The following is a 72089-nucleotide window of genomic DNA, read 5'->3' as shown; positions in this document are numbered from 1 at the left end:
GGAGTGGAATAAGATGATGTTAGAAACATAAACAAAAGGGCCATCTTGCAATGGCCTTGGAAGCAATATTAAGAAGATTTAATTTTATTCTAAGTATGAAGGAGCAACGTCGTAGTATTTCCTGTGGTAGTGTTGTCAGGTTTAAAAAGTTTCACTCTGGATGTTATAGAATAGACATTATATGAAATTACATAAACAGAGACAACAGTTTGGAAGTTATTGCAGTGGATTAAGCAAGAAATGATCATGATTTGGCTTAGTCTAAAGTGGTGTTAGTGGGTATGGACACAGGGAGAGAGAACGTATTTTGAAAGTAAAATTGGGTGCCTGGGTGGTTCAGTCAGTTGGGCGTCTGACTTCAGGTTAGGTCCTGATCCCAGGGTGCTGGGATCGAGTCCCGCATCAGGCTCCTTGCTTAGCGGGAAGCCCGCTTCTCCCTCTCCCTCTGCCACTCCCCCTGTTTGGGTTCTCTTTCTCTCTGTCAAATAAATAAATAAAATCTCTATTTAAAAAAAGTAAAATTGGCAAGTATTTTTAGACTGTATGAGGGTTGTAAAGATTGAGAAAAAGAAAGGAGATAAGGATGACCCCTAGTTTTTAGGCTTGAGCAAGTGGGTGGTTGATAGTACCACTTCTAAGACGGGGAAGAGCAGGGGAAGAAAGGAAAAAACAGGAGTACTTTTTCAGAGATGTGGTTTGTGATGTCTCTTTGTGACTAGGTAGAGATTTCAAGCAGACCTTCTGGGATATACAGGTCTAAAGCAAAGGGGAGAAATTGGATTGATATATAAATTTTGGGGGAAAAAACAATGAGTTGATGGGATTTAACAACAATGGACTGATTGAGATCCCCTAGGAAAAGAGATGAGTAGAAAACAGAGGACCGAGTCCTGGAGCAGTCCAACCTATAGAAGCACTGTTTGAGTATAGTCAGTTATTAAAAGCACAAAACATGATTCCATGCTATTCTTTTTTTTTAAAAAAGATTTTATTTATTTATTTGACAGACAAAGATCACAAGGAGGAAGAGAGGCAGGCAGAGAGAGAGGAGGAAGCAGGCTCCCTGCTGAGCAGAGAGCCCAATGCGGGGCTGGATCCCAGGACCCTGGGATCATGACCTGAGTTGAAGGCAGAGGCTTTAACCCACTGAGCCACCCAGGCGCCCCTCCATGCTAATTCTTATCTAGCCTTTAAAATCAGATGATTATGACATATGGCGTTTCAACCATAGAGAAATATGAAAAGCTCCCTAGATCATTTTGTGTAGCCATTATTCTATAGTATCCAGTGAGAAAAATACATTACCTCAAAAAGAATGCTACTGACCCATTTCATTTATAAGTATAGCTGCAAAGAGATTGTACCAACATTTCTATGCTACTTTTGGTTAATATCCAAAAGCAATTCCCTGTTTTGAGACTCTTGCATTATATATGACTCTTAAAGGTATATTATGATAAGCTAAAGATGTATATTCCACATCATAGAAAAAGATGGATAGCTTCCCAGTTCCTTTTGTGAAGCCAATGAAATGTAACAGCCAATCAGAAAAAAATAGCGTAGAAAATAATATAGTATAAAACATACCGGCCCATCTGTAAAAATTCTACATTAAATATCTGAAAAAGGACTATATCAGCATTCCGGTGGCAGATATTGCTGGTTAATAACAAACAGCAAACCATCCTCTCTCACCTGGCAGCACAGCCTCTACGTTGCTTAGACAGTGATGTGTTAAGATATGGGCAGTGTCTCATGATTGGTCTCAGCCATCTTGTTTCCCTTTGTCAGTGATTGGTTTAGGGGTGGGTATGTTCCGCTGTGCTGGTCAGGGGGACACAGAAAATTTCCTGGTGGTTCCAGTGTAAGATGCTCCTTTGTGATAAAGGAGCAATAAAATGAAAACCTTACCACAAGCCCTCATCCTTGGGATGCTGGTATGAGGATGTGTTGTTGTCAGACCTTGAGACCATGAAGAGATACATGGCAGACGTATGTTGTGAACATCATGCAGAAACAAGGTGAATTCCCACCCAGAATTTGACTCAGATGTCAAGACTGATGACAATCAGAAAGAGGGTATGAACGTGTTTACTACTTACCTAATGGGACTCTCTGGAGAGAGCAGCCAGGCCTCCACAAATGGCTTAAAACAGTAAGGAAAGGAGACTGGTTTGGGATTTTAATGGTGGTTAGAGTTAGGGCTGGGCTGACAGTTCCTGCATGGGGCAGAGGCTTGAAACCTGCATGGGTATGGTTTGAAAACCCTGTCGGCACCAAAGGAAAACTTAGGCCTTCTTATTAACTTGCCCACATGTGGAACTCAGGGAGAGAGTGAGGGTTGAGGCTTAAAAGCTGTCAGCAGTAAAACATCAAAAAATGGAGTCAGGCTGTTCATTATAATTCACCCTGGATATTTGAGTGATGACAAAAATGTACCATGCTTCATTTAATCGAATTGGAACTTGTTTAAATAAGCCATTATGGCACTCTATGAGGCCTGAAGCCTGTAGCCTGTAAGGAAAGTGAAAGTTTCACGGAATATCTTGTTCAAGAGCCCAGTATTTTATTTCTGAGAAACAAAATGAGTGCCTTGGTCACTATCAGTGATGTTTGAAACTCCAAAGGGGATAAAGAGTGTCTTGGTAAGGCCTTCTATCGTGGTTTCAGTATACATACAGACATATGTGACCCTGATTTTATGTGGGGTGTCTGTGAGGCAAAAGTTCTTTACCCCAAGGGGGAGAACCCCAGGCAAAGAATTATTATTCCTGTCATTGGCTGGACCAGAGAGCCAGACCACTGGCAATAGTCTACGAGTCCGTAAAATGGTGCAGATGGGGCTGATTCTTGGCCAGGAAAAATAGTTTTGAGATGCAGGCTTGAAATTTGGGCAACTGTGTTGACTCTTTTGTCTTATCCTTTATTAGGAATGTCCTGGTTAAGGGATGAAAACAATAGCCCTCCAGTGAACTTCTGTCACATGTGATGGACATTATAATCTTTAAAATATGTAAACTCCCACTGTTCACTCAGCTGATCCCAGGGGGCTCCCCAAATAGCCAAGGGGTCTAGTAGAGGGGTGGCTTCTTCCAGTACCATGCCATCTGGCAAAGAACTGAAGACGGGGGAGGCCACCCCTCCTGCAGATGGGATATGCCAGGGGGCCTAGGTTTGGTTCTTTTTTTTTAAGATTTTATTTATTATTTGAGAGAGAGAGAAAGAGAGAATACAGAAGGAAAGTGAGAAGGAGAAGCACACTCCCCACTGAGCAGGGTCCAATGTGGGGCTCGATCCCAGCATCCTGAGATCATGACCCGAGCCAAAAGCAGACGCATAACCGACTGAGCCATCCAGGCGCCCCCTAAGTTTGGTTCTATCCTGTAGCAAAGGAGGCCTTTGTGGTCACGGCAAACTCATGGGTGCTTCTCCCATGACCCAGTGCATAGTGAGCAGCTGGGTATGGAGGAACATGCGCTCAGGGCCTGTGGGAAAGCCCAGACTATAGCCAGCAATTGCCTCTCCTATAGTATACAGCACAGGGCTGCAGAGGACAGTAACTTATGGCCAGTATGGGTGGCCCAGAGACTCCAGGGGGCATGAGAGAAGGTGGCTAAAGCTTCTACCATGAAGGAAGTCTGGTGGAGGGGCATTAATGAGAGTGGCTGTTGTAATGTAATTTTGACAGAATCTAGAGCCTCTTGTTGGAAGGGTTTCCATTCAAGGTGGACTGATTCACAAATAACTGCAGAAATGGGCTTGAAGGAAAATTTGTAAATGAGGAATATATTGCCTACGGAACCCAAAAAGGCCTAAAAGCTGTTGGGCTTGTTTTTTTTTTTTTTTTAAGATTTTATTAATTTTTATGTTTGCATGTGGGCCCATGCAAGAGAGTGAGAGAGAGAGTGTGTGTGCTCATGCACTTGAATGCAGTGGGGGAGAGGGGCAGAGGGAGCCGCAGACTCCCCGCTTAACAGGGATTCCCCTTGCGGGACTCAATCCCAGGACCCTGGGATCATGACCTGAGCCGAAAGCAGACGCTTAACCAACTGAGCCACCCAGGCGCCCAGGTTTGTTTTAATGCTGTGGGCGTTGAAAGAGTCGGTAGGTGTTTCTGGACAGTGTTAGGAATGGAGGGGCCCTTGGTTTACCAAATAATTTTCAGGAATTTACAGAGATGGCAGGGCCTTGCACTACGTGTGAGGCGATGGCCCATCCACTTTGCTGAGCTCCCTTGTGAGTATTCCAAGTGTTCCAAATGAATGTCCCCTGGGAGGGTGTCATGAATGTAATGCTATACATGTGCCCCTGGAAAAATCTAGATGTTGTTAAGATCATGTCTGCAAAGATTGTGTGCGATGGCCAGGCTATTGTGGTACTCCATAGATAACCAGGTAAAGGTGTATCATGTCCATTAGCAGGTAAAGGAAACTACCAGTAGAATAGACACTAAACAGAACATATGAGCCAAATCTATTATGGAAAAATATTTACCAGTTGCTGATCAGATAGTAATTTCAATAATTCTGAGTATGGGAGCTTTAATGAATGGGACTACAGCACCAAGGCTGCAATAATCTTCTGGGAGTTACCATTTGTTCCTTCCAAGTTTAAGAACAGGTCAAACTGAATTGTTAAATGGAGGAGGAGTGGTTAATAATCACTCTTTCTCTAAATATATAATTACATAATATATATTATATAATGGGTTTCTATCATTGAAGGCCCTATTTAAGTTTACATTGGACCTTAGTAGCTTTTTTTAACAGGTATGTGGAGGGGAGAAGTTGCATGTGGTCTCATTTTTTATTTTTTATTTTTTATTTATTTATTTTTTTAAAGATTTTATTTATTGATTTGACAGAGAGAGATCACAAGTAGACAGAGAGGCAGGCAGAGAGAGAGAGAGAGAGAGGGAAGCAGGCTCCCTGCTGAGCAGAGAGCCCGATGCGGAACTCGATCCCAGGACCCTGAGATCATGACCTGAGCCGAAGGCAGCGGCTTAACCCACTGAGCCACCCAGGCGCCCTGGTCTCATTTTTTAAAGCCAATTTCTAAGTGCCAAAGATTTGATTTTAATTTAGTATCCATCGGGTTAGAGCATCTGTGTCCTTATTATGGGATATTTTAGGGCAGTGGGTGCTACCATCACAGGGAATTTAGCCAAAGCTATTGCCCTGATAATCAAGATGAGGCATAACTGCGCTCTATTTTATGTTATAGTAACTTGCTATGGTTATAGGGCTTGTGTTCAAATTTAGAAGGATGCTCAGGTTATCACTATAATTTGAGCCCAAGTATTGATTAAGGCCATCAAGGTTTGCCAGTTGATGCATTTCAGCAGATATTAAAGTTAATTCAGAAGCTATGTTGTAGAGGTGCAAAAGCAAATCCGCACACTTTTATCTTTCTGTTTTATAAATTCTTTTAGTAAACTTTGGATCTTCAATTGGGTCAAACTGTGGACCTCTGTTTCATTGTTTTGTTTCCTCCCCTGTATCTGATTCCTCTTTCCCTCTCTCCCTTCCTTCTTTCCTGGTTTCCTTCCTTCAGTCCTTCCTTGCTTTTCAGTTACATTTCCCAGAACTCTTTTTTTTTTTACTTAAAAAATTTTTTTATGCAACTAATGAATTGTTGAATGCTACATCAAAAACGAATGATGTACTATACGCTGGCTAATTGAACATAATGATAAAAAAGAATAAAATAAAAATTTTTAACAATTATTTAAAATTCAATTTAATTAACATATAGTGTATTATTAGTTTCAGGGGTAGAGTTTAGTGATTCATCAGTTGCATACAATGCCCAGTGCTCATTACTTCAAATGCCCTCCTTGATGTCCATCACCCAGTTACCTCTTTCCACTACCCACCCCCCTCAAGCAATCCTCAGTTTGTTTCCTACAGTTAAGAGTCTTTTCTGGTTTGTCTCCTTCTCTGATTTTGCCTTATTTTATTTTTCCTTCCCTACCCCTATGATTCTCTGTTTTGTTTCTTAAATTCCACGTATGAGTGGAATCATGTATTTGTCTTTCTCTAACTGACTTATTTCGCTTAGCATAATAGTCCTCTAGTTCCAGCTATATCATTGCAAATGGCAAGATTTCATCCTTTTTGATGGCTGAGTAATACTCCATTGTAGATATACACCACTTCTTCTTTATCCATTCATCTGTCAATGGACATCTAGATTCTTTCCATATTTTGACTGTTGTGGACGTTGCTGCTATAAACATTGGGGGAACTCGCTTTCCTTTATGTTTCCGGTTAGGGTGAGACACAGGCGAGTTTATTTTGGGAGATTTGGAGGACAAAATGAAGCGGTGGCCACTTCATAGCTTAAACACACGGTGGCTTTTTTTTGTGGATTCACCTTATTAACACAAAGTGGGAGCTGGGTTTGGAACTGTTCCACTTTTTGCTGTGTCCTCCTTTGGCTCCTCTGACTCCTGGGCCAGGTTGTGTGAATTTAGTTCTGTGATGAAGTGTCTTGGCCTCTACAGAATACCCATTCTGTCAAGGTCAGAGGAAATAGGAACTGACAAAGGTTTCAGCCTATCCTTGGGGGTGCCAGCTCATGCTTGTGTGTTCCACTTTGAGTTTGTTCTCTACTGCTTTACATTATGTCCAGCTTGCTGTCCTGATTACCTACACTGCAGACCTCAAGTTTCAGCATCAGATGTAAAGATAACAGCTTTACAGAGACTCCTTAACCAATTCCTACAATTGTGTAAGGGAAAATCTCTGTAGCAAATCCCTTATAAATTACATGCATATACATACAAGCGCACATACAGACACACACACGGTAGTTCTACTACTTTGAAGCCCGACTGACACACTTTGAAGTAAAATTTAACAAAAAAAGGAGGTAGATTTCCACTACTGGCCAAGACGATATGATAGGGATATAATAGAGAATAATTTATTCTCCCACCAGAAAAAAAAACTTAAAAATGGACAAAAGATATGAAATAACAGTTTTAAGTTTAAAGTAATTGGTCATTAAGTAATTAAGGACAATGACTCCTGATAAATGAGGTGAACCCCATGCTTGTATAGCATACGGTCTGCAGTGGGTTTCCAGGCCATGGTGTAAGGAGAGGGAACCCAGATGGAACCTGAAAAACTGAGGAGATGGAGTGGAGTGTCTGGGGAGACTATGGCAACTAGAGTTTGGAAGACAGAGTATTAGATAGGAGAGATGTATATAGAGAGGACTCCACGGACCTACAGAAGGTCCCCCCAGTACTAATGTGCACATACATTTGAGGAAACTACCCAAGGCTAAGGAATTAACCACACAAAAAGATTGGAACACAGAGCTAGAAATAGTACCTGATCCCTTAGTCAGACTGGTAAAACTTCATAATTCATGGGACATTGGCTAGACTCTTGAGGTTCTTTTTTTTTTTAAGATTTTATTTATTTATTTGTCAGAGAAAGAGCAAAAGCAGGGGGAGCAGCAGCCAGAGGCAGAAACAGGCTCCTCGCTGAGCAAGGAGCCCAATGCAGGACTCAGTTTCAGGACCCTGAGATCGTGACCTGAGCTCAAGGCAGACGCTTAACCGACTGAGCCACCCAGGCGTACTGAGTATTGAGGTCTTATCTTAGTAGTGGAGGGTATTTAGGCTCAGACTGAACACTGCTCTCAATCCACCTAAAGTATCATAAAAGCCAGATCCTAAAGGATCCAACTGTTTCCATGTAACTTAACTATGTCTGAGAAAAATGTCCAGTAATATTTGTGAGTTACAAAAACAACAAATACCCAATAAGTTAAAATTTATAATCTTGGGCATCCAGCAAAAAATTACTAGGTATGAAAGAAGGAGGAAAACATAAATCATAATGAAATGGAAAAAAAATCAAGCAATTGAAAGCAACCCCAAGGTAACACAGATGTTGGAATTAGAAGACAAGGACATTAAAACAGTTATAACTATATTCTGTATGTTCAAAAAGTTTAGTAAAAACATGGATAATATAAAAGACAAAAATCAGATCTTGAGAACTGTACAATTTGAAATAAAAATATACTGGATGAGATTGACAACAAATTAGACATTGCAGAAGAAAAAAAATAGTAAACTTGAATATGTAGCAATAGAAACCATCCCAAATGACACACTCAAGAAAAGGGATCCAAATATATGAATAAAGGAAATTCTGTCACATACCACAATATGGATGAACGTTGAGGACATTCTGCTAAGTGAAATAAACCAGCCACAAAAAGAAAAATACTATATGATTTCACTTATATGAAGTATCTAAATTCACAGAAACAGAAAGTAGAATGATTATTGCCAGGGACTGGGGGAGGGAGAAAAGGAAGTGTTATTTAATGGGTATAAAGTTTCAGATTTGCAAGATGAAAAAATTCTGGAGATCCGTTTCACAACAATATAAAGATACTGAACATTATTGAACTATACATTTAAAAATGGTTAGTATGGGGTTTTTTTTCAAAGATTATTTATTTATTTGACAGAGAGAGAGAGTGAGAGCACAAGCGGGCAGAGTGGCAGGCAGAGGGAGAGGGAGAAGCAGGCTTCCTGCTGAGCAGAGAGCCCGATGCGGGTCTCTATCCCAGGACCCTGGGATCGTGACCTGAGCTGAAGGCAGATGCTTAACTGACTGAGCCACCCTAGTGGCCCCCAAAATGATTAGGATGTTAAATTTTATGTTACGTGCACTTTTTACCACAATAAAAAACTATCGTAGAGAAATAATCAGAAACATGCAAAGAGATTTTTATGCAAGAATGTTTATTGCTATATAATTTATAATATCGACCAAAAAAGGTAACAACTTTAATGCACAATTTAGAATTGGTTAAATACATTTTGACACATCCATACTCTCAATAGTACATAATACTATTTAGTTATTAAAAGTCATGTTTGCAAAAAAAAGATAATTGGTTAAGGCAAATAATAGCAATGTAGTGTGATGTTTGTAGTTTATATAGAAGAAAACTATATGATGATAGCACAAAGATGAAAATGGAAGTATATTGTAAATTTCGTATACTATATGAGAAGTGGTAAAATATGACTTCAAGGTAGACAGTGATATGTTAAAAATACCTGCTATGAACCCTAAAGCAATGTCTAAAAAAACCCCAAACAAATAAATCAAACAATATAGCTAATAAATCAATAAAGGGGATAAAGTGGAATCATTTTTAAAACCCAATTAATTCAAATAGAAGGCAGAAAAAAGAAGGGAAACAATGAACCAAGAAGACCAGCAGAAAACAAATAGCAAGATGGTAGATTTAAATACAATTCATATCAATAATCACGTTATTAATAAACAGTCTGAACAACTCAAGTAAATGGTAGAGATTCTCAGCATAAGAAAAAACCCAAGACCCAACTACGTGTGGTCTACAGTAAACCCACCTTAGATATAAAGACACAAATAAGCTTAAGTATAAGAATAGAAAAAAAAAATACATCCTCCTAACACTAACCAAAATGAAGCTGAAATGGTGGCTTTAATTTCAAACACAGTAGATAGCAGAGCAGCAAACACAAAGAAGCCTTAAGAAGTATGATCGAGCAAAAAATATGACTAACAGGGGTGCCTGGGTGGCTCAGTGGGTTAAAGCCTCTGCCTTTGGCTCAGGTCATGATCCCAGGGTTCTGGGATGGAGCCCCACATGGGGCTCTCTGCTCAGCAGGGAGCCTGCTTCCCCCTCTCTCTCTGCCTGCCCCTCTGCCTATTTGTGATCTCTCTCTCTCTCTCTGTCAAATAATAAATAAAAAAATCTTAAAAAAATATGACTAACCAACTTGACTTAATTGGTATTTATAGAACACGATACCTGCAAGCATCAGAATACATATTTCAGGTGATCATTTGCCAAAATAGATAATATTCTGAGTTATAAAACAAGTCAGTACATATAAAATCATTTAGATAATATAATGCATGTCATCTTACCACAATGGAAAATTACATTAGAAATCAGTAACAGAAAGATACCTATGAGTCCCCACATATTTGGAAACTAAATAATACTACATCTAAATATTTCATGAGTTAAAGAAGGAATTAAATGGGAAATTAGAAAGCGTTTTGAAGGGAATTAAAATAAAAGCACAATATATCAGAATGATTAAGGTGTAGCTAAAGCCTAAGCTTACTTAGAGGAAAATTTAAACCTGTTTAAATATATTGTTTAAATCTAAACATACCTGAAATTTTATAGAACTAAATGTTTACATTAGAATAGAGGAAAGGTCCAGTTTGATGACCTGAGTTTCCACTTTAAGAACCTCCCCAAAAAGAATCCAAAAATATAAGAACTAATTAAATGCAAAATAATTTTTAAAAATCAGAACAGAAATCAATGAGGTAGAAAACAGTAAAACTACAATAGAGGAAAATCAGTGAACTCTAAAGTGGGTCTTTAAGGAAATCAGTGAAACTGATAAACCTCCAGGCAGACTCACTAGGAGAGAAGAAGTGAAAAGACACAAATTACCAATATAAAGAATGAGAGATGGTACATCACTACAGATTCTGACAGACATTAAAATGCTTTAAGGAAATATTATGAACAACTTTATGCTGCAAAAATATCAGTGAAGAGTATATTTTGACATATCAAGATATATTGTTTCTGCTAAACCTGGATCTGCACATCATCATTGGGTTCTCCAGAAACAGATGCTGAAATGGAGTTAGGGTGTCAGATGTTTGTCAGGGATCAACACCCACGAAAGGCAGAGGAAGTAGCATTGGGCCAGTGGAGAGGCTGGAATATGATATAGGCCAAACAAAGACTTCGGTGACCCAGCAAAGGGCTTTGGCATGAGTACTGCCAATCAGTGTGGCCCCATGTCAAACTCACTCAGTTCCTACATGTGGGCTGCCACAGGAAGGGTGTAACTTGGGCAAAGAGAGATGGCTGCTGAGGCACACTTTGAGAATGCTGACAGCTACCTAGGGTCCGCTGACTGCCCTTCCCAGAGCTAAGCAGCAACTTTTTCCTCGAAGAGGCAGCTAGGTAGTATATGTTTTTGTCTCCCACAATATACTACCTGTGCCACTGCTTCTTTCTATATATTTGGGGGGCAGATTCTACAAGACTCTATAAGATCTTTCCTCCTAAGGGGAAACTTAGAAGAGGGAGGTCAGTGTTATAAACACAGGCAACACTGTAGACATTGGTCTTGGGTTCACAACTGATAGTCAATATCTTCTTCCTCTACCTTCCATTTTAAGATCCATTTATCCCCAGTTACTACCTCGGTTGTCTCAGTGGCTTACCTAGAGGTATGACCCGGACCTTAGTCCTTGAGTGGCCTCAGTCACCTCACTAGGTCCTTCTCAGTTCAAGGTTGCTGTACCTGTCCATTTAGAGTCATAACTGGGAAAGGTAGTACCTAGAAATATTCAAGTGGATCACCTGGGTTCCACATACATACCTGTAGGGAAATGGATCAACCATAGCACGCTGGGAACCTTCATGTATCTGTGTAGGCCACATGGGTAAGGCTCAACCCTGTCTTGCAGGAGGATGCCACAAATCAGGTGCTTATCTACCTCCCTGGTTCCAATGAGGCATGGACTGTCTACCTTGGCCTCCTTGGCATATAAAGGCTCTAACATTTCTTAGCTGCAGTTTAGAATTGGTTCCTCCACAACAGAGTGCTCTATCAGTCTGTTACCTGACCCCTATGGCTCAGGAGTCATTCTCTGAGATTAGGGATGTGGGGAGCTGACACTGAGCTGATCTTGCTTATGCTATCTATGTCAGTAACGAAGTGTGTGTATCTAGTTGGTCTTTTCCCCTTGCTGGACAGATCTCTGACGGAGTAGTGACCCAACCTAGCGGCTGCTTCTGCTCAGAGACTTCTTGACCCTGCAGTCATTCCTCCCTATTCCCATTGTGCAATAGTAGCCCTGTCTCCTGATGGTCAGGGTCAACTGGCCAAGTTAAAATGGTGACTCTTCTTGCCTGCTGGACTGTGGACACTAGGAGATCAAAATGCCTGGGTGGCAGCCACAAATTATAGTTCATTGTGAACCCTTTTTTCCTCTATTGGATAGAGCGTGATTCTCAGCTTGGGGCAATTCAGTCTCCCAGAGAACATTTGGAAATATCTGAGGACATTTTTGTCCCTCACAGCTGGGAAGAGTGTGCTACTGGCATCTAGCCAGGGATGCTGTTAGATATCCTATAATGTATAGGACAGCCCCTGAAAACAAAGACTTATCTAGCCCCAAGTGTCATTAGGGGCAAGGTTGAGAAATCCTGGGCTAGAGTGAGCTCCCCTCAGGGCCAGCACCTCTGACCTTAGAAAGTTCAGAATTGCAGGGATGGCAAACATAAAGTCCCCCAAATGTGTCACTAGAAGTGATGATAAATGTGGATACTCCTGTTTCCACTTCTTGGCTCCTGAACCCATGTATCCCAATTGAAGATACACACCATGTAAAAATGTTTGATTCAATGAATTTAATGCATTCTGGAGAACAGCATTCTGTCCTCACAAAGTATTTACTTTGAGTTGGTGCTTCAACTGTTCCTCAGCAGGCAATTCCATTACTTTGTAAGGCTGTCAGCTTTCTGGGGGGATGTCATATGTTATGGAACCAGTAGATCTCATCATCATAGGCCCATTCTTATATTTCCTTTGCTGTAAAATGGATCTCCCGGCTTAATGCAATGTTATGTGATATGACATGCTAATTGATCAAATACTCTGTAAGATCTGAGATAGTAGTGTTCACTCGGACTTTGTGATCCAGAAAGGCAAACCCATACCAGGAATATTCATCCACTGCCATGAAAACAAACTGGTGGTATGTCCAGTAATGAAGTGGTTCATTGTAGTCAACTTGTCGCCAAATGGTCAGTTAGACACATAAAGTGATGATGCCACACCAGATGCTCCCTATTGGCCTAATTTGTTGATAGATTAGAGATTCAGAGGTAGCAGTAGCCAGACCGGTCTTGGTAAGTATGAATCCATGCTTTTGGGCCCATCTTTAGTCTCCACTGCTACCCTTAAGGCCATCTTGTTCCTGTGCTCAACATGCTAGCACCGAAGTGACGGGCTGATGCCAACTGACCAAGTCATTTGTTTACTTGGTTTTTTAGTACCTCTTCTATGGTAGACACTGTCTGTGAGCATTAACAAGTGATACAAAGATCTTCACACTTTGTAAGCATTGCCATACTTGCATCCACATCCCAGACTCTTTTGCCTGCAATTTTTCAGTCATTTTCCTTTCAGCTTCCTAATCAGAAGGCCAGGCCATGTACCCTCTGCCCATAAATCTGTAACCATCTAATCTTTAAAAAAAATCATTGGGACAGCTGGGTGGCTCAGTCAGTTGAACATCCAATGCTTGGTCTCAGCTCAGGTCATGATCTCGGGATCATGAGATCAAGTCCCACGAGGGGCTCTGTGCTCGGCATTGCGTCTAATTGAGATTCTCTCTCTCCCTCTCACTCTGCCCCTCACCCCACACTCTCTCTTTCAAATAATAAATAAATCGTTAAAAGGGTCATTATAAATGTATTGAACATCCCCAATATAGTACAGAAAGATTGAACATAATAAGTAGAGACATGGGATATATAAAAAGGATCCAAATCAAACTTGTGGAAATGAAAACTACAGTATCTGAGATGAAATAAGCACTGTATTTTTGATTAATGATAGATTACCAGGTGTGGAGGAAAATATTAGTGTATTTGAAGATAAAACAATAGAAAATAGTTGAAATGGGGACGCCTGGGTGGCTCAGTTGGTTGAGCTGCTGCCTTTGGCTCGGGTCATGATCCCAGCATCCTGGGATCGAGTCCCACATTGGGCTCCTTGCTCAGCAGGAGCCTGCTTCAACATCTGCCTCTGCCTGCCACTCTGTCTGCCTGTGCTCACTCTGACAAATAAGTGAATAAAATCTTTAAAAAAAAAAGAAAATAGTTGAAATGAAATGCAGATAGAAAATGAATGGAAACAAAGGTCAGTGTATCAATGAATTATGGGAGAATATAAAGCAACCTAATACATATATGTATTCAGAGTCCCTGAAGGAGAGGATGAGGTGGGAGTGGTAGCTGAAAGAATATTTGAAGAACAAATTATGGCTGAGTTATTTCCAAATTTTAGGAAGCCCACGGATCCAAGAAGATCAATGAATTCCCATCACAAGGAGCATGAAAACTGTGTCAAGCACATAATATCATATTGCCTAGAGTAGTGATAAAGAGAAAATCTTACAAACAGGGTCAGGGTTAGGGTTAGAAGGGATGCCTGGGTGGTTCAGTCTATTAAGCCTCTGCCTTCAGCTCAGATCCTGATCCCAGTGTTCCTAGGATCGAGCCCCACATCAGCATCGGGCTCGCTGCTCAGCAGGGAACCTGCTTCCTCCTCCCTCTCTGCCTGCTTCTCTGCCTACTTGTGATCTCTGTCTGTCAAATGAATAAAAATCTTTTTTAAAAAAAGAATTCTTTTTATTTTTTAAAAGTAGGTTCCATGCCTAGTGTGGAGCCCAACATGGGGCTTGAACTCACAACACTGAGATTAGACCTGAACTGAGACGAACAGTTGGATGCTTATCCAACTGAGCCACTCAGGTGCCCCTCCCAATCAAGAATTCTATACTCATCAACATACTTTTCAAAAAAAAAGGCAAAAATAAAGATTTTCGGGGCACCTGGGTGGCTCAGTGGGTTAAGCCTCTGCCTTCAGCTCAGGTCATGATCTCAGGGTCCTGGGATCGAGCCCCGAATCAAGCTTTCTGCTCAACGGGGAGCCTGCTTCCCTCTCTCCCTCTGCCTGCCTCTTTGCCTACTTGTGATCTCTCTCTCTCTCTCTCTCTCTGTCAAATAAATAAATAAAATCTTTAAAAAAAATAAAGATTTTTTAAAAATTTAAAAAAAAAAAGACTTTCAGGCACACAAAAGCTGAAAAAACCCTCACAAGCAGTTCCACACCACTGAACATGTTAAAGGACATTTTTCAAGCAGAATGAAAATGATGCTACTTGGGGGGCGCCTGGGTGGCTCAGTGGGTTAAAGCCTCTGCCTTTGGCTCAGGTCATGATCCCAGGGTCCTGGGATTGAGCCCCGCATCGGGCTCTCTGCTCAGCAGGGAAACTGCTTCCTCCTCTCTCTCTGCCTGTCTCTCTGCCTACTTGTGATCTTTGTCTGCCAAATAAATAAATAAAATCTTTAAAAAAAATGATGCTACTTGGAAACCTGGATCTACACGAAGGAATAAAGAGCCCTGGAAATGGTAACTACATGATTAAATATATACGATTATTTTTCTTGTTATTTAAATCTCTTTGTAAAACATTGTTTAGATAAAAATGATAACAATGTGTTGTGGGACTTATGACATATGAATAAGTAAAATGTATAATAGTAGCCAAAAGGTCTGGATGGGGAAAATGGAAGTATACTATGGTAAGGCTCATATACAATACATGAAATGGTATAATATGACTTGAAGGTAGGTTGTGATGTTAAAGATGTAAACTCTAAACCAGTGGTTCTCAGTCAGGGGTGATTTGGGGCCCTGGAGGGCATTCAACAGTGTCTGGAGACATGTTTGCTTTCCAAAACTGGTATTTATAAGACAGAGGCCAAGGATGGGGCAAAATGCATGGGACAGTCCCCAAAACAATTACCTGGCCCCAGATGTCAATAATGCTGACAGAAACCTGGTATAAACCCTAAAGCAACCATTGAAATAGAATCTTTCTTGCAGAAATTAACAAGCAGATCCAAAAATTTAAATAGAAGTAGAAAGGATGCATAAAAAGAAGAACAAAGTTGGAAGATTCCTACTTCCCAATCACAACTTGCTACAAAGCTATAGTAATTAAAAGAGTGGTAACGCCCGCCTGCGTGACCTGCCTTCAACTCAAGTCATGATCCCAGGGTTCTGAGATTGAGCCCTATGTCTCCCCGCTCAGCGGGAAGCCTGCTTCTCCCTCTCCCTCTGCTGCTCCTGCTTGAGCTCTCTTGCTCTCTCTGTCAAATAAATAAATAAAATCTTTAAAAAATGCAATAACTCAAAATGGTCATAGATCTAAATGTACCAGCAGAAGCTCTAAAACACCTAGAAGAAAACACAGGAGTAAACTTCATTACCTTGAGTTAGGAAATAGTTTCTTAGATATGAGACCAAAAGCACTAGCAACCAAAGAAAAAATACATAAACTGTACTTCACCTAAATTAAAACTTTTTTACTTCAAAGGATTCTATCAAGACTTGAAAAGACAACGCATAAAATGGGAGAAAATTTATGTAAATCTTATACTTGATAAGGGTCTCATATCCAGACCATAAATAACTCTAACAAAAATAGTAAAAAAGACAACCAAACTAAAAATGAGCACAGAATCTGAATAGATATCTCTCCAAAGAAAATATCCAAATGGTCAATGAGCACATGAAAAAAATGTTCAACATTTTTTGCAAAATGCAAATCAAAACCACAATGAGATGCCACTGTACACCCAGTGGGATGACTATAATTTAAAAAATGGATAGTAACAAGTGTAGACAAGGATATGGAGAAATTGGAACTCTCATATATTGCTGGTGGGACTGTATAATGGTGCAGCTGCCTTGGAAAACAGCCTGGCAGTTCCACTAAAAGCTAAACAAGAAGTTGCCATATGACCCATAAATTTCTGTCCCTCTGTCTTTTTGATGGATAGATAGGTGGATAGATAGATAGGTGGATGGATAGATAGATGGATGGATGGATGGATAGATAGATAGATAGATAGATAGATAGATAGATAGATAGATAATAGATAGATATTCTCGTTCCCATTGGCAATCACTCTATTCCACTCGTCCAGTCCCTCCCTGGCAACCACTGATCTGTTTTGTGTCTTTATGGATTTGCCTATTCTGGACATGTCATATACATGGGATGATATACGTGGCCTTTTTTTCTGGCTTCTTTCACTTAGCATCATGTTTTGAGGTTCATCTGTGCTATAGCATGAATCTGTAGTTCAGAGCTTTTATAACTGAATAATATTCCATTATATGGATATGGCACACTTTGTTTATTCATTCTTCAGTTGATGGACATTGAGTTATTTCCACTTTTTGGTTATTATGAATAATGCTGCTATGAACATTCTAATACTAGCTTTTGGGTGGACTTTTGTTTTCAGTGATCATTGGTGTGTATCTAGGAGTGGAATTTCTGGGTCATATGGCAAAATCTATGTTTAACGTTTTGAAGAACTGTTGAACAGTTTTTTCCAAAGTGCTTCACCATTTTACATTCATTCCAACAGTTTATGAGAGTTTTAATTTCCCCATATCCTCAACAACACTTGTTATTGTCCTTTCTTTTAATAGCTATTGTAGTGGATGTGAAATAGTCTCTTACTGTGGTTTTGATTTGCAGTTCCCTAATGACTAATAATGTTTAACATCTTTTCAAATGCTTATTAGTCATTTGTATAGCTTTTTGGGAGAAATATCTATTTAGACTCTTTGCATACTTTTGTATTTAAGAAACCATTGTTTAATCCAAGGTCACAAAGATTGATGTCTATATTTCTTCTAAGAGTTTTATAATTTTAGCTCTTACCTTTAGGTCTTTGATCAATTCAAGGTTAATTTTTGCATATGATGTGAGGTGAGGGTCCAAATTAACATTTTGGCATGTGGACTGTCCCAGCGCCATTTGTTGAAGAGACTATTCTTTGACTGTTGAATGAATGTAGCACTAATTTCAAAAATCAACTGGCCATAGATGTATGGGTTTATTTTTGGACTCTCAGTTCTTTTTTTTTTAATTTTTTTTTAAATTTTATTTTTATTTTTTATAAACATATATATATATTTTTTTCCCCAGGGGTACAGGTCTCCAGGTTTACACACTTCACAGCACTCACCATAGCACATACTCTACCCAATTGGACTCTCAGTTCTATTCCATTGTTCTATATGTCTGTCCTTATGACAGTAGCACACTGTTTTAATTTCTCTAGAGTTGTAGTACGTTTTGAAATTGGGATGTATGAGTCTTCCAGATTTGTTCTTTTTCAAAATTATTTTGGCTTTCCCTGGGTCCCTTACATTTCCAAATTAATTTTGGATTAGCATATCAATTTCTGGGGGGGAAAAGGAAGTTGGTTTTGAAAGGATTGCATTGAATATGTAGATCATTTGGAAAGTATTGCCATTTTAGCAATATTAATCTTCTAATCTATGAACATGGGTGTCTTTCCATTTAGCTCTTTTTTTTCAACAATGCTATGTAGTTTTCAGTGCACAAGTCTTGCATTTCGTTTGTTACTCTTTTCCTAAGTATTTTATTTTTATGCAATTGTAAATGGAACTGTTTTGTTAATTTCTTTTTTTAATTGTTCACTGCTATTGCATAGAAAGACAACTGATTTTTGTATATTGATTTTTTTATCTTGCAATGTTGATGAATTTATTTATTAGCTGTAAGATAGTCTTTTAGTAGATTCCTTGGGAATATATTCCTATATATAAGACGATAACATTAGCTGGAGGATTGGAGAGGGAAAAGATGTCACCCTTATCCTGATTCTCATTTTTGAATATTTTTTAAAAGATTTTATTTATTTATTTGACAGACAGAGATCACAAGTAGGCAGAGAGGCAGGCAGAGAGAGAGAAGGAAGCAGGCTCCCTGCTGAGCAGAGAGCCCAATGCTGGGCTCAATCCCAGGACCCTGAGATCATGACTTGAGCCGAAGGCAGAGGCTTAACCCATTGAGCCACCCAGGCGGCCCTCATTTATGAATATGTTTGTCCTTAATGGAAGATAAATACTTTTCTGACTCAAGTTAACTGTATTATGAAGGTTGTATCGTTCTGTTCTGGAAAGAAAATGTCTTATGCAAGCCAGACATTTAATACAGAGTTGAATTATAGCATGCTTTTTGGTAAAGATAAAGCAGAATAAAATCAAGGTGCGTTCTTTCTTTCTTCCCCCTCCCTCTCTTTCAAGTGAAAGATGTCAACAAAATTCTAGGATCGAGCAAAAGGACTGTTCTTTGGAGATCTTAATGTTAAAATTTTGAAAAGATTTTAGTTTAAAAGTTCAACTATCACCATAAATAGGTGTGGGATTACCTCCCCACACAATCACCTTGGGCTAGGTTAGACCTTCAATAAGGTCACCACTCTTCTCAAGGCAGTCAGTTGTACATGACTCAGTCCTTCTGGGTTGGGGGAGCCACTTCCTATGCCTGTCCCTTGAGCTCTAGGGAAGGTAAGAGTTTAGCTTATACTAGCCTGGGTTATTGTGCTATTTTCTGTGGTTCCCTGCATGTACACATTTATAAGTAATCTCTTTGGAAATAACCCCCCTTCCAATTATCCCATTTTGTCAGATGTGCTATTTATTGTTGGAACCCTGATTGATGTTATGGCCATGTAGGATCCTGGATAGAAGTACATCCTGGAGACTAAGCTGCCAGACTGAGAGCCTATCACATCCTTCTCATCTTTTTACATCTTTTCTCATCTTTTTACATCTTCCTATCAGCTTTTCTTCCCTTCTAGCCTGCAACTAAAGAGCTTTGCGAAGTAAGCAGGGTTATTTAGCCTTTCAACTCCCTTTTCCTCGCTCTTTGCCTCCATCCATCCTCTCCTTTCTTCCCGCCACCACACACGTCCAAACCTCTGTTTTCTGCCTATATAAAATCACAGTGTAAATCACACTCTGCATTACTTGGCTAAATTATTTTATCATGCTTGAGTATTTTAAGAGGAAATCAGTAAGGAAAATGACTCTAACATAGAACTTAGATAGGGGTAATGTACTGGGATCACAGACTTCACTCCCCAATCAAACGATATAAGCCTTGTAGACCATGGGCCAGGGCAGCTTCCAAAGAAAGAAGGGATTCCTACAGCAGCTTAGTCTCTGAGCCAAACAAGGGAGTGGAAATATTTCTGTCTTTAATTGCAATTACCATTAGAGATTTGCTCTGGGAGACCATTTGTGACCAGATGTGCCCTAAAGTCACTTAGCTAGGCTTTCATCAAGCAACTGCAGCTTCTCTTTGGATTTTTGTTCCTTTCCCCCACTGCAGAGTTTCTTTTGGTGTTTTTTTCCTACACAAACAAATGGAACAATTTATACCAGGACTCGATGAAGAAAGGAAGTTTGCTCTGACAAAGCAGTCTTCCGAGAAACCAGAGCATAGAGACCAAAAAGGAAAGATGCTCAGAAATGAAAAAACTTTTAGTTTCATCCTCCTGTGGTTAAACCCCAAGAGTCAAAAAAAAAAAAAAGTGGGAGGAAGAAGAAGAAAAAAGTTTTAAACTAATAGGCTGTCAATTGTCAAGTTGTCCACCCACATGGCTGCCCAGGATTCCTGTGGGAAAATCAGTGATACCGTCTAGAAAGAGGAAACCATACATCTCTTTTTTATTTCAATTTATTATTGTCAACAATTCCTCAATACAATAATAATGTTTTCTACATGAAGATTCTCAGCAAATAGATGCCTAAGAAAAGTTACTTTAGGGTAATGATTTCAGAGGGGTGAGAAATCATAACTCTAGCATGGACAAAACCACAAAGGCATTTGGAAGTAGTAATTCTCATCGACAATCAAGTAAAACCAAGTGCATTGCAACAGATGGTATACAAATCAAATCCCCGTATGAAATGGTATGGGGGAAGATTTAGACTAATCCACCGGAAGTTTATTGAACTGTTAGAATCCCAGTTTAGTGATAATTTCCAGTTCTGTGTGATAAAGTTATTCTTACACATCCCATCTGACAACCCAAACCATCCTAGTACTATTCAATACTGCTCGGAAACTGTGGATACAGTGGATTCCACTGAATGAGAAATACTGTAGGACAAAAGATTCATAATTCCTTGTCTGTGTAATAGTCAACGTATTTAACAGGATAATGTCTTACGTATATATAGCACCAGTAGTTGAGTTCCTGTGAAATGTTAACTATTCTAACTCAAATTTGACATATGTTTCAAAATGTTTGGGGTATCATCCATTGATTTTTAAAAAGATGGTACTTCCTGGTAAGCAGCAGCTCAGAGTAGAAAGAGCACTGGACCTGGAGTCAGATGCAATGCAGGTTTTCTCTAAACACTCTAGTATCCTTTCCAGATCTAATGTTCTATTATCTTTTCCTACTGAATTTTGAGAGCTTGATTGTTTGAGGAAATCTTGAAATGGTTTTAAAGTTACCGTCTTCAGGTATTTTGCTCTTTCTTTTGAAAGATTAGTTTTGGAAATGGAATTTGGTAAGGAAGGGTTGGGAGGAGACAGTTTCATTGTCTTTTCGGTATTTTCCACAGATATGCTGTTGAGTATCTTTTATCTTGTTAATAGAGGTCGGCTCCCCTCTACTCTGTTGACGAGAGTTGGGAAACGGGAAGGAGATTCCAAAGAGCAGCGGCAGAGCTTTCTGCCACAAGCTAAAGAGAAAAACACTATCTGAGAGACTAGATCCGGGGGGCGTGTTTACATAATGGCTCAAGTTCCCGAGATTAAATAGCTTAGAATTTCTTAAGAGTGTTCACTTAAGCAAATGCTGTTTTTGTTCTCAGATTTCCTTCTCCCCAACCCCACTTGTGTTGACATCTCCACATCGGTGTCTGACCAATAGGAATCACAAGCTTTAAGTTGAGAACATGTTGCTCTCCAATCTTGCTTCTCTCTTGGATTCTCAATCTCGATCAACAATGTCACCATCGCACTGGTTCTAGCCAAGTTCAAAACCTCGGAGGCATTCCTGACTCCTCCTTCTCCCTCAGTGCCCATTCCCCAGTCTTGCCCTCTCCAACACCCTCCCCCCCCCGTCACTCTAGCTGCCAAAGTGCTCTTTCCAAAGTGCAAATATGATCATAGAGCTTCCCTGCTTAAAATACTTGAAGGACTCCTTTTCACCTACTGGATTAAACTCGAAGTCCTCTTTCAGTACCTGTATACCCCTCTAGCCCAATCCCCTGCCACTCCCGACCATTCCTCTGAGCCCCTTACACTCCAGTCACACGAACTGCTCCCAGTTACCCAAACACACGGTGGTCTTTCGTGATTATAACTTCGCATGTGAAATTTCCTCTGCTACTTTCTCAGCTCAAGTTAGGTACTTTTCCTCATGTTCCCATAGCATTTCCACATACCAGTCGTCGAACTCGTCACACTCGTTCAGAGTTACTTCTTTGCTTGTTTGTCTTCACTACCAGGTTGCCAGTTCCCCATTTTGGGAGGAGATTCAGACTCTGGACGCTTTTCTAGGTGGCACCGAAGCGTTCTTTGGACCCCGAGACACCATGCAATTGGCTAATGCTCACTTTTTCTCCTTGTGCCCGCCCTCCCCCTGGTGGAGGTGTTAAGAAGCTGTGGACCGGTCGAGTGGCCGGAGAAGACAAAGCAGCCTGGCTGACCTACAACCTGGATGAACACCTGCCCCGCATCGTTTTCTGGGCACATGAAGCACCGGAAATGGGCCTTGGTTTTGGGGGAAGCCCAAGACAGAGCTTTCTGTCTTACTGTGTATCAGTGGGCAGACCGTGATTTCAATCCCTAGAGCTGTAGCGGGGGCTCACCAATGCCCCTCCCGGATGGTCTCAAAGGACCTTATACCACTGCCAGGCATAGGGCCCAAGAATAATTAGCGGGTGGAGATCTTCCTCGTTTTCTCTTTTGCCTGCAGCGGAGACAAACCTGTGTGCAGGAATGTTTGCCTTTGGATGATCACACCACAGAGCAAGGAATCAAATGCCAATCACATCCACATGGTAAGTATTCGCCCCAGTTGCTATGGACCTCACCTCCCCCCAAAAGTCATAGGAAAGGTGTTCATTTGTATTCCAGAACGATATCCAGTTAGCACTGCTTTGTGTCCCAGTTGAAGATAACCTAGTCTTCAAATCAGTATTATTTAGTTGCCCATATGAGACAGCCAGTTCCTCAAGCACCCTTGGATATAGAGTTCTCTAGGTATGATAGCCCTAGGTGTATTCTGAGTTGGTCTGATTGGGGATTCCCAGGGAAGGAACTTGCCAGGTAGGTTAAGAAAAAATTAAAAAAAAAAAAAACAACCACAACCAGAAACAAAAAAAAGCTTATCAGCCTGGTTGGGAGGAATCTCACCTCTAAAAACAACAAAATTTTACAAAACACGATGAATTTAAAATCGTTATCGAAATTCTCCTTCATGGCTCTTGTGAATTTTATCAGATACTACGTTTACACTATGGTGAGACCTCTAGCAGCACGAATGGGTTTTAGCTTTAAAAGTAGGGGGAAAGGAAATTAAAATCATCTATTTGTTATCAGGAGAGACTACCTTTAAAAAATCAATCCCACAATGTCATTTTATACATATGTCAAAGGCAAGGAAAGATGATCTGCTGTCTTAGGTGTCCATCTGGCTGTGTCCTGAGCGAAGAAAAAGAATTCAGGTCCTACCAGGTGGTTACATGACATAAAACAGAAACAGGACTAGTGGGAGTGCCCCGCAAAGTTCTTAGGTTTCTATGTTCAGAGTAAAGATCACCCTCCCCACAAAACGATCATCGATGACATCATTTACGATGCCCTTGCCCTTCAGCTGGCACTGGACAGGCACCGCTCGGTTCTTCACCACGTCTGTGAAGTGCATTGCCACCAGCGGGGAGGTGTAGTTAACCTGCAGGCGGAAGAACAAGGACTCCTAAATGGGAGGGGCGGAGGCCGTGGGGGCTGGGTAACAGGACGCACGGGAGCAGATACTCAGAGCAGAATGGGGTAACCCTCACCAGTGAACTGAGCAAATCCCATAATGCCAAGTCACGAATGGCTAAAGCAACTGACACGCGCTCTCTCTCTCTGCCCTGGTTCCGTGGGGGAAATGACACGTTTCTCCCCTAAGTCCCTGTCGGATGTCTGACCAGGTCTAACTCTGTGTGATAGGATTTTCTGGGTTATCAGACCACGAATGAATCCAGAACTAGCGTCTTTGAAATGTCTATGCTAAAGGTGAAGCCCGGCCCTGTGACCCACCACCCCTGCCCCAAGGCTTCACCTGGGACAAACAGGACGGGTTTGATCATTTGGGTGTCGTGGAGTGCAGTGACAGGGATTTGTCTGCTCCTGGCTCTGCCACTAATTAGCTCTGTGTGTTGGGCAAGTCACTTTCTCTCTCTGAACTTGAATTTCTCCATCTGTAAGCTGAAGGAGTCAGACCAGATCATATGTGAAATACCTTCAGATATGGAAAGGAGCGGTTGTAGTAGGAATTGGGAGAGGGAGCTCCTGGTCTTGGCCAGCCACTATTCACCCCACTGTTACTACACGCTGCTCCCTAATTCTCAGAGATTCTGGGCAACCCTGCCTCTGTCTCTGAGCCCTTTCTGACAGCAAAGACCGAAAAGGATACAGGCTTACGTGAGTCAGTTTGCCATAGTAAGGGTAGTAGCGAAGGTCGAAAGAAGCCGACTCTGGGTAGTAATTGATGGATCGGATGTCATTTTCATCGCCTCTCTGGAAGTAAAAGCAGGTATATGTGGGATGCTGGGTCCCCCAGGGAACTGAAGCCTGAGCTCGAGGGGCGTGTGCCCCTTGTGAAATCATGATGTGACCCAGAACCAACTGTCCCAGGATGACCCATGAAAGCAGAATGGGGCATAGCTTACCCCACACCTATCGCCAGAACATTTCCAGGGAGAGACTGTGCCTCGGATTTCAGTTCAAAGAATACGGAATGGAAAGCCTGGACTGAGGAGACCAAACGTGCTCAATATTGTTCCGTACTGGCTCCTAGGAGACCCAGATAGAAGGGTTCTGGGGGGCGGCCAGTAGTTGGTGCTGCTCTAGCAAGAGGGTCTATCATGCCAGCCCCTCTCGAAAAAAAAATAATAATAATCGTGGGCCTAGCAGCCAGTCTTGGACGCTGAGGCAGGCAGAAGTTAGAACATGCTGAGTAGATCCCACGCCATGACACCTTGCACACTGGGGGCTCAGTTCCGTGGAAGGGAGACCAGGTGCGCTGGGATCTGCTGCCCAGGGACACGGCCTACAGTTTGGCCCACCAACACTCGTGTGTCTGACCATCTTCTCCGCAGTGCTTACTTATGGGAGGTGAACTCAGGAGGACAAGCAAGAGGGAACCAGTGCTGGAAAGATGAAAGAAGTCAGTCTACCCTCATCATATCACATCAGGTAGGGGACTGACCATTCTGCCTATGCATTAGACTTGCCCTGTTTAGCAGAGATCTGGGGACTAATGAGGGACAAACAGAGCTCACTACCAGCAAATCACTCACTGGGGTCATGTGATTCCTTCTGTCAACATAGTGTGATCGTTCGGAGTATACTCTAAGCTCCCCTTAATTTATCCTCGTGATTACCTTGTCCTGCTTGATTTCCACGAGTGGGTGTGTATTTTGACCAATTGATTATTATAGAATGTATAATGACTCTTACTGTTTCTTGTTTTCTTTTTAAAGGACAGTTCTCAGCAAGGTTCTGTGCAAGCAGAAAGATGAATGGCTCTAGGGAGCTGTAAATAGGACTCGAGCCAATTAACATGCTAGTTTAAGACCGAGTCAGTCTTTATGATTTACTTACATATTCTTCTAGAAAGCCGTGCAGTTCCCGTCTGTGAGTAGTCTGGGGAATCAGTGCCACTAGTTTGTCGTCACGCTGCGTGTGCGTGTGTGTATTTACACAGACTCGTGTCCATGTAAACAGAATGAATGTCCTTCCTACCTTGTTGGCAGGGCAAACTGTGGCCTGACCTTTCAACACTCATCATCCTCAGTGTCCCCATTGGCCCTTTCATAGCAGCTGGAATACGTGAAGCCCCAACTTCAGAGACAGAGCCATAGTTATCTTGGCGCCCCCAGCACCTAGCAAAGTACCCGGTAGAGCGAAAGCGACCAATAAATGCATGCTGGGTAAATGCTACCTCTTGAGGCTTTCTGATCCACCACCATCGAGGCTGGAGTTTCTAGCTGTGTTTCTAGCACGGAGCATGGGATTACCCGGCTTCACAAACAGGAGCGAGCCAGACGGCTGGCCGGGACTGGGGGCGCAGTAGATGCTGGGAAACTGGAGGGAGCTACTGCTTCCAGTTGGAGAAGCAAACCCAAGACCTAGGGCTTCTTCCTACCAAGGAGCTAATTGGTGCCGATGAGATAGGAGTTAATGGTCCCTCAAAGGACAGTTAATTAGCATATTAATGGACTTCTGTTTATACTTCCCTTGTAGTCATTTGTTATCCCAACACTCAGTGCCACTGGTCATTGCTGCAAAAAGTGAAATTCTGTTTGAAAAGCAGGGAGTAATGACTCTAATAAAAGCTGTTTGTTTAGTTCAAAGAAACAAGTAATTAGAGCTAAAAGCAAAAGTGTAAACAGAATCCTAGTTAATGACGGGCGCACTGTCAGTCCTTGCTGTGGCCTTTAGCAGGGTCGTTCTTCGGCTTTTGCAGGTATAAACCGGCGCAGACCCACACACCCGCACGACACACACAAACACACATGAATTGAATGCTTTCTGACAAGAGGGAGGCCAGAAGCTACCAAAGGGAGGCATAGTTATGAAAAGTCTAGCCCTTTCCCTAACCCACAACCATCATCCACGGTGAAAACCTTAGGAGGGATGAACCATCTTTTTGCATAAAACAAAGTACTTATTCAAAAAGGCACTTTACCTGAACTTTGCAGGACACCTTCACAGGATCCCCAAGCTCAGGACGAAAGCCTACAATCTACCAAAAGAAAACCAGAATGTTGTCGCTGTTGTTTTTAAACATCAAAAACCAAAATGGATTGAACAGTAAAAATGGGGCTTTTCTACACCCCCCTTAAACCACCCTTTCCTTAGGCATAAACAACCCATTAGCCCTCTCAGGAATGTTACAAAAGCCAACACCTAGGGGCGCCTGGGTGGCTCAGTGGGTTAAGCCTCTCCCTCTGGCTCAGGTCATGATCTCAGGGTCCTGGGATGGAGCCCCTCATCGGGCTCCCTGCTCAGTGGGGAGCCTGCTTCTGCCTCTCCCACTGCTGCTCCCCCTGCTTGTACTCTCTCTGTCAAATAAAAAATAAAATTTTTTAAAAGGCAAAAATATCTCCAGAGTTGTGCAGCTCAGCTTGCCCCTTGTATTTGTGCCTGATGCTCATACAAAGGTAACTGCAGCAGGAGAACCCTGAAGATGGAAAGAACTTTCTGGTTTTAAGAGCGATGTGCCTGGTAAGGCTCTACCACACCTAAGACATGGCAGTAGAGGAGGAAAGTGTATCTCTTATGATAGAAGAATTGTCCCTCCCCCATCATGTCAGTCCCCTGTTCCAAACAGCTCAGGACCTCATTACTGACAGAGGGCATCAAAGGGCAGGTTAGAGGCAGGAGACAAGAGTGGAAATAGGAAGTAATCAGGGAGAAAAGGGGATTGTTGTTTGAAAGGTTTGTCCAGTTGTTTGTATTACTGACGTTGTCAGTACAAGTGGCCAGACTTGCAGTGTGCCGAGACAGAGCCCAAGAGAAACAGAGGGGCCGGAGCCCCCCTACCCAGCTCCTCTACTTATTATCACGGGAGTATCAAGGGCCAATATACCCGGTTCATCTTTAGAAGGATGCAAGGCTGTCCAGTAGAGTAGCCAAAAGTAGGGTCTTCCAAGCCAGAGCAGTTCTTCAAGAAGGAGCGCTTAAATTGGCAGGCCTTCTTGTCTTCCTCCTCATCGCCATCTTGGATGAAGTACTGCCCCGGGGGACAATCTACATTCATCTCCTCTTGAAGACTGTCATTGTAACCTAAAGCGTGTGTGGGGGCGGCAAACGGGGGGGGGGCATGTTAGACAGGTGCTACAGGGGAGGGCCACATTTTCAGGAGGCCTCCTCCCTAGTATTCTTTCTGCAACTTGCTGGTGCTCCTCTGAGAGCCCACTCAGCCTGGCCTAGGCTCTGTGACCCAAGGACCCTTGGGCGTCGGTGCCCAAGGTCCCCCACCAGCATCTCTCCCGGAAGGATCGTTACCTCGGCCCACTTTGATGGTGTCTCCTTCCCTACGAACTTTGGAATATCTATCTCTGGGTCATGTGCTGGTCACTGTATAGCTTCCATTTTCCATTATTTCTTTTCAGATACAAGAAAATGAGAAGTGTGTGTTGTGGGACAGGAGGGAGGGAGAGGAGGAAGAGAGGGAGAAAAAGGAGATAAACCAGCTTCTCATCCCTTACGGACAGAAGTTAGCACCACAGAATAGAACTTCCGCTGAAAGACAGAAACCAGTGACAAGCTGTAGGGTCTCCCTCGAGAAAGTGAGAGGGTGAGATCTTATCTACCGAGACTCGAGGCACTCAGGGTTTTTGTCCCTTTACATCGGATGGAGTGGAGCATGAGTCCAAGGCATACATATCAAGGAGAGAGAGCTGAAAGGGGCTGTCTGTGAGCTCACTCTTTGGACTACCAGATGCCACGGACTGGGCTCTGAAAACGACTGCATTATTTCCAGTTTGGCTTTAAATGAAGGAGTCCAGTTTGTCTTGTTAGGTACAGTCCCCATGCACTCATGTTCCCAGTAGCTCAGTTTTTCAGAGGAGACTGTGCACCTATGATCTGCTGGTGGTAAAACTCCAAATGTACTGCTGGGTTGTAATCTGGACAGGTTGTGACTTGGGTTTAGTATTGTTAAGGAGCAACTGGAAATTTTAAATCTATTCCAATTACCGTTAAGCCTTTATTTTTCCTTTGACAAAGCTACGTTCGATTCAAGGTTTCTTTTTAATCTTTTTTTTTTTTTAGAACAAGAACTATGTTCAAATGTTAAGTTTCTAAATAGAAGCTCTAATCACGTGCTCATTGTTTCTCTTGAGGTAGTTCCATTAAAAATAATGTGACATGGGCATGACCCTTATTGCAAAATCGCAGTCCTCGTGGGAATGAAATTGATACTCTGAGATGTCTATTTCAGAGATGTGTTCCTTTTAAATAGGGCATGTTATCTACACTTAGGAACTAAAAACCCAATGCTTTCCCTAATGTTCTCCATCTCTGTCGTCAGGTCAGAATTGGTATTTCTCTTTCTACTAGCTTTTCAGAGGGATTTCCTCAGCAGAGAGTCTGACAACACACTTGCAACAGCTCACAAACAGTTTGAAAGAAGAGAAGATACTGTGCTGGCGTTGATGCCCAAAACGTTTTGGGATTTGTTTGTTTTGAGCTCAAAAAACTACGTGGACCCAGAAAGGATCCAGCCTCCGTCATTTTACAGATGAGGAATCTGAAACTCAGACTTCCCCAAAATGACACTGAGCATGTCTGATACAAAGCTGAGATTCTAACTCCAGGTCATATGGCAGCAGCAAAAAATTACGAGAAGTAGTATTTCTCAAGCTTTAAAGTTTATACAGATCACCTGCGGATCTTGTTCGAGTGCTGATCCTGATTCAACAGGTCTGGGGTGGGACCTGAGAGCCCGCCCTTCTAACAAACTCCCAGGGGATGCTGATGCTGTGGGTCCTGGATCACACTTCCAGTGGCAAGTGTGTCACAACCATGGATGTGGGTTTAAACACTGATTCGGCTGCTGGGAGACTTTTATCACATTACTTCCCCTTTCTGAGCCTCAGTTGCCCCATTTGTAGAATGGAGATGGTAGATTCTTTATGTAGCCCCAACACAGGGCTTGAACTCACAATCCTAAGATCAAGACCGGACCAGAGATCAGGAGTTGGACACTTGGCCGATGACTGAGCCACGCAGGTGCCCCGCCGGTCGCTTCTATGGAGGGTTAAAGTTAAATGAGAAGATTTATGCATTTACGTAACACTTCCAGTCACAAAACATTGTTCTTCTCGTTCAGTGCATTTCAGCCAGGCAGGGACAACCAAAGCAATCAAACTGGCTTTTTTCCGCAAATAATTTGTGCAACCCACTGGGGCTTTAGAGCCTTCATGCTCTGTGTCAGACCTTAACCAAAGTGCTACCTCCGTTTTCAGTCCGTGGAAGGGCTTCTCAAAAAGCCACTCGTCAGTCCCTGGAAGTGTATCTGATGACACTAGAGATGGGCATCTTGCAAACATTTGCTATCAAAATGTTGGAATGACTGTCACCCAGAGATTCTTCCTCTAACTCCCTGCTGGGGTGCTAATTAAATCAAGACCCTTGCCCTCTTCCTTCAAGATGGCCCATCTCCAAGAAAGGAATTCTCTTACCTTGAGAAAGTATAGGAGGCAGGACTCGTCCCATTCTGGAGAACACTATTCTTTTCTCACCCCTACCTACCCCCTGAAATGATCTTTTATAAATGGTCATTATTGAGCCATCTGGATGTGCCCAGGACATAACTAGGTGCCCTAGAATGTTTAAGAAAAGAAAACAAGTTCTCTGCCCCCAATGAACTTAACATCTTGCTGGAGACTTGTCTTCTATGCTTTCAAGACAACATACTATCACAAACCAGAACAGTCTTGACTGTGTCTATGGGTGCTGAGGGGGATGAGAGTTAAGGAAAGACCGGAATGGACTGGGGTTAGTAAGAGTGGGACTTCCAGAGAATTGTGAATTTTGAATCCCCCCCACCCCACCCCACCCCACCCCACCGCTTTTCCACAGAGATTTCCCCCATCCAGAGGAACTTACTTACCCTGGAGAAAGCCATTTAGGCTAATGACATAATGCTGCCAAGTGTCAGGTTCAGAAACGTTGAAGTTGAAGTTAAGGCTATGGGCGAAGGGTCTAATCATAACTCCTGGCAACAAAAACAGGTCTTGGATATATTAACCCGTTCTTGGGATACTTTTTTTGTATTGATTCCCATGAAACCATTACCACCACCACCCCGCCCAGGCAATCAAAATAAAAAGGACCATAATTTGCCAAGTACCATTTTACTTTTACTCTTAATAATTGAATCCCCAAGTCATTACCGGGAAGAGCCAGTTAATTGAGGCTGAACATGCTGTACAAGCAGATTTCTGTCCAGCGAGTTCTGACAGCACAGGGCATCTGGGCACTCACCAGGAGGCTTCACCCTCTCGGTGAAGGTCGGCATGTAAGGACTGATGGTCAGAAATAGCGTGTACATGCAGAGAGTGACCACAGCAGCCAGGGAGGCATAGAAGAAGAAGTAAATGACTAAAATCAGGCCTGCAGAAGGATCAGAGATGAGAGTGGTCAGTGCTTGCCAACAAGCCCTCCTGCCTCCTCGCTTGAACACATGAGCCAGAACCAACCCCAGCAGGTGCGACGTCTCTTATTTATCTGTTTATTTTTTCCACCTTCCCCAGATTCAGTATGTCCTTGCTTATTCAGCTCGCACCAATCTGGAATTCGTGAGAATTGTGTCGGAGGTCTGATCGCCGTGTACCTTTACAGCATCTCCAGTGGAAGGGCTTGTTGAGCCGATGAGGGCCATGAGCAAGATTACGGGGGAGTGGAGTTGAAAGTACAGCAGAGGGCAAATCGCTTGGGAGTCCTCATTAAAGCAGGTGCCCTGAAGAGTCCGAGCAGCTTGGCTCCAGTGATTATATGTATTTGCAAGTGATGAAAACAGCGTTTCTTTTCACATAGCCTATAATTCAAACTTTTGATTAATTGCCGCCGGACTTGCTTCTACTCTAATCAAGGCAAAGTGAGGCCTCACCCTACTTATTTCAAATCTTATTCATCTTCAGCAAATGTTTAAGTGGCTCTGCTTTTCCGAAAGAACACGCGACGGGGAAGGAAGGGGGAAGAGAGCGTGCTTCACATCGACACTTGCTCTACCTGTGAGCTAGGGCAAGTTCCAGAATCTCTCCGTGCCCCTAATTCCTCACAGGGAGAATGGAAACAAGTTTAGCCTCTCACCTCGTATACTGATCTACAGCCCTAACAATATCTAAAACTCCACTTCTCCTCGCGTCCTGCTCGCCTCTCTGGGCGTCAATTTCCTCATCTGTCCTGGGAGGTCAATGATAGGACTTCCTTCTTGGCGTGGGACGATACATTTAAATAGCAGAGCCCAGAGCCTGGCAGATACCAAGTGCTCTTTACAAACATGGTTGGTCCCCACCATCGTCATTATTCATATGTGTGTTGCTGTGGGAACAGAAACATGGCCGTGTGAGTCCTTCGTCCACGGGCTGTTTTGGGATTAGGTTTGCCCCAGGATGAGGCAGCACCGAGCGAGGTGAATGAGCACGAGATGGCCGCTGAGAAGTTCTTTTCAAGTCCTCCTTGGGGCCCTCTCAGGCAACAGTGTCTGGCTCTGCTCACAGCAGCGACATGATGTCAGAACGACAGATTGGAACTGACTCACGAACCAGAAACCGGAACAAACCGCCTAACTCTGCTGTACCCAAAACTGAATCCAAATATTAATTTTTAAATTGAACCATGAACCAAATAAAATGAACCAGAAAGGGGTGGGGGATAGGAGCAGAGGAAGGGGGAAGAAAGCTCCGCAGGCATCCCACTGGAAATGGAACCTTGATGTTTTCTAAGGTGAACTGAGGCAGGACTGGAGCCGGAACACAGCAATTCGGCTGGAAGCCCTGGAGAAGGAACAGCAGCACCGGTGCGCCGGTGGTACTTGGTGCCTCCTCCTGCTTTCCTCAACCCGCGGCCCCAGCCCCAGAAAGGGAGCAAGGGCCGGAGCCATCCTGGCGGACTAGAAGACTCAGTCTCATGGATGAAAGGAAAGCAATGGGATAGGTACACTCCCTTGGAGGTGCCTTCCGCCTTGTCTAGGATGTGTGGCTAGGAGTTGCAGAGGGGGCAATGGCACTAGTGCTGAGTCCCCTGAGCCTCACCCCTGAGCTACGCCCTGAAGTCTGTGATGGGCTAACACGGCTGCTCACCCCCCGTCCCCACCAAGGAAGACCAAGCTCCATACCCATCAGAACCCCTTGATCCCTCCAGCTTTTTCTTCCCTGGATGTCCAGGTTTTCCCTGCGCTACTCCTCTAGGTAATGCAGGTGTCTCTTATGATTGCCTTACCTAAGCCTGGCTAGACCTGGGTATCTTGGATAGACATGGGTAAGGACCCATGATCTAGATTCTTTATTCCTCCCACCAGAACATCCCATCAGGTCCTGAGACCGTACCCGTCAGGGCCTTGCTCATCACTATACTTCGTGAGGACAATGTGGTGTTCCAGCAAGAGGGTGAACCCCAGTGTTCGTCTGACCTGGGCTTGAATCCCAGTGCTGCCGCTTCATAACTGTGTGACTTTAGATAAGTTACTTACCCTCTCTAAGCCTCAGTTTCTGCATCTGTAAAATGGGGATAATAATATTACTACCTCATATGGTTCTTGTCAGTATCCAATAAAATAACAGATAGTTCCTAAAAATAGAAGTTGCCCCGCTACCAAAGGAAAGACCCAGACTATAACCATAGGCTGGGTGAATATGTTGGTCATGTCGATGTGCAGGCTGAGATAGGGTTAGTAACTGCTCAAGTGGGCACCTAGTTTTCAAGCAAGAGGGCAGCAAAACATGTGCTTGGTGGCCTAGGCATTACCATCACCATGTGCCGCCTGCCCAGGCAATGCCCAACAGCAGAGGCCCGAGTTGCTAGACCCTCGTCACACCTGCCATCAAAGGCCCAGATATGGCTACCATGGGGTGTCCCCACTGCCGTGTCCTCCCCGGGCACCTGAACATTTCTCCCCCATCACTCTTTTTGGCCCATGGATTATTCTCCATGGGGCCAACTTGCCTCAGCTCCTCGGGTAAAGTTCCAGGGGCTGGCCGTTTAGGGGTTAAAGTACAGCTCCCTCTCCCAGAAGCTCGCGCTTGCATTTCACAAGGCCTGTGTTCCCAGTCTTCTTTAGGCAAGGGAGAAACAGCTGTGCCCCCTTTGGAGCCCCAGTGAGCGTCCGGCATTTGTCTGCAGCTTCCAGAACGTTGGAATGTTCCTTGAATGGTACATTTGTTCCAGTTGAGGGTTTGAGAGATCGGCAGGGGTGGGGCTGGGAGCTAAGGAAGGGTGAAGGGAGGTGGGCGTTGCTCAGAGCCCCACACCTGCTATTCCTGATTCCAGGAAGGAGGGCTGGCCCTTTCACCCTGACGGAGCTGAATTAGAAACCTAAACTGGGGGTGGGTGGGCGGCGGGGAGAGAATTCTCAGCCAAAAGGGCCTTTAGCAGGCATGATGGTCAGCTTTAGCAACCGAGACCCGGGACACTGGGGGACTCTGATTTCACCCGTACAGTCATCTATTTTGCTCTGCTGTGCGTTAACTGAGTGCCAAGCCGGCAGCTGCTCTTTTTCTAGCCGTGTGGAGAGTGTGGCAAGTGTGAATTTTATCACAGGCTGAATCTCTTAAGGAGAAGGCTCAGCGTGAATAGTGGAGAGGTGAGTAGGACCCTGGGAGAGGGGTGCTGGAGAGGTCGTGAAGCCGAAGCGCTGGCTAAGGGATGCCATTCTGCCATCGATCGAGCACGACGGGGCCTCTGCCGTAATCTCCAGAAATGACCTCTTTAAACAGAATTCCTCTGTGTGCGCCCCCCGCCCCCGGGAGCCCGAAACATCCGCAAGCCGGGGCTGAGGGCGCGCCTCCTGGCTTTCCTTTTCCGACATTCCTGGGTGAAACGATGAGATTTTATCAAGCCGCGGTCAAGTTAGCAGGGACTGCGGTCCCACAGCCCTGCAGCAGTCTCCTGCATAGTACCGTTGACCCTTGAACAGTGTGGGATTGAGGGGCGCCGACCCCCGTGCGGTCAGAAATCTGTATCTAGCTCTTGACTCCCCACGACGTGAGTCCTAACAGCCTACCATTGACCCGAAGTCTTCCCGGTGACAGAGAGTGTCAATTCACGCGCGTTTGGTACATTCCATGAGGGCTGTGCTGTCCGCTTACCATAAAGTAAGCCACGGAAGAGGCGGCCTTGTGCGAGAGGAAATACATTTAGAGCGCTACGCTGTGTTTGTGGGGAAAACACGCAACAGCCGCGTGCAGCAGTGCCCTCCAGACCTGTGCTGCTCAAGAGGCAACCGCGCTTTCAAGTTTACAACTGAAGCGTCCAAAATGAGCCTCAGGCTGATCCTGTGGGAGAGACAAGGTAGGGATTGTTTCCCTCATTTGGCAGGTGAGGAAAACCAAGGCTCAGAGAGGGTAAAAGGATGAGCCCGAGGTCACACAGAAAGCCATGGGGCTGGGACTTGAACAAACAAAATCTGTGCTTTTCCCACTCATTCTTACGGACCCTTTGCATCGCAAATGAAGTTGAGCCCAGCGGCTTTCAGCTCCACCCTCCGATGTGTTTACCTACTTGGTTTCTTCCGACGGGATCTGCCCCCAGTGCAGGCATTTCCCTAGGCATCGAGCCCTTCACATGAGATCTGAGAGAAGTGTGCAGACAAGCCCATCCAACGTATGGTAAAGGGGTCCTGGACACCAAGCCAAAAGCAAAGGACACCCGACTGGGGCATTGGGACAACTGGGACTTACTCCAACTCTGACCTGTTCGGGCCAGAGACATCCTTTTCTCCGGATCCCACAGGTATTCGTTCACGATCTGCCATCTCTGCCACCAGGCATTGCCTGCTGGCTGACCCCGACCCTTTTCCTCCGCCTTCGCCTCCTCTTCCTCCTCCTCCTCTTCTTCCTCCTCCTCCTCTTCCTCCTCCTCCTCCTCCAGATCGGGTACCACCGTCACCCGAGCTTCTTCTTCAGCTTCTTCCTCTTCATCTGCTAAGTAGTTCTGGTTCACTTCATCCTGATCGTCCTGGAACGGTGACAGAACACAGTCCCCTATTTGAAAAAAAAAAAAAAATTCCCCAGGGCGCATCCCACCAGCCAAAAGGAATGGAAGACGATTCAGTACTTGGAAAAGCCTCTCCGGACACACACCCGTGGTTACGAGAAGCACATGTTCCCTCTCTCTGTTCTTTTGGAGGAAATATCCTTTCTCTGACCCATTTTGACCCAATATTCTTCCCACAGAGGTGTTAAGTTCTAGTCTCAGCTGTGGGCCTTTGGGCTCTTCCCCTCAGGGCTCTGCTTCTGTCTCTCCTCTGTCCTGGGGCCTTGGCCTCACTTTGTCTGGCCTGTCAGGGCGGAGCCGAGCTGGACACCAAGGACGGAGTCATTTTAGACACTTGAGTCCACCAAGGCAAATTCTAAGGCCAGGTCAGCTTTATCGTCGGTCCCACACGCTGGCGGGCGCTCAACTTGACCATCCCGCATTGTACCTGAAAGTAGCTCCTGACAGACAGCAGGGCGAGGCCAGCGGCTGGACCCCTGCTCAAAACTTAGACTCCCACCCGAGCAGAAACAAAACCCAGGGGTCTGTTTGTTGCCTCTCTGACTGCTGCGTGAGCTGGCACCTATTCCTGCCTTCAGCTGGTCGAACAGACTCCCTGAGGTCTGGAACCTCAACTGCTACTTCCCTCGTCTCCCTGCTCCCCGCCAACCCCATACCCTAGGCGAGAATCTGGGCACGTCGTGAGTGCTCAGCACATATCTGTTGATTGACTGATTGCAGTCATTGAGATCCGAAACTGTAATCTACTCTGAGTGGTTCTAAGAAAATTAAACCAAAAAAAGAGAAACCCAGACTTCACCAACGGGATTTCGAATGCCTCCAGGCCACAGGCAGGAGAGTTGGATCTCTGCTCTTTGGGGGTCTGCCAAGGCTCCCTGCAGAGGCAGAAAATGAGGCCACCCTCCCTTCTCTCTGCTGTCCAAATCTGAAGGGTGGCGGGGCCTGTGCACCTGCTGGGGTTGGATGTGTCAAATGATAGAGACCAGGGGCTCCGTGCTGCCCCCTCCCTGCCTGATTCCTCAAAGGCCATTTAGAGGACACTCAGCTAAAAATGCTGCCATTAGTGGGGGGCGGGGGGGCTGGGCTCAGAGAATTGGATTGTTCAGAATCAGTAAAAATGACCCAGAATGACAAGACTCTGCTCTCAGCGTTCAGTCTGCCCCGTGCCATCCGGCTGTGGATCAGAAGCAATCCTGAACGTCTCTCGAGTCGGTTCCACTATAGAGCGTTCTATCACACACCACATTAGAACTGACAGGGACCCTGAAGATTCCCTTGTCCATCGGAAGCCCAGAGAGGGGGCAGGACGAAGCTGCAGCCACACAGAGAGTTCGTGATCAAGTCGACAGAACCTGTGTTTCCCATTACCTGGAGCAGTGACGTTTCTCCCCTCGCACCCTGAGCTCAAGCACCTAGACGTTACTAACAGATTGGAGCCACCAGTGGGGGGTCAGAGTCTGTGTTCCCAAGGGATTGTAGGTGCTCATAATCAAGGATTTCTGACTCTGACGCGGGCTCATGGTGCAAGGCTCAGGAGGAGAGCCCCCATCCGCTCAGTGTTGAATGGACTAATAAATGCTCTTAAATCTCTTTCCCTCGTGTGCGAACATGTGTACGCATTTGACCTCCCCAACTACATTCTGAGCACCCAAGGGGCAGAGTGGGTATTTTTTCCAACTCCTTGGTGTTCCTCCACCCGTGTGGGGCCCACGGCTCGGGAGCCAGTGGGGACTGAACGAGTGCCAGTGATAACTACTGGGCTTAAAACCTGAGCCAGACTCTGGAGAAATTGCTCTCCCCAGAGCTCATCACCCTAACCCCAGCAGCCTTGTGGACTGGTGTGTAGTCCTCATGGCCTGGGAAGAATCCACCGCAACAGGGAATCTCAGAGAATTTAGGTGGAACGGTTCACTGCGGGGGGATTTAGTGTCCCCTTTATATTTTCTGGACAGCTTCCTTTTCTCTCCCTCTTGTGCGAGGGCCTGCTGTCCACCTTTGCTCCACAGAGGAGACAGCTGGCCTGGGCCTTGGCCTGATCTTATTTGTAGATGTGAGCTTTCAAGATAATCCCATTAAAGATGGCTTGTCATTAAAGCTTTACCCTCCCGGGAAGAATTAACCTTCTCTGAGCTAATTTCCCCACGGCTCTCACACTGCCTGAGTTTCAGGAACCTCAAATATCCTTTTTGCTCTCCTCTGTTTCCCTGTGTTAGGAGAACCTCGCATTACGCAAGGGAGGCACTTTTGGGCAACTAACTATTTAACAGAATCCTGTCAGGACTCTGGGAATGAGAGGGTCTGTGTTTGCCCGCTGCCTGAAGTGGCCGTGCCCTCCTGTGGCAGCATGTGTGAATGTGTGGGACTATAGTAGTGGGTGTGTGCCTGGGCCATGGTGTTGCCCTAAAAGGGGAGAGTCTGAAGGGTAGAGGGTGGCTCCATTTTGAGCACTCTAAATATACAAACATATAAACATATAAACAAACAGTGTGACCCAAAGGATAAATTTGTGCCCTGCATTGAGTAACACCCTGTAAACATTTGAATAGTTGGTTAATTTCAAAGAGAAATCGGCATACGATTAACTACTGCATTAAATAGTTTCTTTGTAGATTTGATCAAGTAGCCCCCTACAGGGCAAGATCCCCCGGTGCATTTAAAATCAAGCATTTCCTACAAAGAGCAGACCCTCGGATGCGCTTGACAACTAATCGAACGGATACATAACGCTTTAGCAACAGTACATAGAGAAGAAGCTGAGGAAGGAAGAGTTGTAGGTGCCCTACAGGCTGTGGCTGCTCTGAAAGCTGGGAGGGACTCTGGAAATGTGAAAAGAAAGATTCTACGTGGTATGGCTGAGAAGGGAAGCCCTCTGTAGGTTGATACCGGGTTGGAAGGATTCGTGTTTTCCTCCGTTTACTCCTTGGTTATATAAGCGGCCATTTCAAAGAAAAGTGGATTTAAGCTTTGTTTCCTCCAGGGGCTCAGATCACAGCCCTCTCTGGCGGAGATTTCAGACTACACTCCCCACAACCCTCCCCCCCCAGAAAAAAAGTACTGTGTGTGGCATATATTAACGATTTCGAGCAAAGTAAATGCAAGGATACGGTGGATTCAAAGACCTCTGTGGTGCACCCTGGAGATAAACAGCAACAGCAGAGAGTCGTGTGTGTGTCCATGTGTGAGTGCGTGCACCCGTGTGTGTGTGTGTGTGTGTGTGTGTGTGTGTGTGTGTGTGTGTGCTGGGCAGGGTGGGGTGGCAGGCGGGCTGGCGGCAGGTGGGGGAGAGACAGAGGGCTAGGGAGTCGCCTACCGCAAGTCTAATAGAGCCCGAGATTAGAAGTGAGGAAACTTGCAAGTCACTCCCGTGCTTGGAGCCCCAGCAGCCTCCTTTACATAATGAGGGGTTCTGGAGAGATGATGTCTAAGATTACTCCCGGCTTCTATCTACGGTTCTCTGATTTTAGCAAGAGAGTTTGGAATTTCTGCTTTAGAAAAAGAGCAGCTGGGTTCCTAAGACGCTCCCACCCCTGGGGACTGAGGCAGCTGGGTGGGCAGTGTGTTTCGCTTCCTCTTCCCCTTCCTCTCTCTCCTGGCTAAAATTTCCTGCTAACGGACCAAAACCTCTACTCCCAGACTCCAAAAGTTCTATTTGTTTAAATTCCAGATGCCCCCCCCCTCCCTCCAATTTTAGAAGGTCCCTATTCTTTGGCATCTTCCCCTTCCCTTGTCTTTTCTTCCCCCGGGGAAGAGGGACTTCCTCCTTCAATGCAGCAGTTTAGGGCACAATGGGGTGCCAGGAGTCACTGCTCCATCTTGAAATTATAGGCTTCCTTAAACCCCGCTGTTCCTGCCCATGCTGAGGAGAAGCAGCCGTAAGCCACGATCTACGCAACCCCCAGCCCACCCCCCTCAACAGGGATGGCAAAACATTCTGCTCCCCGGGACTCACAAGTCTGGAGCGATAACCGTAAGGAGAGGCCGGAGCCCTTCTGGACCGGAGCTGCCTTCTCATGGCTGTTCCGTGGGCAAAGACGAGGCAGAGGCAGGCAAGGGGGTGAGAGTTCTGGAGTTCCCACTGGTACAGGAGACACTGGTTGCTGGGGACACTTGGCGCCTAGTAAAAGTGAACCCTCCTGGCATGAGCCCTTCCCCAAAATAATCTAACATGCCCCTCTCTCATTGGTTGGCCCATTCCCTGAATCAAAGGAAAGCCCTTATGGAAAAGCAAGCTCATCATCACAGGGAGGGGGGAGATATTCTGGGTCACGAGGAGGAGCGACTCACCGCCCCCCTCACCTCACGTCTCTCTACCCGCCCTCTGCCCTTCTCTAGCACCCGAGCTACTATGGGCCCAATGGAAACCTTAAGTCGTGTTCTTCTCAACGGAGAGCTGAGTAGCAGTGTGTGCAGGAGGTGGGGCGTGGGTGGGAGTTAGGGGTGAGGGGACATGGCCAAGAATAACTTTTCTTTTTTCATAAGACTGATCTCATGCAAAAGGATCTAGGGTGTCAGGAAAGATTCCCTTTGCTCTGCCCCCCCCCACACCAAGCCACCTACAATATTCCTTATTTGTGTCAACCCATGAGCCCCTTGAAATGTGGATTATGCATTCTGATTTTAGAAGCCAGATTCCTGCTTTACTCCTCCCCTCCCCAACAAGGGTCTTGGACATAAAGAAGCCTTTTTCTAGCCCACATGTCACAATGGTCCCATCAGTTGCTGCCCCTCACGCACACAGCCCTTGGAATCCTGGCCACATTTCTGTAGTGGTTGAGATCTATATTTATCCCTTAGCATCAGGGCAGGGAACAGGCCAGAACTTTGCCGTGTCAGTTTCCCAGACATATATAACTCCTGAAGCCAATGTGGGAACCAACAAAAGAAAAATTAGTAGAAAGAGCCAAAACACTGAATAGCGTTTTTGGTCTGTCCAGTCCACCCCACCAGAGCCTGGGTGGCTAAAAGGTTTGGGTGGAATTTGTGATTCTTCCTTCAAAATCACCCCTGCCACCTGCCGCAACCCGTTATACCCAGGTGGCTGAGAACGTTGTAGATAATGAGATTCTGGGCAGATACATAACCAAGAAAGCCAGCATAAAGCTTAGATAGATTGACTTATTCATAATCCCCAGCCTAGGCCATTCTGATGAAGACAGCTTCCATAGTGCTTAATTTAAAATAAAGACTCCATTTACTAGAACGCTACTAATTAGAACTCTTCCTTAACAGAGTCCCTCCCCCCGCCATACCCTTATTTGATGAGAAAGAGGCCACTGACAAAAAAAGAGACACTCATTCCACTTTCTGGACTTTAATAAAAACAAAATACATTCCAGGGGTTAACCTGATCTCAGTGTATACTGGGCTCTCTCACACTTTCTCCAATCAAGCCTTTTGTGTGACTCCCAATGTTAAATATAAGAATCTTGAAGCCCTTGGCAATCCTCAAAAACCAAAGGGTAGGTTAACTGGTCTTGTCTTCCTAAAGCAGAAAAGAACACAGTCATGTAAGCAAGATTTCAAAAATCAAGAGTGGGTGGGGGGCAGCATTATTCATAATAGGCAAGGTACGGAAGCTACCTAAGTGTCCATTAGTGGATGAATGGATGAGGAAAGAGTGATACACACGCACATACACAGGTGTATCGTTTCGCCATGAGAAAGAAGGAAATCCTGCCATTAGCAACAACATGGATGGACCTTGAGGGCATTGTGCCAAGTGAAGTAAGTCAGACAGCAGAAGGCAAATACTGGAGGTGCTCTCCTGTATGTGGACTCTAAAAAAGCCAAACTCCTAGAAATAGAGTAGAATGGTGGTCAGCGGGTCTGGGGGGATGAGACTGGCAAGATGGTGGTCAAAGGGTGCAAACTTCCAGTTCTAAGGTGAGTAAGTTCTGGGGATCTAGTGTACAGCGTGCTGAGTATAGTTGATAAGACTGTATTATTACTTGAAAGTTGCTAAGAGAGCCGATTTTTAGTGTCCTCCCCCTAAAAAAGAAACGGCACTTAAGTGACGCGGTGAAGGTTTTATTAGCTAACGCTATGGTGATCATCATTTTGCAACATACAAGTGAGTCAAATCACCTCGAACACCCACACTTACACAATGTTATATGTCAAGACATCTCCATAAAGCTGGGGAAAAAAACCCAAAAGCAGGAAGACAAAAGGAGATTCGGAGCAATGTGACCTCAGGTAACAAAATATTCTGTTCTCCAGAGTCTCCCACGCCCAAGCCTTCTGGGTAACCTGGGGTTTGCTGTACACTTAATATATTTGCCATGTATTTTGACTATAGATCAGGCTGTCTTCTGGAATGCCAGCTGTTGGGTGGGGTAAAATAACAAAATCCCATAGGACCTCAAAGACAGAAATCTGTGTGAGTTCACACTCAGAAGACTCTAGCTACAGGAGAGACCTTTCCTGCCAGTTTTGGGGGGGTATATATGGTGGGAAGCAAGCTGCTGAACAGCACAGAGAAGGCTGGACCTGGAAGGGACCAGGGGAACTGCAAATGAACGGTGGCTCCGGAGGCAAGAGTGGCAAGGAGAGGCTTTGACAGCAGACTGAATGGCAAATGACTCCAGTCTCTCAAACTGTATATGCCCAGTCCTTGGGCGCAGATGTTAGCAGCTGCTTCTAGAAGCCTCGTCTCCTGGATGCCTGCTCTGGTCAAACCGCATGGTTGCTGGGTGGCTGATGGGGAACGGAAACCTATGGACTGGGTCCTCCTGTTCCCAGAGCATTCTTCAGAGAATCTTCACCTTCACCACGGGAGGGGCTAGTTTCTGACATCTGTTCTTATGGGTCACTTCTGCAATTGTGTGTGTGTATGTGTGTGTGTGTGTGTGTGTGTGTGTGTGTGTAGGGTGGGGGGAGGGGAGAGTGTGTTACGGAGCTACCAAAGAGCAGTTGTGTGCTTTCCTTACCTAGGGATTTGCTAAATCTTCTCTGGGAGGTCATGTGCAGTGGGGCTTAAGAGGTCTTTGACACTGGATTCAGCTGGGTAGCACTGGGGACTCTCTAGAACCCCAGACCCTTCCAGCATTAGTGACCCGTGGACTCTGAAGTCATGGGTGCGGAAGGTCCAGGCCAGCCTAGGGCCTGAGACTGCCCGTGAATACTGCCCAGCATAGGGTGTCATCTTCAAAGTGCATGAAGCGGGTGGGGGGGTGGATCTTATTTGCGATTGCAGAGATCAGGGAAGGCTTCCCGGAATAGGCGGGGTTTGGGTTGGACCTTGAAGGGCAGTCCTTCAAACTGGAACAGCTACTGCCCGACTTTGCTGATGCCAGTATGGTCCCTGGTGCCCGAAGCTCCCCCTCCCGCACAGCTAGCCTCTGAGCAGTGGCCAGCAGGCGTAGCCAGCAGGCTCACTGGCTAAGGCCAGAGGGTTTCCTTGACCTGAATGGTCCAGATAATGGCCCCAGATCCCTACTTCGCTGGGTTCCAGGAAGAACCCTTAGCGCATCACATTCCTGAGCAGAGTTTCCATCTGTCGAGTACAGTTGTACAGTGAGAGATGCTTTCATTTCGAGGGACTGAGGGCCATGAGTTTGTGACTGTATAAGCCTAGACCCCTGGGGGTGGAAATGAAGGCTTGGGAAACTGTGAGGTCCTTGTGGAGATTCAAGCCTATTTCCAGTGGCTAAAAGGCACTAATGAGCATAATGCAGGCAAGAGACGTTGGTTCAAACAAACAACTAATTGGAATTAAGAGAAGAAGTGTGCAGAGGCCCCTAATGAATGGATATGCTAATTGGTCTTCTTTGCTAGCCCCTTGGGCTTTGGCTGTGACATAGACTAGCCTATTAGACGCCTGTTCTATAATAACTGCTGAACGCTGGGGCCCTTTATCGCCATGGTAACATTGATGTCTAGAGTCTAGCTGAGCCCCGGATCTCTTAATTTACTACTCAGGCGGCTACAATTCTTTGGGTTTTATTATTCTTCGTGCCCCGGGTGCCAGAGTGGCAGTGAATCATGCTTATTCATCCTCTGCACCGCCCACGGTGTCTTTGAATAAGTCAGGGTGTCTCTTACTGCGTGTGATGAGCAGATTATTAAGTTAGAACCTATTCCTGCCTTAGCTAGACTGCTGCTTCTCAGAAAGCCAGTGCACCTCTCTGACTGCCTGCTTACCTGCTGCATCGGGTGGCTTTTGGCAAGCCGACTCACGGCACCGCAGTGGGCCCGCAGAGGCCGCAGTTCCCAGGAGCCTCGCGCTCGCTGGGTGGGCAGGGAGGAGTGGGGCCATAGAGGCGGGGCCGCCCCCACCGACACCCCCCAGCCCCAACGGGGGGGGGGGAAACGGAGCTCAAGACACACTCCATCAGAGGCAGCAGCCGTCGCAGCCAGGGTTCTGGCTCGGAAACTATAGTGCTAGAAGTTTCAGTCCCCCTAGGGTTGGGGGTGGGGCCCGGGTTCCCTAGGAGATCCCTTGTTCTGAAGAAGGAAGTAGCCCCCAGTGGCTAGCAGGTACCAGGACGATGGATTGCCCTTGTTTTAGAAAAGACCTCTCGTGAAAAAAAGCTGGTCACAGACACCAGCTGCCTCTGAAAGCCAAGGAGTCCTTGTCACTGGAGCTGCCCGAACTTTGGTCTCTCGGCCAGGAGGTGACGAGTAGGATGAGAGGCTTTGCCGGATGACCTCTTAGGAGTCCTCCAACTTTGACATCTCCTTGTGTTCCTATGTGATGCTGTGTAATTTATCAGGACGTACTAAACTTGGATGATACTTTATGTGTACATGCGCTGGCTTCAACGGCACATAGGCTAAAACTGGGCTGACATTCTATATGCGTTTGTCTGAGTCTGTCTCCAGCCGCAGCTGAGGCTTTGCAACAGGTGCAGAAATGTTTTTTCTGACACCTCCGTTGCTACAAAATGGGCAACCTGAAACTGAAGATTAAACTGGACAGTAAACCCCCAAATTACCAGTGGCTTGCTAGTAGGAGACAGTCTTGGGGTTTTTTTGGCTTTTTGTTTTTGTTTTTGTGGGTTTGTTTGTCCTGTCGTTTTCATTTCACTGCAGCATCTGACCGGGCGTTCTCATGGAAGAATTGAGTGATTGGGGAAAAGTGCGGGCTACCCAAAGGGGGGCCCCTCCACCAGGCTTATTTTCTGCTAATTGGGAATGGAGGGAGGGGGTTAGGGAGGTGAGAGGTTTTCTGGAGCTAATGAGAATCTAAGAGGTCGCATTTTTCCCGGTGACAGGCTGGACAGAGAGCCAGAAGCCTAAAGGCAGTCGATCACATGTGCCAAGCACAGAAGGGACTGTTGGGCAACATTGGTCTTTTCTGCCAAAGCCTGCAAACCTGTTTATTATCAAGCAGCAGCATTTCCCTGCACAAAGGACAGTGATATTAATCCACCCTGAACCCACTCTGGATTCAGCAAGCACCAGTCAGAAATCACAGTGGCTCTCAGCTGCCTCTTAAATCAAAATGAAATTCATAAGCAAGACCTTACCGTCTCTCCATCAGCAGCCCTGCTCTGCTACTCGCTTGCCAATTGATTTCTGCGTCACACCGTCTCCCCACCTTGAAAGAGAATAAGCCCAGGACCCCCGCTTCCTTACTCCCCGGAATGCTGAGGGCCCAGAAGGCTTCCGAAGAAAATGGTGAGAGAGTCTTGAAGTCAGGCAGAGTAAGTGCTCTGGAGGGAGTACAGCATAGCGCTTAGAAGCATGGGCTCTACAGCTGAAACAGGATTCGAATCCAGTTCCCACCCCGAATAGCTTGGGGAAGTCACTTCACCTCTCTGAACCTCAGTGTTCCTGTATGTGCCCTCACTGGATTAACGCAAGGATCCTTTTTAAAGGTTCTGCTTCACAAGGCCGATGACCTTACTGGTAAATGGAGAGAGCCCCCTCATTTTGGAGGCAATGTCCCCTTCTGGCCTATGAATGATTCCTGTGCTAGCGCTTTGGAGCCAGGCAAGACAGAGGGGCCATTGGGAGGGAGAGCAGGAGGTGAACGGTGTAGACAGACACGCTCATCCCCAGGTGAGTCTGTGTCTGGGAGGTGGACAAGGCCTTGCGGACCTTCCTTCACATCACAACATGCAAAACAGCAGTTCAGACGTGAGGGCACTCAAAATTCACTGTAAGAACTTGTTAAATATGCACATTCCTAATTAATCCACACATCACTTATTAATCTCAAAGAAAAAAATGTACCTTTACAATAAAGAGTTCCAGAAGACACCCCCTATATAAGTGATCGAATTTAGCATCACCAGTAACAGGGTAATAGCACAGGGACACCCCCGCCCCCACCCCGCCATGTGACGCAATGGGAAGCAAGCAGTGTTACTCCTATAATCTAGATCAAAGGAAACTTAAAAAAAAAAGACAAGTGAAATCCACGATTCTTGAAGATATATATATTTTTTTTAATTTGAGAGAAAGAGCACAGGTAGGGGTAGGGCCAGAGGGAGAGAGAGAAGCAGACTCCCCGCTGAGCAGGAAGGCCGAAGTGGGGTTCAGGGCTCCATCCCAGGACCCTGAGATCATAACCTGAGCCAAAAGCAGATGCTTAATCAACTGAGCCACCCAGGCACCCCGAAATCCACGATTCTTGATCGAATTCTGCATCAATACAAACATCTAGGATGTTTTGGAGATCGTTTGAGAATTTTTTTAAAGATTTCATTTATTTATTTGATAGAGAGAGAGCTCACAAGTAGGCAGAGAGGCAGGCAGAGAGAGGGGGAAGCAGGCTCCCCACTGAGCAGAGAGCCCAATGTGGGGCTCGATCCTAGGACCCTAGGATCATGACCTGAGCCAAAGGCAGAGGCTTTAACCCACTGAGCTACCCAGGTGCCCCAATTCGAGAAATTTTGATATGGATTTGGTATTGGATAATATTATTCTATCAACATAACACTTCTTGGATGTGATAATGGCATTATGATGATGCAAGAGAATGAGAACATGCTCTTCTTATTCTTAGGAGACACATGCTGAAGTAGCAGTTAGGTATAAAGTGGCATGATGCCTGCAATTAAATTTCAAATGTGTCACCAAATACATTCATAAGTGTATCACATATGCGTATATGGAGAGAGAACATATGTGCAAATCCAAAATGTGAGCAATTTCCAAGTGAAGGCTATACTAGGATTCATCATAGTTTACCTCTGAATGATTCCAAATGAAAAGTTGGGGGTAAAACATAAATCCCTTCCTATAACTCCACACCAGATGTGCCTTCATCCCCAACACCTGCCTGTACCCCAATTCTTATATGCCTAATATGTCCTATCCCATAGCAAGGAGAGAGTGGGAATTAAGGACTCATGAAATCAGGGAAAGCTTCATGAAAGCAGCTACCTCTGAACTGGGCTTCCAGGGATGGGACAGGATTTCACTAAGCGAAGATAGCAGGGAAAGAACTTTCCAGAAAGAGGCCGCAACTCAAGCGAAGCTTGATGAGCATGGAGCAGAGGTCCTCAAGTTTCATGTGCGCAGAGTTATGTGAGGACCTTGTGCAGATTCTAGGATCCCAACTCCAAATTCTGATTCTGTAGGCCTGAAATAGGCCAGAAATCTGAAGGTTTGAAAAGCACTAAGATGAACCTGACGCAGGGGTTGGAGGACTGTGACTTGGGAAATGCTGACACGAGCAGTTACCTATTTCACTTACACAGGGAACTGGGCCCATCTCTCTCCTGAATCGGCTGAATCTGTCACGGGTGCCTTGTCACCAAGGCTGCAGAAGACCTTCAGAGGAAAGCCCTCTGTGCTAGACCCGTTCGTCATGGTGCCTGCCAAGTCCTACACCGTGCTCACTGCCTCCTGCTCAGGAAGGAAGGAAGGACACTCTGGCGCAGAGGTGACCGTAACTGTACCAGCAATAGGTCCCGCAGTTTGGTGACAGGTAAGGTAGCCAAGGACAAAGGGCTCTGTCTAACAGGATTGATAGTAATAAGCTAAGGCGATCAGACCAACACCCTTTGGAACTGTTTCTGTAGACTATGGAGCGAATTTTCCAGTTGGTGAGAGGAGAATACCGCAGTTGGGGTGTTAAGCAGGGACAGTATACAAGAGGAGACCAAGATGCTGGTGGGGGGAGCTGCTTTGAAATCTAGTTGTGTGTATCTTCACTGTAATCTTCTTCCCTTGAGGTTTCCTAAGCGGATTGATGCTCTCTATGATAAATGGGTTAAATGAATGCACCTTCTAGGAGGTTCCCCGTTCTTAGAGAATGCCTCATGCGCTGAGAAAAAAGCATGTTGCTGCTCACCTGAGGAGCGAGAGGAACAGAAGTTAGCTAATCAGTTCCTAGTCTCCTGTCTCTTTGAGCAAACACATGTGCATCAAGAAAAGAAACCGGGAGCCCACTTTCTCGAGACACTTTCTTTTCTTTTCTTTTTAAATATGATTTATTTATTTGACAGAGAGAGTGAAAGAGCACAAGCAGGGGGAGCGGCAGAGGGAGAGGGAGAAGCAGACTCCCCGCTGAGCAGGGAGCCTGACTATGACCTGAGCTGAAGGCACCCTTTCTCTCTTATGCATGCCTGGGTCCCAAACTTATCCCTAGTCCTCCTTGCTTGGTTCAGGATGGTGGCAACCCCAGCTTTTATGAACTGTTTTTATGGACTTTTATGAACTGGTTTCTTCCTACCACCTCTGGCTCCAATGCAAGTAGAGCTCAGCTTGGTAAATCTATGCCCAGAAGTCAAGAAGTGAAACAATCATCCTCTGTTCCGACGTCAGCAACAGCTGCTGGAGGGTGGGGGGGTACAGCTGAAGCTGGTGGGGAGGTTATTTCCACTGCAACTCTGCCAGTGGGCAATTCGGCCAGGGGGACCGGCCATCTGGCTGGACTCCGGGAAGGAAAAACTAACCATCGCAGGCCTGAGGGCACCTACACGTTGTAGATTTTGGATGCAGGGAGGGGAAGGACAAAGTCATGGGGACCGTCTGTCCCCGGCTCTTTGCCGTACACCAGTCCTTCCGCTGCTCTTCCCCCCCAGCCCCCGCCTTTATGGAAAGAAGCCCAGCACAGCGTGGCATTGACTTTGGTTTGCCCTTGGTCTCCTGAGGTTCTGTCTTCCAGGCAGGATGACCAGAAGCTGTCAAAAGGAAGAACGCTCATCCTAACATTCCTGCTCTTCTTCCTCCTGACCCTGGGGGGCTATCCTCTGAACTTGATTCCTTTCTCGGCTAGGGAGATGCATTCTAGCCCCAGACCTGTTAGGAAAGCACAGTATGCTGCTGGAACGGTCACTGAAGACCTCAGCTTTCTCGGAGGGCTATTATGCGGAAAGCCTGTAATCACTTCTTTGGACAAATCATCAGGCCTTCTGGAAGAGCAGTCCTCTGGGGACGTGGTGAGCGGGAACGGCCCCGCTCCTCCATAGCCAGCTTCAGCCAAACAGAGAGAGCGATGGTCTAACATCACGACAGAGCTGAAGATAAAAAGAGTTCGTAAATAATGAGAATGAAAGACCTATATAAACAGAAGGGATGCTGGAGAGTCCTGAGATGAGAAATCTCTATTGATACCGCTTGATACAAGATAGGGGGATGAAAATACAGAGAGTGTGATGCTGGGATCTCACCATCGTACACCGCCTGAACCAGCAGCTACGGACCTTCGATCTAGAGTTGGCCACTGTCCCCCAACGAGCTCAAGCTAGCTGGTGATTTGTGAACTATCCAAGGAGCTCCACCTGTCATGCCCTCTGGGAATCCCTGTCCGTCAGTATGAATCTGCCCGGCTGCCGGGTCAGAGACAAGGGGCTTGACTTCTCACAGCAAGCGTAGTAGCCAGAGTATAAAGATTTTCTTGTGTCACTTCCCCTTGTCTCCAGATTTCCCAGGAGCTCCTCGGAAGGGGCCAGGCGAGCCCTAGACCTGGTGTGGATTGTGCGGCAGGAGAGCAACAATGAGCTTCGTGAAGCCGAATCGCTTATGACAGGCAGTGAGTATGCCTTTCCTTTGCTCCAGAGGGAGACACCACATCTTCCAAAGCTTTTCACTCTACAAATATTGTGGAAAAAAATATTCTGGGCCAGTGTCGGCTCAGAAGATGCACAGAAACATGAGAGACCCATGGGAGAACGGTCTCCCTTTGCCACCGTGACTACTAGAAGGTCCCGCTGTCTCACACGTCCTGCCCCGTTCCTGCAGCTGTCCTGTGGTGGCCAGTGAAGACCCCTGCGTCTTTCTTACCGCCTTTTCTCACTCATCTGCTCGTCTCCTTCCACATCCTGTCAGGACTTCAGTCCCACTTAGTTCATTAATTAATTCTTCATTCATCGGACAAATATTTATGGGACACTGCCCATGTAGCTGATACTGTGCTGGGGGCCAGCGATACAGCAGATAATGAAAAAGATGTGGTCACCACCCTCATATCATTTGCCCTTTAGTTGGGGAGATGGACATTAAACAAGCAAATAAAAAATTATTGGTAATCAGGAGAACATAATGTATGGAAGAGAGGATTATCCCATTTCCCTCTTTTGATCTGTACTGCCTCACTGAGAGACACTGTCCACATAGGATCGTATCTCTTTAACCACTTTTCCTTGATGGAGTCCCACTTCACTTCTGGGCCCTAACTAGGTGAAAGGTCAGTCTAAACTTGTGGACCAGCTAGGATGTAGAACACTGTCCAAGGAGTGGAGTCCTGTTACTTTCCAAGACGGGCAGAGACACTGGTAAGAGAAAGGAAGGAGGGTCAGGGAAATGAGGCTTCTAGAATCTGCTGAGGACTTAAAAGAACAGATCCCAGTTGACATTCGCGGAGCTATCTTTAAGACAAAAGACAGCTGCCAAAGGAGCATTTGTTAGCTGATCTGTTAGCCTTCACTCTTCAGGAACCTACAGAGTGCCCTCATTTTTCACAATTAATTAGCTACAAAACCGCCTTCCCTCTCTTCAGAGGTCAGCCTCACCTCTGGCAGGTAAAGAAATGATCACGCACTCCAGACCAGTGAAAGATTTCATGGGTTTTCTACCACCCTTCCTCATCTTGACTGAGTATTTTTTTCTCTCCAATAGGACTGTAAGAACCTTGAAGGCAGAGGCTGTACCTGACTCTTAGAACTCACTTCCATGCCTTCCCTTCCCAACAGAGCCTGCATCTGTTCAGGGACATAAACAATCTGGTCTATAAATAAATAAATAAATAAATAAATAGCTAAAAAAAGGAATGATACTGTGGAATGGAATGGTGTTTACCACAGATTCATGGTTATTTTATTTATAAAAATTCTCAGACTTCTCTGGTCAGTCACTTCCTAGGGTATCAACAAAAATATTTTTCCCCAAGTATTTTGCGAGCCCAAATTGGTCTTCCTCGTTTCACAGAAAGTCAGGTGTTAATTTGAACCAATCCTGTGCTAGTTCGGTACTGCTAGGAATAGAAGCAAGGAAACATTATCCTTAACTCTCATTTTAATCATTAGCTCGGCCTCTTTCTTCATCTAATCCCTTTGATCATGAGTCAGAGACCTTTCCGAGTGGTATGCCAAGTCTTCTGTCACTGCTCCTCCCTAGGGCAGGGGGCAAATGGCGATTAACTTCGGGAGAGGGAAGGAGGGAGGAGGTCATTACCTCTCAGCTATTGCAACATGGCGGCCTAGGGAACAGAGCGACTCTTTGGAGAGAATAAGATTGGCGGGAACTTTCAAACATGGCAGCCAGGAGACCCACCCAAGAAGGGTCAATAACTCCTAACTAGATTCTAGAGAGGAAGGCTGGTGTGACGGGAAAGCATGGAATTTGGACTTTGACAGTCCAGTGTACTTAAGTAAGGTCTAAAATTAACATATTGACATACCTCCTAAAAACTGTGAGAAACTTAGAGCATTGGAACTGTAATCACTTCTTTCCAGATACTTCTCCATTTTTTTAAAAGTTGTGAAATATACTTACAGATTTTTAGACTTTCTTTTTCAAAGTCATTTTTAAGTTCCCAGCAATATTGAATGGAAACTACAGAGAGTTCCCATCTATCCCCTGCCCACTCCCCCACTATCAACATCCCACACCACAGTGATACATTTGTTACAGTTGGTGAACCAACACTGACACATCATCATCACCCAGAGTCCATAGTTTACACTAGGGTTCACTTCTGGTGTCAAACATTCTGTGCATTTTGACAAGTGTATAATGATACCATTAGAATATCATGCAGAATAATTTCAATCCTCTGTGCTCCATCTATGTATCCCCCCCTCCCTAACCTTTGGCAGCCACTGACCTTTTCACTGTTTCCATAGTTTTTCATTTTCTAGAATGTTATATAGTTGGAATCATACAGTATATAACCTCAGATTGGCATCTCTCCCCCCATATATTCATTTAAGGTTCCTCCGTGTCTTTTCATGGCTCGAGAGCTCATTTCCTTTTAGTACTGGTTACAAACAAATTTGATGCAGAGAATACTGCTGTGCAGGCCAATGAAAATTTTTAAAAAGCTAACACCGTAGGGAATCCTACTACCTAGGTCAAGAAATAGAAGATAGACGGCTCTCAAGAAATAACCTTCTTCCCATGTGGGGAACTTCCAAAAGACAACTAGTCTGGACTTTTCAAAATATCAATAATATGAAAAAAAAGGTTGGAAGGTTTGTTTTAAATTAAAGAAATCTGAAGAGACAAAGCAACAAAATGTAATACGTGAATCTTGTTTTGTTACTGTCTCTACCCAACCCCCTGACAAAAAAGATGGATAAAAGACATTCTTAGAGAAATTTGAATATGGAATGTTTATTAGATTATACTATAGAATTATGTTAGTTTATTCAAGAATGATAATAGTATAGTCATTATGTAGGAAAATGTCCTTATTTGGGGAAGATGCATACTGAGGTATTAAAGGAAACTTTATCCTAATGTCTGCAACTTATTTTGAGATGGCACAACAACAACTATATATATATATATATATTCCACTTCCAGCATGACTGTGTGAGGAGCTCTGTAGATCAGCCCTCTGATGAAACTGGTGAAAATTATGGGAAAATATATGCAATCATTAAAGGTCTCTAGAAATGATCTTAAGGACATACATCAAATTAAGAAACATCTATTCAAGAAAATCTGTTAAAATTTTGTGAGAACATGGAGTGTCTATGGTATTTGAACCAAGACCTATTCCCTCAAGACTCCCTTTCTTAACCCTGTGAAGAGGGAACTCCACTCCAGATTGGTGCAGTCAAGAACCCAGGGCCCCAGCTTCTCCTAGCTCCCAGTTGGAGCACTATTCACTCAGGGGGAGCAGGAAGTAAGCATTTATCATCTGGCCCTTAGCTACCTATTGCGGGGTCTTAGATCCAGTGACTGTGAAAAGGTGCAGGCTTCCTTCTTCCACCTAGCCCCACTTGTGGATGGAGGCATGGCACCGTTGAGAATATGGGATCCCGATCACCCTTGCCCTGCCTTGTAAGGTGGTGATTCTGTTTTAGGAGAAGCAAGCTTGGAAAACTTGAAGCTACTGCTCCTTGTTCCACTGAGCACTAGGCTTCTAGAGTGGAGGTGCCATCAGAGAGAAGTGTGCCATTATGCCCACCCTCAACTCCAGATCCATGGCTCAGAGATTTTGCTGGGGGTGGGGGGCGTGAGAAGCAGGCCATAAACAGAGGTCTCTGAATGTCTTCCCAAAAGAGCTGATTTCATTTGCAACTGTGTAGAGAAGTTTTAGTTTAAAGGAGCCCTCAAAAATAGTGGAGGTTGTGATGAAAGGCAATTGGCAGGAGACTAGTAAATTCACTAGTTTGCTGGAGAGAACCTAGGAAAGAGACACATGAGAGGAGTCCTTCTGGGGTCAGAACAAAGGTCAAAACACTTCCCTTGGGAATTGTCTTTTCTGAATTTGATTGGGTCAGTCTATGGAGAAGTTTAGGGCCCTGGGCACTGTTAAAAACAGCAGAGCAGTCTACTGACAATGGGTAGAGCTTAACCACTAGATGTGGTTAGGAAAAAAGATAAGAAGAACTCTGTGAAAACCACTGTCATCCCAGGGTGGCTACTGAACTACCCAAGGCTGCACCCCGGTGAAGAGCAACATCAGAGCCTTCACACTGTGGTAGTGATGGGTGGGGGACAGACTTCGCTTAACTAATCCAGATGGTCATGAAACAAATCAAACAAACAAATAAACAAATTCAAATAACAAGCCATAGAGGGGAAACCAGTACCCAGAGTTGCTATAATATATTATCTAAAATATCCAGTTTCCAACACAAAAGTTATGAGACATCCAAAGTAATCAGGCAGTTAAAAAAAAAAAAAAGCAGGCAACAGAAACTCTCATGATGGTGTCGTGGACCGAATGTGTCCCCCCACCAAATTCACATATTGAAGCCCTAACCCCCAACGTGATGGTATTTGGAGGTGTGGCTTTTGGGAGGTAACTAGTTTGAGAAGAGGCTGTGAGAGTGGGGCCATCATTATGGGATCAGTGTTTGTGTAAGTGTTCTCCACTTACCCCTGCCGCCACCACGCCATGTGAGGAAACAAAAAGGGCGGCCATCTGTAAGCCAGGAAGAGGGTTCTCACCGCCTGGTGAACTGGCTCCCTGAACTCAGACTTTCAGCCTCCAGAACCTTAAGAAGTAAATTCCTACTGTTTAAGCCATCCTATCTATGGTACTCTGTTACCCTTAGCCTGAGCTAAGACCGATAGTGACCAGATGATGGACTTGGTAAAGACTGCAAAGAAACCATTATAAACATGCTCAAAGAACTAAAGAAAATCATGATTAAAGAAGAAAAGGTATGATGACAATGTCACATCAAATAGAGGACATCAGTAAAGATGGAGAAATTATAAGAAGAATGAAATAGGGGTGCCTGGCTGACTCAGTCAGTGAAACGTGTGATTTTCAACCTCAGAGTCTGTGAGTTTGAGCCCCACTTTGGAAATGCAGATTACTTAAAAATAGAATATTTTTTTGGCAGAAGGTGGGAGCAGCAGAGGGAGAGGGAGAAACAGGCTCTCCACGGAGCAGGAAGCCTGATGTGGGGCTCCATCCCAGGACTCTGGGATCATGGCCTGAGCTGAAGAAGGACGCTTAACCAACTGAGCCTCCCAGGTAACCCTAAAAATAAAATCTTTAAAGAAAACCCATGTAATATAAATCCTGAAGTTGAAAAGTACAGTAACTGAAAAGAATTTCACTAAAGGAACTCAACAGTGGATTTGAACTGGCAAAAGAAAGAATTAGGGAGCTTAAAGACAGACCAATAGTTTATCCAATCCAAAGAACAGAGAAAAAAGAATGATGAAAAATGCATATCTTTGGAGAAATGTGGCAAATCATTAAGTAAACCGACATACATGCAATGGGTGTAATAGAATGAGAAGAAAGAGAGGAAGGAGCAGAAAAAACTATTTGAAGAAATAATGGCTGAAAACTTCACACGTTTATTGACAAACATTTATTTATACTTCCGGGAAGCTCAAAGAGCTCTGAGGAAACACAAAATGAGACTAGAGCAGAAAATGAAAGAAATACAGAACGAGGAGTATATAAAGAACTCTTACAGGTCAATAATACAAAGACAAATAACCCAGTTAAAAATTAGGCAAAGGACTTGAAATAAATATTTCTCCAAAGAAGAAATGCAAATAGCCAATAAGCACAGTAAAAAAGATGCTTGATGTCGTGAGTGATCAAAGAAATACAAATCAAAACCACAATGAGATACCACTCACAAACATGAAGATGACTAAGAGAGTCAGATAATAACAATTTTTGTCAGAGACTTGGTGAGGTTGGAACACATATCCGTGGCTGGTGACAGTAAGTAAGTGGTGCAGCCATTTCAGAAAAACGGGCTGGCAGGTCCTCAAATGGTTAAACGTAGAGTTACCACATGACCAGCCCTCCAATTCCCAGGGATATAACCTAAGAGAAATGAACACACATGTCCACACAAAAACTTGTACACAACTGTTGATGGCGGTAGTATTCACAATACATAAAAGGTGGAAACAACCCGAATGTCTATCACCTAATGAACAAAGTGTGATTTATCTATACAATGGAGTATTATTCAGTCATAAATAGGACTACAGGACTGTCACAGACTGAACTGCGCTCCCCCCAAGTTTATGTGTTGAATCCTTGACCTCCAAGATGACTGTATTTGAACGCAGAGTCTTTAAGGAGATAATTAAGATTAAATGAGGTCATAAGGGTGGTGAGTCAGTCTGATAGGACTGGCATCCTTACAAGAAGAGGAGGAGAGGGCACCTGGGTGACTCAGTCAGTTAAGCATCTGCCTTCGTTGGGCTCAGGTCATGATCCCAGGGTCCTGGGATCGAGTCCCGCATCAGGCTCCCTGCTCAGCGGGGAGTCTGCTTCTCCATCTCTGCCCCTCCCCACTGCTCATGCGTGCTCTCTCTCACTCTGTCAGATAAATAAATAAAATCTTTAAAAAAAAAAAAGAAGAGGAGGAGGAGATACCAGAAACAGCCCTCTCTCTCTCCGCAGGTACACAGAGGAGAGGCCGTTCGAGGACCCAGCGGAAACTTGGCCATCTGCCAGCTAAGGAGAGAGGCTTCACTGGAAACCAATCCTGCTGGCACCTTGATCTTGGACTTCCAGTCTCCAGAACTGTGAAGAAATACATTTTTGTTGTTGAAGGCACCCAGTGTGTGGTATTTTGTTATGGCACGGCAAACAGGCTAATACATTTGTGAACCTTGTAAACACTTCTCTAAGTGAAAGAAGTTAATTGCAAAAAACCACATATTATATGATTCCATTTATATGAAACATCCAAAATAGGCAGGGTTGGGAGGCTGAAGAGATAGGGAGTTAATAGCCAAAAGTATGGAATTTATTTCTGAGATGATGAAATGTTCAAAAAATGAATATGGTGATGGCTACATGTGTCTAATCATGCCAAAAACCACCAGTTGTACACTAAAAATGGGTAAAATTTATGGGATGTTAATTATATCTCAATAAAGCTGTTAAAAATATATATGTAGCGGCACCTGGGTGGCTTGGTTGGTTAAGCTTATTTATTTGTTTGTTTATTTATTTGAGAGAGAGGGAGAGAGGCCATGAGAGGGGAGAGGTCAGAGGGTGAAGCAGGCTCCCCTCTGAGCTGGGAACCCAATGCGGGACTTGACCCTGGGACTCCAGGATCATGACCTGAGCCGAAGGCAGCTTCTCAACCAACTGAGCCACCCAGGTGCCCAAATAAATAAAATCTTAAAAAAACAAACAAACTTGTTTTCACTTTAAAAAGAAAGAAATATATATATATTTTTAACTTAGTCCTTCTAGGGGCACTTGCATGGCTCATTCAGTGAAATGTCTGCCTTCAGCTCAGATCATGATCTGGGGGTCCTGGGATCAAGTCCCACGTCAGGCTTCCTGCTCAGTGGGGAGCCTGCTTCCCCTTCTCTCTCTGCCCCTCTGCTCCTGCTTTCTCTCTCAGTCACACTTGCTCACTCTCTCTCTCAAGTAAATAAATAAAATCTTGAAAACAATAAAATTTAGCCATTCTAGTGAATGTGCAGTGATATTGCACAATGGTTTTAATTTGCATTTCTGATAAAATTGAGGACATTCTTGTATGTTTATTGGTCATTTGGATTTTCACTTCTGTGGAGTAACTTTTTGTGACTTCTTGCCCATTTTTCTTATTTTCTTATCACTTTCCAACAATTCTGTATATGTCCTAGAACTCTATTTGCGACGCATATATTACAGGTATCTTCTGCTACTGTATGGCTCAGTTTTTCATTCTCTTCATGGTGTCTTTTCTATGAATTGCTCAGTTTTATTGTGGTCAAAGTCATCCATTTTTTCCTTCTATGATTAACAGTTTTGCATACTGTTTAAGAGGTTCGTCACTACCCCCAAAGTTGTGACCATAATCATGTACATTTTATTTTTTTAAGATTTTATGTATTTATTTAATTGGCACGCAGAGAGAGACAGCAAGAGAGGGAGCACAAGCAGGGAGAGTGGGAGAGAGAGAAACAGGCTTTCCGCTGAGCAGGGATCCCAAAGCGGGGCTCGATCCCAGGACCCTGAGAACATGACCTGAGCCAAAGGCAGACGCTTAACTACTGAGCCACCCAGGAGCCCCAATCATGTACATTTTAAAAACATAATTTGGCCCTCTAAATTTAGACATAAAATCTACTTTTAATTCATTTGGGCACATTCATTGAAGTAAGGGCCCAATCTCTTTCCGTTTTTCCGTGGGGGTACCCAATCATCCCAGCACCATTTTTGAAAAGAACCATCTGCTCCGCTTGGCTCTTCTTTGAAGAAGAACTTGCCATCCAGCAGCCAAGAGAGCAGTGAGCAGTCGGCCTCAAGCTGCTGCACCTCGGAGGTCTGCTGGAGCATTCTTTAAACAGAAGCCAAGCCCTTCCCTGGTGGGCCCCAGCCACTGACAGAGTCTGGCAGGTATACTCTGGCCCCAGCCCACCATCTCCCTGAGCAATGTCTCTGATGCGCTCTCCTGGATGCCCAAACTCTCAGTCTGAGGTTCTCCGTTCTCCTTCTTTATCTTTCACAGATGTTACCCTCTAAGAAGTTATCTATTCCCCAGCCCGAGGCCCTCTGCCTCTGCACCCTTAGAAGCTGCACAAGTGCCCCCCTCCTTCCTTGACTCAGGGAGTCAAGAAGATTAACACAGTATGGTCTCTAGGGCCATAGAGATGGACAGCCAACAAGGGTGTGTATATATGTAGGAGTCTGGGCAAACTCTGATCCTTTGCTGAGTCTCTGGATCAGAGTCAGGTTTTGGAACTCATTGACTGATGGTCCCCAGAAGGAAGGACCCCACGTCACCAGGACAATTACATACCATACACTAGCCCCAATTCTTCCCCAAAGGGCCCTATGGCCATTTATGTGGGTGGTTGTAAGCTGGGGAAAGGGGAAATATTTAGAGGACTGCTGAACTTTAATACCCAGGTCTGCTGGGCCTGTAGACCTACCAGGTGGTCATTTCCCTGCTCACTGAGTCTTCAGTGGCATTGACATGCTTAGCAGCTGGAGTAACCTCTGCTTAGGTCTTTGTTGTGTGTCATAAGAACTACAGTAGTAGAAAGGCCAAGTCAAAATTTCTGAAAATGCAGCCCATAGTTGGCATAGTAAATCAAAATCAATACTCTGCTCCCTACCCCGGGACAGGGTATGGCATAGATCGGGCCACCTTTAAGGATCTCAATGATGAAGGGATGGTGTTCCCCATTCGATACACCAGTATAGACCCTGCAGAAACTGAATAGGCCTTGAAAGATAACTAGAGATGACTGCAAGCTCAAGAAAGTAGAAGCCAATCACAGCTTCTGTGGTAATCATGGTACATTTGCTAGAGCAAATTAATTTGGCTTCAGGTACATGATAGATGCCCATGATTTGGCAAATGTGTTCTTTACTATCTCAATCAAGAGAGAGAATCAGAAAGAGCTCACATTCATGCCAAATGTATAACAATCTTCAGTTATAGTTTTGTCCAGGGATGTGCTATTTCTCCTGCCTTCTGTCATAACATAGTTCAAAGAGATCTGGCCTCTCTGGACATCTGCAGAACATCACATTGATCCATTACATCGATGATCTCATTGTGCTGATTGAGCGGGATGAGCAAGAGATGACTAGCACTCTGGAGGCTTTGGTAAGACACATGTGCTCCAGATTGTAGGAGATAAATCCTATAAAGATTTAATGATGTTTTTAAGAATCCAGTGGTCAGGGGCATGCAGGATAATCCCTACCAAAGCAATAGACAAATTGTGGTATCTTGTAATCTCTACCACAAAGAAAAAAAGCACAACACCAGAAAGGACCATTTGGATTTTAGAGCAAGTCATTCCATACCTGGGAATACCGATCCACTCCATATACCCAGGGATGTTGAAATCTACCACTTCGAAGTAAGTTGCAGTAAGTCTTTCTTCACAGGAACTCTGGGTGGTAGAAGCAGCCCAGCGGCTTAACTCGTGTGATCCAGCAGACCCTATGGAGTGGGAAGAGTAAGGGGTGAGAAGACACGCATTGTAGAGTTTCTGGCAAGTCCCAGTGGCCTGCGGTTACAATGGGGACAGAATAAAATAGGAATGGGGATTATGTAATCCGTTTGGACAACCCTTGGTACTCCTTTGCCTTGCTCCATTTTAATTGCAAATAGGCAAGGGCAGCAGCCCCAAACTGAGGTGTGTATTGGTTACTGGGGCTCGGGTTTCTCAGTAATGAGGTCTTTAGTCACTTCACCAAGTAAGCCACCGGGACTAGCAGAGGCAATAGTGGAGGGAGGGTGAGAGGAGCTGAGGATGGATAGTGAGAGAGGAGACAATGGATTCCAGCTGTAGTTCTGGGACCGACTGCTAAGGGTTTTTTCCACTAACTTCCCTCTTCTAAGTTTTACTCAGGAAGAGAATCCCATGGGAAAACTACAAAAACTTGTTCCCAAAAATGTGTGGAGAAATTGATCCGCTCAGCACCAAGGATGTACTATGGCAGCCATGGAGAAAGAGAATGGGAAAGAACTTGCCGTTGAACATGGAGGGAGTGCTCCATCCTGGCAATTCTGCCCAATGTGGGGACCCCTCTAACAGGTCATCTTTGCTCTAGAGCTCCCTGTTGGACTGGCCAAAAATTGATCAGGTATGTATCACAGTTTGAGGCTCTTTGCTGCACAATCCTGCTTCCTTCTCTTTGATCTTTCACAGGTGATACTCACCCCACTCCCAATAAACATCCCGCATCTCTAACTCCATGTCAGCATCTGTTTATCAGGGGTCTTGAAATGACAAACCATCGTCTCTCCATTTCTGTGCAGTAGTATCTTTGTCATATAACAAGTCTCCATATATGTGGATTGTTTTAGGGCATTCTTTTGTCTGTCTGTGCCAGTATTATACCATTCCAGTTTACTATAACTTTATAATATGGCTGATATTTGGTAAAGTAAGTCCTCTCACTTCTGCTTCTGCTTCTTTAAAAGCATCAACAATACCTTCTGTGTTTTTAGATACATTTAAAATTTAGCTTTTAAGTATCTCTCTCCTTTCTCTGTGTCTCTGTCTCTGTCTCTTTCTCTCTCTCTCTCACACACACACACACATACACACAAATCATGAGGGGAGGTGACTGTAATTTCATTGAATCTGTATTTGGGGGAACTGACATCTTTACAATATGAGTCTTCTTATATCTCTTCTATGTAGATCTTCAGTGTCTCTCAGTAAAGCATTATAGTTTTCCATATAGCGGTCCTACACACATTTTATTGAGTTTATTCCTAGGATTTTTAAAAAGGTTTTATTTATTTGAGAGAGAAAGAGAAAGAGCATGAACAGAGGGAGAAGCAGACTCCCGACTGAGCAGGGAGCCCGACATGGGGCTCCATCCCAGGACCCTGAGATCATGACCTGGGCCGAAGACAGAGGCTTAACCCACTGAAACACCCAGGCGTCCCTATTCCTAGAAATTTTAAAAACTTTTTATTTTGAAATAATACCAGACTTACAGATAATGTGCAAGAGTGTATTCTATACCCTTCACATACACAGACTGCCCAAATTACCAATTTACATTTGCTTTCTCTTCCCCCATATATTTTTCTGAAACATTTAAAATGTAGTTGCAGACTTAATGTTCCTTCTCTAAATAAGTATTTCTTATAAACAGAACTTCTCATATATAACTACAGAACAATGATCAAAATAAAAAAATTAGCACTGATATCATACTTTTATCAAATGTACTAATCTTAAATTTAAATTTCACCAATTGTCACCCTGGTCTTTTTTAGGGCAAAAGGAAAAACATCTGGTCCAGGATATAATCTAGAATCACACACTGCATTTAATTGTCTTTTTAGACTCCTTTTAATCTTGCTTAGTTCCTCATTCTTTGTCTGGACCTTGACTTTTTAGAGAGTACAGGCCAGTTATCTTATAGAATATCCCCCAGTTTGGATTCTTCTGCTGATCCCTCATTATTAGATCTAAGTTATACATTTTTGCCGGGAGTAGCAGAGAGTGATGCTGTGTCTTTTATAGAACATCAAATTAGAGATACATGATAGTGCTTTGTGCTTTTGCTCACAATGTTTATTAACCGCAACCATTTGGTTAAGGTGGTCCCTAATAGGCTTCTGCACTGTAAAGTTACATTTTACTCTTGATAATTAATACATATCTTATGTAGTACTATGTAGATATCCTTTTTCTGGTTATATTCTCACCCACTAGTCTTAGCATTCGTTGGTGATTCTTGCCTGAAACAAGTATTATTACGGCGGTCACCAAATGGTGATTTTCTAGTTCCATCATTCCTTCTACATTTATTAGTTGGAATGCTACTGTAAGAAAGTGCTTCCCCTTTCTGTTTGTATCAATGAGACTCATCAACGTTTGTTTTATTCCATGGTGGGTTTTATTGTGAGTTTGTTTTTGTTTGTTTCTGTTTTGTTTTGATTATTTTTTGTTTTTGTTCTTATTGGGTTTTTTTGTTTGTTTTTGTTCTTTGTTTTAGTTTTTTTTCCCCCCAGAACCTAGACAAATTAGCATGGTAGCGAATCTGTTTATAGTTGTAGCTTGGGGCGGTGATTGTAGTTCCTTTGGTAAAATCTACATTTCCTTTCTTTTTTTTTCTTTTTTACCGTCTCACCTAAATCTTACTATCTGCTCTCTCTATATATATACCCCACACACACTTATGTTTATAGTAGTGCGATTGCAGAATGTATCTTTTTTTAAAGGTTTCCCTACTTTCCAATTTATTTAAAAATGGTACTTTTGAATGTATGCATTTCGAATACACGACTAAGAGTTTATATCTCATGGGTAGTTTACATCTGGTTGGAGCAGTCTGCAGACATTAGAGGCAGCTTAGCATTCTAGAAAAGGCTGTTGTCACAGTGTCTAGAGCAGTACTGTGTGCTTCCTGGGCCACAGTATTGTCTGATGAATTTGAAAGAAGCAAACAAGATATGGCTTTATTTTCCCCTTGAAACTCCCTTGGACTAATTTTGAGCCTCAATGGGAAGTCACTCAGTAGGTTCGTAATGTACATGACAGAAGTAAGCTTTACATACTGGTTTACCTTCCTTTAGCTTTGGAAATTTACCCTTGCCCTAGTTTGCAAAGTAAATTCTAGTCCTTTAATTCTCATTTGTAACAAATACATTAAAGACTACATTAAAATAATGCCTACAAGATTGTTCTTACTTAAAAAAGACTTGCTCCTACGATAAAAAAAATTTTTGTGTGTGTATTCTATGGGTTACATTTCACTACTATCATTATTCTGTTCATCAAATTATCCCATATTGGACTATCAGAAGTCATTTCAAGCTAACTTCATTCTTTGAGTAGCTCCTTATTTTCTGGAACCACAAGATATTTCTGCTGTCCCAACCTTGGAATCAGCCATTTCTCCATGTAGCCCTGGTTCTTTTTACTAAGGAAGAGGAGATCTCAGATTCTGGGCATTAGATGTGCCCAAAGTCATTAGAGTATTATCAGTACTTGGTCTTACCAGTTGACAGAGCCAGAAAATATGCAAGTGAAACTTATTACAAACCATGAGTTCATACTGAGAGCTCGGATTGAAATCCAACATCACAGAGTTCATTCTAGCTTTCTTCCCTTCCATATTGTAGCTTGAGAATTTTTAACCTATACAACTGAAAAAAGCCATACATACTAACTAGAGTATACTATTTGGTTACAATTATTTTGTTTGAGGGTATATAGTAAAAAAATTGTGTTCAAACGTTTCTTGGGTTCGTTTTTTCTCCACCCCAAACCCTAAAGCATTTATGTTATCTGTTTGAAATATGTCATATTCATTTGTTTCTTTTTGTATTCCATTTGGGGTTTCTGCCCTGCAGAGAGACATGCAAAGAAAAAAGAAAGATTGACTCATACACAAGGGAAATAAGGTAGTCAATAGAAACTGTCCCTGAGAAAGCCCAGACGTTGGAATTACTAGACAAATATATGTATTTTTTAAGTAGGCTCCATGCCCAATGTGGGGCTTGAACTCATGACCTCGAGATCCAGAGTTGCATGCTCTACTAACTGGGCCAGCTGGGCACAGTAAGATGACTCATTAAAAGTGCTGAAACAGGGGTGCCCGGGTGGCTCAGTGGGTTAAAGCCTCTGCCTTCAGCTTGGGTCATGGTCCCAGGGTCCTGGGATCGAGCCCCGCATTGGGCTTTCTGTTCATCAGGGAGCCTGCTTCCTCCTCTCTATCTGCCTGCCTCTCTGCCCACTTGTGATCTCTGTCTGTCAAATAAATAAATAAATAAATAATCTTTTTTTAAAAAGTGCTGAAAGAAAAAGACTGTCAACTAAGAATTCTATATCCAGCAAAAGCTTTCTTGAAAAATAAGGGAAAAACCAAGACATTCCCAGATGAAAACTAACGGAATTTATTGCTGGCAGCCCTGACCTACAAGCAATACTAAACAGAGGTTCTCAGGCTTGAGTGAAAGAACAGTAGATAGTAACTTGAATCCACATTTAAAAAACTGATAAACTTCATTATATACGTAAATATAAAGACAATACAAGTGGGTTTTTTTCTTTATAATGCCTTGTTTTAATCACCTCTTCTTCACCCCACCAGTGAAGAATGGATTCCCCAATGTGGAATTATGAGGATGGCCAAACACATGACACCGGACAGTATGTAGATGAGATTAGCAGTAGTTTCTAAGTCACATATACTCACAGTCCAGGGGAAGAGGACACCACTTGCCATGGACGGACATAAGGGGTTTGCACTTGAGAGCAGAGTGAACAAACAGGGTCGGTGGGAGGCAGACTTTCTAGTATCAAGAGGGTGAGGTGACCCTTGTTTCCCACAAAGGATGTAATTGGCTTGTTTGAATAATTCCATGGGCTGGCAGGGAACTGAGCCCAGCTACTCAGGGATAAACAAGAACTGTGCCAGCTTCTCCATGATAAGAAGAAGTTTTTTGTTTTGTTTTGTTTGGTTTTGGCTAGGGGACCTTATCCATGGGAGCAGAGTGGAGAGGTGAATTTGTGGTTAGTCTATTTGAGGCTCTCCTGATTTTACCAGCTGTCAGGGCAGCACAGAATATTAATTTTAGGACTGACATCACACCTAACCCCATGAATGTCTTATCAATTTCAATCTTGGTTATGACTGAAGTTTTTAGGGAGTAGAAGAGCCTCCCTAGGAAGTGAACTAAGTACTTGATCAGGAGGAAGAGGGCCATGTGGTGAAATGATGGTCAAAAAAACATGAACTTTGGAGGGGTTCCCCTTTATGTCCCAAAAAGTCATTTGAGGGACCTGTGTGGCATTGGTACAGGGAGTGCATGTCCCCAGAAGCCATGATTTTAGACTAATCAATGTCTAGGGATATAGTGACACCCAGTGGGGGGGGGTCCATTTGCTGCTCTGTAACTTAAATAAAAGTTATCTGAGGAGCCCATAATGCCTTTCAATTAAATCAACTTCCTGCGCCCTATAGGGGAAATTCCATTGAATGCCTTCTTTAAGAGCCAGCATTGTATATTCTGAGAAATGAAATGAGTGCCCTTGTCACTAACAGTAATATAACTCCAAAGGTGATAAGGAACATCCTGGTAAAGCCTTGCATTGTGTGTGGCCTTAGCATATGTAGAGACACGTGCGCTTCATTTATATTTTGGATATCTGTGAGGGAAGAGATTTCCAGAGTTCTTTACTCCAAAGGGGGCAACCCTTTTTTTTTTTAAAGGAGAGTCATATTTATTTTTTTTTAAAGATTTTTATTTATTTATTTGACAGACAGAGATTACAAGTAGACAGAGAGGCAGGCAGAGAGAGAGGAAGGGAAGCAGGCTCCCTGCTGAGCAGAGAGCCCGGTGCGGGGCTTGATCCCAGGACCCTGTGATCATGACCTGAGCCGAAGACAGAGGCTTCAACCCATTGAGCCACCCAGGCGCCTCCAAAAGGGGCAACTCTTAGGCAGTGGCCCAAGGGTTTTTTAAAAGTGTGCAAATGAGGGGCACCTGGGTGGCTCAGTTGGTTAAGCTTTTGCCTTTGGCTTGGGTCATGATCCCAGGGTCCTGGGATTCAGCCCCTGCAGGGCCCTGGGATCGAGCCCCGCATTGGGCTCCCTGCTCAGTGAGGAGTCTGTTCCTCCCTCTCCCTCTGCCCCCACCTCCTGTTTGTGTTCTCGCTCTCTGTCAAATAAATAAATAAAATCTTTTTTTAAAATGTGCAAATGATACTATTTGCTGGCCAAGCATCCAATGTTAAAATGACTACCTGAAGTATGGCCAGTTGTACTGACTCTTGGTGTTGCCATCCTTTTCAGGGACTCTCCGTTATGGAATGAAAACTATCAACATTCTACTGAACTGCATCATGTATGATGGTGCAATGCCATCCATAAAGTGTCTGGACTCCCATTCCTGGTCACACAATTGATCCTAAAAGAGTCCCTAGGTAGCCAAGGGTGTGGGAGAAATTTGACCTCCTCTAGCATCGTGGCCTCTGGCAAGGGACTGAGGATAGAGAAGACCAGCCTCCTATATGTGGGATCTACCAGAGGGTCAAGGTTTGGCTCCACCTAGTAGCGAGGAAGTCTCAGTAGCTGTGATCTGCTTGTGGAGTACTGCTTCCATGACACAAAGCATAATGGGCAGCTGGGTGTAGAAGGTCACAGGCTAAGGGACTGTGAGAGCCTTGACTTTCAGGAGATCTCTGTATGTGGCCAGCAAATTGCTGCCCTAATAGTACAGTGCAGGGCTATGAAGGGCAATTTCTTATATTAGAAGCCTATGGACCACTTACTGTCATCATAAGTTGTCTAGAGATTCCAGGAGGCGTGAAAGGAGGCATGAAGGAGTGTCTGAGGACACTAATAGGAGTGTTTGTTGATTTCAATTTGGACAGATTCTGGAGCTTTTTGTTGGAGCCAACAAGGTGGCTCCAGTTTGCAAGCAACAACATGAATGAAATAAAGTAAAATTTGTAAATGAAGAATATGGTATCTCCAGAACACCCCACCCCCCCAATCCTAGAAGATATTGGACTTGTATTAACATTGTGGGTGCTAAAGGGTCAACAGGTATTTTCTTAGGTGTCAGAGATGAAAAAACCCTCAGTTTACTAAAGAATTTTCAGGAATGCAACAGAGATGGTGGGGCCTTGCCCTATGTGTGGCAATGGTCTGTCCCCTTTTTGTGAGGTCCTTTATGAGTATTTGTATGTTGTTAGTAAATGTGCCAAATGAATCTCCCTGGAGGAGGATGTCATCAATGTAACATCGTGTCTGTGTTTCTAGAGAAAGGTGGTTGCAGTTAGGATCTTGCTAGCAAAGACCGTGTGTAATGGCAAGGCTGCTGAAGTACCCCATGGGTAGCTTGGTAAAGCATGTCCTTTCAGAGGTGAAGGCAAACAGCAGCTGAGAGCCTGTTGAAATAGACACTGAACAGAATATATTATTCAAGTCTAACTAGCAAAGTATTTCCTAGTGGATGGAGTCAGTCATTCCAATGGTCAGTATTGGCTACGGGGGTCTTGATGGATAGGGCCAGAGCACTGATGAATTCATTCCATTCATTCTTTCCAGGGTTAAGAACAGGCCAAACTGAGATGTTAAATGAAGAAGCAGTGGGGATAATCACCCCTTCACTAATTAGGTCTTCTATAATAACTTTTAATCCTTCAGGGCCCTGTTTTAAGTTACATTGGGTCATCTTAACTTTTTAAACTGGGGAATCCATGGCATCTCACTTAACCAAGCCAAATGATAAGGGCCAGAGACTTTATATAATTTTCACTTATTACTCAGTTGGGTCAGAATGTCTGTGCCCACTAGATGGTATTTTAGGGTAATAGGTGCTATGAGCATGGGAATTTAGATAAAATAATAATTCTAATCATTAAGGTGAGTCATAACTATCTGTCCTTTCTTTTATATTCAGTAACTCCCTGAAGATTATAGAGAGTACCTTGTTTAAATTTAATGGGTCCCCAGGTATAACTGTAATTTGAGTCTCAGTATTGATCAAGTCCATGTAGTTTTGCCAATTGGTGCCTTTCAGCAAATGCTGACATTAATTCAGAGCCTATATTATAGGGGCGCAAAACCAATCAGTGCCCTTTTGTCTTTTTGCTATATAATTCTTTTAGTAAATTTTGGATTTCCAATAGTGTCAAATTGTGTACCTTTATTTCAATTTAGTTTTTTTTCTTGTAGCCCTGAGGAGTGAGCTCTTGGTTGCCCTCGAGCCACAAGCAACAGAATGGTGTAGCAGAAGAGCTTTGGGTACATAATTCCACCATGATCCTACTCTTCCCCACAAGGGCTTCCCTTTGTTCTCCTATTTTTCTCTCTGTAAAATGTCCCTAGTAAGAGTTTAGATTTTGGGATACCTGGGTGGCTAAGTTGGTTAAGCATCTGCCTTGGACTCAGGTCATGATCCCGAGGTCCTGGGATTGAGCTCCGCCTTGGGGCTGGGGGGGGGGTCCCTGCTCCACAGGGAGCCTGCTTCTCCCTCTCCCTCTGCTCCTCCTTCTTATTGTGTGCTCTCTCTCCCTCTCTGTTATATTAATAAAATCTTTTTAAAATTTTTAGATTTCTAGCTAAGTAAAGCCTCAACTTTTAGTTTCTGTTTCTGCCCACTCATCTGTGATGTGGACCTTTGTGGTGGTTCAGGGAAATGTTCAGGGACCCCAAGACCTGCCCCATAGGGCAGGTCTTCCTCCAGAGAATGCCAGTCAATCTTCCCTGGGTTGAGGTCCACATAGAGTAAAATCATTTTGTCTGTGACCTGCATGGGATCCATCAAGTCCCATGATCACAAGATTAGCCCTTTGGCACACTGGTGAGCAGTAGTGTTAGGCAAAGTCCAGGCACTCTGGGGCCTTACGCATTGGGAAAGCAATTAAGTACCAACATGCTCCTTCCCTTTTTATTTTTTTTTTAATTTTTAAAGATTTTTTTTTAACAGACAGAGATCACAAGTAGGCAGAGAGAGAGAGGAAGGGTGAAGCAGGCTCCCTGCTGAGCAGAGAGCCCGATGTGGGGCTGGATCCCAGAACCCTGGGACCATGACCCAAGCTGAAGGCAGAGGTTTTAACCCACTGAGGCACCCAGGCGCCCCACTCCTTCCTTTTTTAAAAATCAGTACCTGGGCCATGGGTTACCACTGGATGTGCACCTCAGTATTTTGGGGGGGGGTCAGGAGATCATACATGACAACAGCAAGGGAAGTAGCACCTCATGAGAGAAGCAAAGATGCTCATCTGAGCAACAATGATGGTTAGGCAACTGAGGTGCCATGCTTCATTCTCCCAGGATGGTGGCCTCCTTCCTTTCCAGAAACTTTACCAAGAGGTGTCCCCAGGCCCATCCTGGCAGCGCACAATCACAGACAAGTTTGACATGGCTGCCCAAGCAGCCAGTGGCAATAACCAGGCTACACACAGTCACCAGAGCGCTACAGCCTCATCCTTGGTAGTTGGGACTCAAGTGCCAAGTGATTAGGATACTGCGTGTGCTGCCTTCACAGTCAGAAGTCTCAGGTACCACCTGCCAACCCCAGACCAAACCCAACGGTATTTCATACTAGGGTAAAGTCAATTAGCAGCAATGCTTGTCATGAGGATTGGAGCATTTCGAGTGAGAAGAGACACCAATACCTGGCAAAGAGCATAGAGTGCCCCACAAGCCGAAGTGCAATTTCATCAGCAATTGGCAGCTCTGTCCCAGATAGCATTTGCCATATCATGGAAGCAGTTAATTAGCCATGACCCCTTAATTAAAACTAACCAGGTGTCTATGGTCATGGTTGGTCTATCCTCTTCATGATGCCAATTGTTTTGATCACCTCTTCTTCACCTCATTGATGAGGGAGGGATTCTTCCCTAGAATTATGGGGATGACTGAACACACAACACCCAACACTGGCCACATGAGATTGACCCTGTTTATTAGACACAGACACTTACAGCCTGAGAGAGGAGGGAACTGTATGTCACATAGAGCCATACGGGGTTTGCACGTGGGATCAGAATGAACAACCAAGCATTGTGGGAAGGAAGTAGGCTCGGTGGTATCAAGAGGATGGGGTGTCCCCTGATTCCCATGGGAGAATGTGATTGGCTTGTTGAAATCATTCTATGGGCTGGCAGGGAATGAAAGCCCACTACTCTGGGATAAGTAGGCACCGTGCCTGGTCTCCGTGATAAGGAGGGTTGTTTGGCCAGAGGTCCTTAGCTGTGGAAGCAGAGTGGGGACAGAAATTTGCCATTAGGCCATTGGAGGCATTCTGAATTTTCCCAGATGTCAAAGCAACATGCAATATTAATTTTAGACTATATATCACATTCCTTTTTCCCCTTTCTGATTTAAAAGACAACTGTACAAAACAATCATGATTAACCTGTATTGATGGGCATCTAGTGTATAAAGATGTAACTGGTATTTCAGTCAGCACAAAGGAGGGAGGAGGCAATGGAGCTCTCTTGGAGCAAAGTTCTTGAATTTTGACTCAATTTTTATAGGTCAATATGTTTATTTCAGTACCCGGGGAGGCCACTAAGAAAATAACTGAAAATATATTAAAAAAAAAACCAATAAGGTAATCAAAATGGTAGACCAGAAAATAATCCATTTAACACAAAATTAGGCAGTAATGGAGGGACTGATGAGCACAAAAGACATGAAATAGAAAAAACAAATAGCAAAAGAGCAGACATGAATTTCACCTTTTTGATAATTACATTAAATCCAAATAGATTAAACACTATTATCAAAGGGCAGAGATTGGAAGAAGGGATAAAAAAGCATGATCTAATTATTTGCTGTCTACAGGAGACGTGCTTTGGATTCACAGACACAATTAAGTTCAAACTAAAAGGCTGGAAAAGATGTATCATGAAAACAGTAACCAAAAGAGAATTGGAGTGGAGATCCTAATATCAGGCAAAATAGACTTTAAGATGAAAATTGTTAGTAGAGGCGAGGAAGGAGATTTTATAATAATAATAATAAGGTCAATAATTCAAGGAGATACAACAATTATAAATATATACACACCTAAAAACAGGCCACCTCCATATATGTGAAGTAAACACCATCAGAATTGCAGGAAGAGGGGCGCCTGGGTGGCTCAGTGGGTTAAGCCTCGGCCTTCGGCTCAGGTCATGATCTCAGGGTCCTGGCATCGAGCCCCATATCGGGCTCTCTTCTCAGCAGGGAGTCTGCTTCCACCTCTCTCTCTCTCTCTGCCTGCCTCTCTGCCTACTTGTGATCTCTGTCAAATAAATAAATAAAATCTTAAAAAAAAAAGAATTGCAGGGAGAAATAAACAATTCAATAATAACAGTTGGGGACATTACCTCCAAACATATAGAAATGTTTTTAAAGATTTTATTTATTTATTTGACAGAAACAGGGGCAGTGAGAGAGGGAACACAAGCAGGAGGAGTGGGAGAGGGAGAAGCAGGCTTCCTGTCAAGCAAGGAGCCCGATTTGGGGCTCGATCCCAGAACCCTGGGATCACGACCTGAACTGAAGGCAGCCGCTTAAAGATTGAGCCACCCAGGCACCCCTAGAAATTTTTTTCAAAAGAAATGCTATGAACAGTTGTATGCTAACAAATTAGATAACCAGATGAAATGGAGAAATTTACAGAAAGACGCCAAGTTACCAAAGCTGACTTTCAGAGAAATCGAAAGTCTGAGTAGACCTGTGCAAGTGAAGACATCAAACCAGTGGTCAAAATTCCTAACAAAACAAAGCCTAGGACCAGAAAGCATCACTGGTGAGTGCTACCAGAGGTTTAAAGAAGACTTAACACAATCCTTTTGCGCAAGCCAGAAACCTAGAAATCTTTCTTGGTTCTTACCTTTCCATCACCCCTCCCCCAAGTCTCCCAAGCACTTGGCACTTAGTAGGAATATATTCATTTCTTCCGTGAATATTGAGCTCCTACCACATTCCGAGTACGGATCTAGGCATTAGACTTACAACAGTGAACAAAACAAGTCCCTGAGCTCATGGGACTTACATCCTAGAAAATGGATGAATGAGTCAGTCTTAAGTTAATACTTAAATCAGGCACCACTTCTCCCATCTCTTTTGCCTGGGTTAGAAACCCTTTCTCAGTCCTTTCTCGGTATCCAGCAACACCTTTACCACTGCATTTAGTTTTCTGTGCTGAAATTATCTTTTTTTTTTATTTACAAATCTCTCTCCCCTACTTAATTGTTTACTCCTTGAGGGCAGGATCTGAATCTTACCTATTTCTAGCATCTGGCACATAGCAAGAATTCAACGATGGTTTATTGTGTGCTAGTGAAAGTGTCTTCTAACTTTGGATACCATCTCTGCCCACTCTGGTCCAGATCCACCTCTAGACCTCCCCAAAAGCATATACAACTTAACGC

At 44.3% G+C, this 72089-nt stretch overlaps 1 protein-coding gene across 2 annotated transcripts; it reads right to left on the bottom strand.

Annotated features, from left to right (window-relative positions):
• Window positions 1-22519: 22519 nt before the first annotated feature.
• On the bottom strand, window positions 22520-39992 carry ATP1B4 (ATPase Na+/K+ transporting family member beta 4). Of its 2 annotated transcripts, none has more exons than XM_032882301.1 (8): window positions 39664-39992; window positions 35411-35675; window positions 30984-31112; window positions 30610-30714; window positions 27580-27776; window positions 26677-26733; window positions 24408-24503; window positions 22520-23670 (listed from the first exon to the last, which is right to left on the bottom strand). In XM_032882301.1, the coding sequence occupies exons 1-8, from the start codon at window positions 39724-39726 to the stop codon at window positions 23509-23511; spliced, it is 1074 nt and encodes a 357-aa protein (XP_032738192.1). In that variant the 5' UTR covers window positions 39727-39992; the 3' UTR covers window positions 22520-23508. The 2 variants fall into 2 exon arrangements, with proteins under 2 accessions (XP_032738192.1, XP_032738191.1); XM_032882300.1 differs by having other exon boundaries at window positions 35399-35675; window positions 39664-39991.
• Between the last annotated feature and the right edge of the window lie 32097 nt (window positions 39993-72089).

This window comes from Lontra canadensis, unplaced genomic scaffold, assembly GCF_010015895.1.
Source record: "Lontra canadensis isolate GAN:19392208 unplaced genomic scaffold, GSC_riverotter_1.0 scaffold81, whole genome shotgun sequence".
NCBI lineage: Eukaryota > Metazoa > Chordata > Mammalia > Carnivora > Mustelidae > Lontra > Lontra canadensis.
The sequence above is the reverse complement of the archived record's forward strand: the minus strand, read 5'-3'. Positions and strand labels throughout refer to the sequence as shown.

Coding starts and splice junctions, on each gene's coding strand:
- ATP1B4 (XM_032882300.1), bottom strand. CDS start 39,726: ATGAGAAGGCAGCTCCGGTCCAGAAGGGCTCCGGCCTCTCCTTACGGT. Junction 27,777..30,609: donor CCTAAATGGCTTTCTCCAGG/GTAAGTAAGTTC, acceptor CACACGCTTTAG/GTTACAATGACAGTCTTCAA. Junction 23,671..24,407: donor ACTATGGCAAACTGACTCAC/GTAAGCCTGTAT, acceptor TTCCGCCTGCAG/GTTAACTACACCTCCCCGCT.